Source organism: Crocodylus siamensis, chromosome 8 (genome assembly GCF_052110815.1).
Source record: "Crocodylus siamensis isolate JL-2025a chromosome 8, ASM5211081v1, whole genome shotgun sequence".
Classification (NCBI taxonomy): Eukaryota; Metazoa; Chordata; order Crocodylia; family Crocodylidae; genus Crocodylus; species Crocodylus siamensis.
This window is the reverse complement of record NC_143402.1, coordinates 31,525,894-31,597,982: the sequence shown is the minus strand read 5'-3', so window position 1 is coordinate 31,597,982 and position 72,089 is coordinate 31,525,894. Positions and strand designations below refer to the sequence as shown.

The 72,089-nt window shown below is 43.5% G+C and overlaps 1 long non-coding RNA gene across 1 annotated transcript; it reads right to left on the bottom strand.

Annotated features, from left to right (window-relative positions):
• Positions 1 to 30,778: 30,778 nt before the first annotated feature.
• LOC149858255 (uncharacterized) lies at positions 30,779 to 48,426 on the bottom strand. Its single transcript, XR_016444011.1, has 3 exons — positions 48,363 to 48,426; positions 38,985 to 39,122; positions 30,779 to 31,357 (listed from the first exon to the last, which is right to left on the bottom strand). It is a non-coding gene; the product is annotated as an uncharacterized LOC149858255 (long non-coding RNA).
• Between the last annotated feature and the right edge of the window lie 23,663 nt (positions 48,427 to 72,089).

Here is a 72,089-nt window from a genome sequence, read left to right as displayed (position 1 = left end):
TCTTCTAGGATTCTGTTACCAATTACATGTTGTTTTCTACATTCCAGTCTGTTTTTTTGTCTCAAGTTGTACCATCTCCCACATTCCAAAAATGTCACCTCATTCACAGCACGCAGATTCACACAGATTAACTTGCTGCTTTTTCCTCAGTAAATGGTTGACACAGTTAAGGTGGTTACTAAGCATAAGCAAATAGATGGCTTAGCATAAGCATTCATAAGCAAAATCTGCTTGCCTAAGTGTCTTGCAATATACTTTTAGTATATCATTCTGCCTTGTGGTTAGCAGATTTTGCTAGGTTACAGGTTAAAGCCTTGTTCCTGCTGCAGATTCAATGCTCCTCGAAAAAATCCACAGAGTGGTACCCTAAAATTTTCAATCTGGTATCCCACGATTGTCTTACAGAAAAACCGGCCAACTGCGGCTTCGGCTACATCGCAGTCCGCTGGCTGGGGAATTGGCTTTGAGGTTGGACCCAGAGAGTGGTAGTTGATGGAAATCAATCATCGTGGTGCGCCACGACAAGTAGGATCCCCCAAGGCTCTGTCCTTTTCAACATCTTCATTAATGATATGGGCACTGGTGTCAGGAGTGGATGGCCAAGTCTGCAGATGACACCAAACTTTGGGGTAAAGCGTCCATACCCAAGGACAGGATGGTGATCCAGGCCAAACTTGACAGGCTTGGAAAATGGGCAGATGAAAACCTGATTACCTTAAACTCCAAAAAATGTGACTTACTCCACCTTGGGGAGTAGGCTTATAAGCTCAGCATTGCTACACTTGCTAGCACCACAGCCGAAAGGGACTTGGGGGTCATGACTAACCACAACATGAATATGAGCCACCAATGTAATGTTGCAGCTGACAAAGTGAGCAAAACTCTGGCTTGCATCCATAGATGCTTCCCTAGCAAATCCCAGGATATCATCCCCACTATACTTGGCCTTGATGAGACCACAGCTGGAGTACTGTATCAAATTCTGGGCTCCACAATTTAAAAAGGATGTAGAGAAGCTTGAGAGAGTTCAGAGGAGAGTCACACACGTGATCAGAGGGCTGAAAATCAGACCTTATAATGAGAGGCTGAGAGCTACTGGACTCTTCAGCCTGGAAAAGCACAGGCTCAAGAGGGACCTGGTGGCTGCCTATAAGTATATAACGGATGTACATCAGGATCTGGGGGAATGCCTGTTCACCAGAGCTTCCCATGGGATGACAAGGTCAAACAGTCAAAAACTTCTCCAAGACCATTTCAGCTTGGACATAAGGAAGAACTTCTTTACAGTTTGAGCCCCCAAGACCTGGAACAGACTGCCACTAGAGGTCGTGCAAGCACCTACTCTAGATTCCTTTATCTTGCTGGGATCCTGTGAACCCAGCTGACTTTCTGCCCCTGGGGAAGGGGGCTGGACTCAATGATCTTCCAAAGTTCCTTCCAGCCCTAATGTCTATGAAATTATGAAATCAGTTGCTCAATGTTTTATTGATATATTTACAATTTTAAACAATTTGGAAGCCTACCAGTGCTTTTATCATCATAATAAAATGAATTGTAAATATCTGTACAGTTTGGCATTTACTTCGGCTTTTTTGTTATAGAAAAATCAGAGCTGCCCCTATCCCCTTCACTCACCAGAATTTGCATCACTGAACAGCACTGATATGCCAGTGCCCTGCCCCTGCCCTTGCCTCTCGCTATCAACCCACAGCCTGCATCCTGCCCCAGTCCCCTCACTACTGAACCACAGGGCCAGGTATGTGGGTGTGGGGTGGCTTGCATGTGTGGGGCTTATGGGTGGATTGTGGGGGAACTGTGAGTATGGGGGGCATATGGGAGGCTTCTCAGGAGGGGTGGGTCCCCTGCAGCCTGCAGGTTGTGGCCCGCCTGCACAACTTATTGACTGCTCCCCCCACAGGGACTACAGCTCCCCCCCCCGACATGGCCACAGCTCCTCCAACACAGGGCCACAGCTCCCCCTTTAGGGGCTACAGTCCCCCACTCCACAGGGCCCACTTACCCCCCACCTGCCTCATCACCCTGCCCACTTGCCTGCCCCGTGCCAGCTCCCTGTGCATCCCTAGCCCCATCTATATATATATAAGCAACCCTCACTAACACTGTATCACTCAGTACTATTTCACTATAAAGCTCATTTTAAATTGATACCCGATTGCACTTAGCACTCAGCAAGTTTCATTGTAATGCTCACAATCACAATCATGGGTCATTAAAAACAGTTGTGGTAGCCATCTTGGGTTGTCAAATACTTTTGGTTCCACTTAACGCTTGTTTCACTTAACACTCCATTTTTTCATGAACCAATTAAAAGCACTAACTAGGGGTTGCCATTGCCTAGATATAGGATAGATATAGATATATGTATGTAACAGCTGCTGCTGGATTTACAACAAGGCTAAAGATCTCTGCAAATGCAGAATGGGAAAGTTGCAGCCACAGCTGTTTGCAAAAATGTATGCATTTTTTTATTGGCTCCTGAGGCAGGTTAGGGGAGGGAACTCATCTCTGGGACACAGCCAGGGTCAGAGAAGGGAGAGGGGGTCTGAAGGCAAGGGACCCTGGAACTCAGAAGCTTGGGCAGGGACCATGCCGAGCCTGCCCTTGTTATGCTGTGAATAGAAGCTGTGATCAGTGATGGGAAAAAGACCTTTCTGGCATCCTTTCTCCCTCTGAGGTAGAGGGACCGATGGAGAGGTAAAGGGTTGTAAGGGAGACTTGCTTAGGAGGATAGGGTGTCAGTCTGGGAAGACTCTGGGGAGAGGTAGCAGAGAAAACAGCCTGGGGCTGTGTCAGTGATAAACCAAAGGTTGTTTCAGTTATCAACACAAGGGACTGTGTCTGGGAATTAGAGAGAGGGTTTTTTTGGGGAGGTTGGCAGTGTGTGTTTCTTTTGAAGATACCACAGACAGCCAGACCAGGGGAAAGTTTCTCTTCCCCATTCAGGCTCTAGTAGACAGCACCTCAGTGGAGCTGCACTAGCCAATGTTAGGTGTTGCTAATGTAGAGGAGTGTTGAAGTTTGTATTAACCCTGTGTGCTCCTGCTGAAATTCACTTGAGTTTCAAGGTTTAAGCTGGGAAGTTGTACTGAGGTTGTGTTTTATTCAATTGGTATAAAGTGTTTTTAGTTCATTGATACCTGGCTTTGATGACTAGGTTATTGATATTCTGTTTTGCTATGAACCTCATTCATATGTTGGCTATTTTGTAAATAAACAACTGTATAAATAGACTGTATGTACTCCAGTGTGTGGGGAAACAACAAGAAAGCACTCCACAGAGAGGTGGCACCACCCATAGGTACTGGGTGGTTAACTGAGGATATTTGACAACCCAGGAACCTGAATCTAGACATAGCCTCAGGTTGCACCTTGGCTAGAGTTACATAGATATATAGATATCTATTGGCCTTTTGTTTTAATTGTGGAAGAAGATGGATTGGGGGGTATTTTAAAGAGTGACATTGGGATTTTTTTATCAGGAATTTTGCAGTTTTTAAATAAGGAACACCAGAATTTCTGCTAGGGAGGCAAGTAGTGGGACTCAGAGAGAGAATCCTTGTCATGAAGAGAGAGAGCTGGTGATGGCATGAACCGATCACTGGCAAGAACCAAAAAAGGAAAAGAGGGAACCACACTTCTGGAGCAGCTGCTCAATGAAGCTAGATTAACCCAGGAGAGAGGGAGAGGAAAGGAGACTCCCAGATTAAAACAAGGAGGGAGGAGTGGCATGGCAGAATGAGAAGAGAGCCAAGTGGAAAAGTGGGGATAAAGAGGAGTCAGGTGTCAGCTGGCTGGGAAAGATGGACAACTCCATTGAGCTGGGAGATACTGACTGAAGAATGATTGCTGGGAATGTAATCCCGGAAACGTAGTGACTTCAGGGAGTGGAGACTCAGCCGAGGGGAGGTGGCAGAGCTGTACAGTGTCAAGTAAAACTTTTCTTAAATATTTTGTATACAAGGTTGGGTCAGGCTGACCGGGGAGCAATTGTAAAGAAGAAACATAAATACAATAAGCCTAACACAGTTTAGGATACTTAGAGGGGAAGGTACCCTGTTTTGTGAGACTCATACTCTTTTAGAAAATAAGGGAAATTAGGCTAGATGAGCCCACTAGACAAGATCTTATCTTTGCTTGATACTACCTAAGTTTATTTTTTCGATGTTTAAAGAAGGTAATGGACATGATATTTACCTCCATTGAAGAAAGCGTTAATCATTAGCTTGGGGAACAGGCTTCTGTAATTTCTTTCAGCCCAGGAGATGGTGATACCTAAGAAACAATGTAAGAAAAATAGATAGATATCTAACAAAAGAACCTTATCATAAAGAACACACTGTGAATCTTCATTTTTCTGGTCAACCAGATCACTCTATGGGAAAATTCAAAACTTCAGAGGAATAGATCAGTACCTCATTGTACCTCATGGTGTTTAAGTTGCATCCTCCCAGTAAAAATCCTTTAACAACGAGGCATGGCAAGTGAGATCTGGGGTCACCATTGAAAAGAGAGAAAAAAAAAGGAATGAGGAATAATCTGGTAATTTGAGACCTAATCTGGGTGACTGTGATTTACAAACAACAAGAGACTAGACACAATCTACCACAGTGGTGCATTGGCTGGGAATTTGTTGACAGCTGCCCAGAGGTTCAGAATGCATCTATCGGGGGCATAATGGAAAACCCTGATCCACTTCAGCAGACTCTACACCTGGTAGGTCAGTGTCTACAACAACAACAACAACAAGCAGCAAAACAAATTGCATTAGAAGAAAAATGGTTATAGCCTGGGCTCAGAAGAATCAGATAGAGCTCAAAGTACCTAAGCTGATACCCCAAGATGGTACAGAAACCTTCTTAGAAAGTTTTGACCAAATAGCATTAGCTTCTGGATTGGACTGGAGCCACTGGGTGGTACAGTTAGGCATGCTTGTAACTGGGAAGGGTTTGTAAGGCTTAGGCCCCTTCTTGGTTGGTGCCTTGTTCCCCAGCAACATCAGGGTGAAATCTGAGTTCAGCACCACTGCAGTGGTTCAGGTGCTGGTCCTACTCTCCTACCACATCTTTGATGTTCCTTTGATCTTGGGATCCTCTTGGGAGGCAGTTTCCTGTAGGTGGCCCGAGGGGACCTCAGCCCTAGGTTTCTTCTTGGGGCTCCAACCTCTCCTTTTTCCCACCTTTACCATGTCCACGGCCTGGGAGGACACTGCTCAGGTCTTCTCCTGGATGATCTCCTCTCATCCATGCCACCCACCTTGAAGGATCGGGCCATCCTGGCTGTTAGTCTTCCTGAGTCCATCCCTTATCTTCAGAACGGCTCTCAGGCAACTAAACCTGCCCCATCCAGATTTAACTGCAACTAAGAAAACTAACTGAAAATGGTCAGCATCTGCCAATGGGCTCCTGGGATTCCATCTCCTAGGATCCTTGGTCATGTGAGGAACTTATCCATTCCCTTCTACCCTGGTAGGCATGGGAATGAGCAGCCACACTGTGCTCAGCCTCCATTGGCCCTCTTGGCACAACCTCCCTGGGGCCCAGCTAACTTCTGGCTGGGCTGTCCTGGTCCCACTATCTGGCATTGTTTGCTCCACCCTCCTGTGATCCTCCACACCTCTCTAGGCATGGCACTGACCAGGATTGTCCATGGTACCTCAGAGCCATCCCTTGCCATGGCACCTGAGCTCCCAGTCAGAGCATTGCTGTTCCCTTGTGGGATCCCTGGGGCTGCTGCTCCTCAGTGGGGCTTCCTTGTTCCTGTCTGCTCCTGGGGCTTAAGTTCTCTGCCCCATCCATCCAGGTCTTCTGGCAGATACCTGGACTCTTCCACTGGCATCCGGGGCTTGTGCTCCCTGGCTCCACAGCAGCCTCCTCTCCGCCAACACTCCCCCTTTATTCTTCCCAGTGTAGGCTCATCTGTGTCCCCAGTTGCTTCTTGAGTCCCCATGCTTTGCTGAGTCCATACCCCCTGCCTCAGTTGATTTGCAGGTTCAGGAAGCTCTGGTATTGCTGAGCCTCCCTGGTGCCTCTCCGCAGCTGTCGTTCTTTGTCGCCCCTGTGGTGAGTATCAGGGCACACTGGGGGGTGTCTGGGGTGACTCTGGGGGTGCTTTCACCTCCTCTCTCACAGAAAGACTCAGGCAGCATATCACACAATGAACCAGGGAGAAGCTACTGATTATGATAAGGTAAAGAAATAAATCTTATACTGTTTGGACTTTAACTGAGAGAGATGCCGCCAGATGTTTAGGGTGAAAAAAAAGAAAGAAGATAAATCCCCAAGAATATTGTTACAACATTTAGCTGATCTGCTTGAGAAGTGGCTTAGACTATAGGAACTATCCAAGGTTGAGATATGTGATCAGATATTGTTAGAGCAGTTCCTCCTTGACTTAGAGGAAAACACACAAAGACAGGTAAGATGTCACTGAACAAAATTATCCTCTGAAGCCTTGAGGGTGGAAGAAGATATTGACAGTGCCCAAATTGATAACACCAGGGAAAAAATTCCAACATCGAAACCAGGGCTAGACAATGTACAAAGAGAACCAGAATGTGAGGAAACTCGGGAAACTCGTTGGAACCAGGGAAGTCACCTGGTATGCTTTTGTTGTGGCCAGCTTGGACATGTGGCAAGAGAATGCAACAGCTTGCCTAGAACAGGATTTCATTCAGGAGACTCTCATGTGGAACTGCGGACTCATAAGCACAACCAGAAGGATAATGAGCACACTGAGATGATGGACTGTAGCATAGGAAAGAGTAACCAAGATGAAAAGAAGGAAAAACCCACAGTATGGGCACAAGTCAGAGATAAGAGATTGCAAGCCATCATTGAGACGGGGTGTGCATAGACTTTAATGCGGGCTGATCTGGCTCCCAAGCATCAGGCCCCAGATGTGAAGTTAGTCAAAATTATGTGTATGCATGGACAGATTTCCACATATCCCAGAAAGATATATCGGGTCAAAGTACTTGATGTTACCTGAGAGATGTCCATGGGATTCTTGAGAGACCTACCCTACCAAATAGTATTAGGTCAGGACTGGGATGAAATTTACCAGGTCTTGGATGTGGTAAGGGCATGGGGAGAACACCAAATTGGCATGGTAGGAGTAGAAGCTGAGGACGTGATTGATTTAGAGGGACTGGACCTCAAGAGTTTTGCTAGCAACCTTCACATCAGGGAAGCACAACAAAGAGAAGATGCTTTCCAAGCTGTTGTCCAGATATAATTCCCATTCTGTGCCTTTCTCTCAGTCACATTGGCTTGAATTATCACTCAGCCCCATATGGTTGTTTGAATGTATTATTCATCTTTTAGGCTTATGCTTTCTACTAATATCTATTTTGAAACAGAAGAAACCTTGAGAAGCAGCCCATGTAACATGTTTAGAAATATAGCAGTTAGCCTCCAGTGTGATTAAAATGTTTTACTAATTCAGCACCTTCATGTTCATGTTAGCATTGTTCTGTTTGAAGTTTTAAATTGGATTCATATTCTATAGCTGAAGTTTTATGGAATGTATTTGGTACTTTTCAATGTGGATAAGTTTACAGAGGTCTGTCACATTAGGGCACCGAAGTGCCATGTTTGAAACAGCTGAAGGTTCATGAAGAATAATGAAGTAGGTATTATACGGTCAAATTATGCTTTGGGAAAGTAGGGACCAACATTTTTGGCAGATGTACCACAAAGTAATCATGCACCCTCCCTGAATGCCATTCTGATCCCTTTCACCTACCTAATCTACTGCACTGCTTTTTGCTCCCTGCCTGATATGATGATTGCTGCTCTACCTGCCACTGTGCTGCCTGCCCCTTCCCCAATCTGCTGCATGCTCAGAGGCTGCCCATGTCACTTATGACACCCATGCTTTAGAATGACACATTATTATGGGGATTAATGTTCAGACTTACTTCAGACACCAAAATTAAAAGTGGGGCAAAGTCAGAGATAACTGCAAATTGTGAGTACCTTTGCTGAAACAAGTTTGAGTTGTGGCTAATCTGAGCCTTGAGTATGGAGCTCAGCTCAATCCCATCATCCATGGAGGAGTGAAAGTAGGAATAGTAATTTGAAAACTGAAACCTCCAGCCCAATGTCCTTTCTGCTCGTCAGGATATGGAATCTAATGAAGCCAAGATAAAGGAGTAGGTTATGTTTTTCTTTGGTTCCAGCAAACTCTGGTGGCCAACGGATTTGGCAGATAGAACTAAATCATAAATGGAGGCTAAATCTGTTTCCTTCCTTTGCTCCCAACAGAACATGGAGCTGTGATGTGGGCAGCTGCTACAGGAAGGTATGTAGGACACGATTCAATTGGAAGGTGTCAAACTTCGCCCTTATTTAAACATGAACTCCAGTTTTAGGTGCATGACTGAGTAAAAAATATTTTAGACTTCCTTGTCTTAAATCTGAGAGACAAAAAATAGAGTAGCTTGCTGTAACGTATGAATGCTGAACAATGAAAACTGTGTGCTGTTGTGTACAAAATCAGACACAACAGGGATTTGTTTAGAATACAAAGATAACAGAATTAATGCTGCAAAAAATAAAATGTAAAGAAAAAAGTTGAAGAGCCATAATGCATTTTTATAATGGAAACTTGGATACCATCCTGATGAATGGACATTTTCCCACTTCATGATCCTGAAAGAATGAGTAAACATCCCCTTTACTGCTTTCTATCAAGTTTCTTCTGCCTTGCACAGTGAATTCCAAGCAGTTTTGTGTGTGGACATATGCCAAAAAAATCTGTAGGACATTTCCCCCATATTAAACATAAATATCAATTCTTTCAAGAATATAGAAGCCAAGTATAGAAATTCTCATGGAGTTTGTCACTGTTTTTTGGTGTGAAGCTGGTTCTGTCACCTTTTTATTTGTATGCCAAATAACTGGAAACCACTTAGACTATATGTGGGAGCTATAAAAATAAAACTCCAAAAAACAAAAAACAAAACCAAACAAACCAAACAAAACCCCTACCTGCTGAGGAATTCAACATGGAATTAAATTCCAAAAGCCCCCAGGCACTGATTTCAATAGGTCTTTTGAAATGTGTATGAAATGTAAAGGCATCAGTGACTGGTGGCTAATAGTGAAGGCTGGAGCATGATAGCCACAGCTCCAGCTAAGGAGGATGAAGATAACATGCCTACTCAGTAGTAATTCTTGGAAGTATGGCATTTGACTGACTGGGACAGCCTCTATACTCTCTATAAGGAAGTGTGATGTTACCTGGACTGGCTTGGTCATGATGAGATAAGTGAAGTGATCATGATCCCATTTTTTCTCACTCCTTTTAAGGAGTCCAGTCTAGCTACCAGTACCAGTCTCTTCAGTATTGTCACTGAAAAAGCAGAAGGACTAGAACTGTGGCTTGAAGGTTTAAAGGGGTGAGCTCTTTTTATCTTGTCCCCTCCCAATGTCCTTCAAGCTTTGTACATTTATTTGGGGCTACTTACAGTCCAGTATAAAAAGGTGCTTGCTGAAATGCCCTGATGAAAACACTGGCTCCCAGAATACATGCATTGTCCTCTAGAGTCTCGACTATGGGCACATATACCCAAGATGCTAGCTGCACAGTAGTCTAATAACACTGCACACTAACACATCACAGTATGTACAGTGCTAATATACTACTGCACAGTATTATTAAGCTACTGAATAATGGTGTCACTAGAAAGCTGTTCACCAGCACTACTGTACAGTAACTGGTTACTGCACATTTATTTAGTACTTGATTATACAAGTACTAAATTAAATGAAGTACTAAACTAAATGTGCAGTAACCACTGTGCATTAATGAACATGTAGATGTGCACTGCGTGGTTACTTTAAGGCTCTCACCTGAAACTTCTTTCTTCCAGCGTTACTTTTGCCCTCTTCTTGGTCCCTTCCTATCCTCCACTGATTCACATTGCACTTCATACATCAAAGTAAAAAAACCCAGGGGACAGATGATCCCAACAGTCAACTATGTACAGTTTTCTCCTCTGTAATCCTTTAATATGTGCAACACAAACTAACAAGGTGAGAAGTGTTCATTGTTGCAGACCTACTATTTGTAACATCAGGAAATGTGCTTATGTGACATTCAAAGTCCCTCTGCAGCAACTTGACAGTCTGGCCCATGTATATACAACAAAAACAAGGCAATTCACTTCAAGTTACCATTCTTTAGCCCACTCAGTTGTGATCTCAGAAGGAAAGATGATTTTAGGATGTACTCCATGATATCAGACAAATCACAGGCCCCTCTCAAAGGTAAACCTCATTCGTATTTTTCTTTGCTGTTCCCTCCCATTCCCAACTTAAATTTCTTAAGATTCTCAGACTCAAGTGATTCCCACTTAATGCCCATGTAAGTCCACTGGGAATTCTGGAGCAGCGTTCTGTCATTGCAGATACAATTCCACAAAAAAAAAAATTAATGTCTTAAACTCCACATGGAAAAATCCAAATCTTAAACTCCACATGTCACATATTGATTAAATTATCCAAGAATACAAAAGAAAGCTATATAACAAAGTAGAGACAACCATTCTGAATTACCAGACAGCATTAGGAACTTTGGTTAAGCTATAAACATATGGAAGAAGGAAGGAATTCAAATGAAATCAAACTGTTTTATAAATAACTCAATTTCTCATTAATCTAACATGTTTTTACCTTGAGTCTGCCCCTGCTGAAATATTTTTTTTTCCCTTAATCATTTCCCATCTCAATTACTGCTCTTCCTTTTTTATGACCTTCTTAAATTTATGCTCATAAACTACAGGATGTTCTTGTGGACAGACATATTGTTGTTCAGGAAATGGAATCTGTGTCTTCTGTCAACTTCACTAGTACTTTTACATTATTTGATCCTTTGCGAAATTGTGTTCCTGAATTTCCAAATTTTTCACAGTATCCATGTTGCCTTTCTAACTTATCCATCAAACTGATCCTCTTCTCACTTACCTCCAAATGACTCCCCATGCATTGTGAATATGGTCTTGGTGAAAGCAGAATTGATAGTCATGTGGACTGAAATTTGCATTTAGGAACACTGTAGTCAGTGGCATATCAGTTTTCTTTACACTGGGTTCATCTACACATGTAGTTAGCACAGAGCAATAAACTCTGGCACAGTTTATGCAGGAGTCAGCAGCTCCTGGACACAGCATATACATGTGTGCCCAGGACTGCAGCAGTTAGAGCCAGGGTAGAACAGCCCTGGGTGGGAAGCAAGCTTTGGGGAGTCAGCCCTGGGCTTTGGGTCATGGCATCAGAGGCACAGGGGCTGACTGTGGCATGAGGGTGCTACAGTGCAGGGCTAGCCAGCAGGCAGCCCCTGTACTGTAGCACCTGGTGCCCCACCTATCCCCAGTCAGCATCTCCATGTGTGTTGAGGGGGAGTAAATTACTCCACTGTAGGATAATAATTGTCCTAGATAGTACTATGCCCCAGCAGAGTTATTTAATTTACTGAGCCCTAATACAACATGTAGACAGTGATGCTTTCCTGCAGAGTTAATTAAACAACTGTGCAGTAAAGCACATGTGTAAATGCATATACTGCCTCTTCAGCGTGTCTTCATGATAATCTGGAAGGACCATCAATAAAAGAGAGAGGATAATGCAATGTTCACTTCAATTAAGGAGTAAAGATGTTCTGTTTCATAGCCTCACATTTGCGTTCATAGCTTAAGAGTATAATTAGGGCAATTAGAAATGACCCAGAAAATCACTCTGCCACAGAAAAGTTTTGGGGTTCAATGATACCTGTAGACAGGGACTGTAGTGAGATTGCCAATAGTGACAGTTGGTGCCAAATCCAGTGATCATTTCTGTGAGGCTGACGCTTCTCTGCTAGAGAATGTTGACTTAGAACAATGATTTATTTCACAAAGATTTCAGATGGTAATGAGTTCTGGTCACTACTGACCTTAATCAGATTTCATTGGTCATTGCAGAGGTGAAATAAATTACTCTGTTATTTGTTCGGCCTAATTATCTCTCTCAGTTTCTGCTCCTTTAACATACACATGAACTTTTCTTCAAAAGTCACTCAAGACTTTTTTTTTTACTTTGCCTTATGATTGATAGTTAAGAAATAGCATTGACTTGAAACCCATTGTGTTAAAAATAAATACTGTTGTAGGAGGGAGGAGGGAAGGTGTTCCTAGAGACAACATATAAATATATGAGTATGCTAGTCAATAAGCTGTAAAAAGTAATGTGTGGCAAGTGCTGCACTATTTTTAGGTTTTAACTCTAAGTAGATATATTAGTAAATGAAATCAAGATACAATAATAAAAGTTCAAACATTTGCATAACTGCCAGACTTTCTGACTGAAAACTCTCTTGCCATTATAACAGCAGCAAGTAATAGCAACACACATACCTGCACACGCTATATTTTCTCACACACCCACATATAACACATCCACCTTGTTTTTGGAATGTAGAAAAAATATTATTCCAGAGTCCTGGTGGATTATTTGATAAAGATAAGTCCCCCCAGAAACACAGAGTGCCCAGGAAGTTTGGGTGAAGTAGCAGGAACTTCCTGGTGTGTCAGGACAGCAATAAGGCTAAGCAAGACCCTTGCAAGGGCATTACCAAGACTGCTACTTCTTTACTGTAAAGTTCTTTGTACAAGTTTCTGTAAACAATAATGTATTGCTTTCATACCATGAGCCTCACTAAGATGCTACAGACTGTATGCAGCAGCTCACTTGCCCTGAATCAGGTCAATCACTGCTTCACGCACAAGTTCATGTGTTAGCTACTGCAAATTCCTTAGTGGCTGTGAGAGGGTTAACACTGGACTCCAGGGTTGCCTATACATGTGCTCGTTTGTGTCCAAATTAGAATGTTTTGGAAGAGGCTTGATTAATGGAGTCTGTTCCATGTTCTATTTAAAACACTCCAGTGTCACCTCATTGTCACGTGGATAAAGTCTCCACACATTTTAAAATGGCCATGGAGACGCTTTATCTAAACCTCATCAAATGAGCTTTAGATAAAGCATCCCATGGCCATTTAAAAATGTGTGGGGCTTAAAACATGTGACAGTGAGCCATTTCAATTAGAGTGGCTCTTCAGTAACCACTGTAATTAAAATGTCCCCTCCCCCTCCACTTCCAAGCATATTTATAGGCACCCTAGCTCTTACACTTTCTTGGCCAGAGTTAAGTGGTCACTTTTGCAGCCAGTAGTGTATAGCAACTCCATGCTGCTCTTCCAGTGAAGAAAAATCAGCTTCTCTGCTAAAGACAACTCTAGTTTTTGAGAGTTGATTTTGGGGAGGTGCACGTGGTATGTGAATGAATCCAACAACTTTCTGAAAAATAACGTAATAATATCATTCTTGTATTCAATGACTCTAAGTTTTAAAATGCTGTTGAAGGTATCAGTTTGTTTTGTGCAGACAAAGTTGAGCTGTAACTGAGTTTTAAAAAGTGAGATTTTGGAAGGGAATGTAAAGCCTTTGTATAGTCTATTAAACTGGCACAGACCATATTATTGATTATATTTGTACAGACAGCTTATCCATTTGGGTGTTATTGTTGGATTAATTTCTATGAAATGTTTTATGGGATAGCCTGGTGTTTTAAATGCTATTGCTTCTCTGAGCATCTTTAATAATAGTCTCAGGTGTAGAATTTTCTTCTGTGAAATGGATTTGTCATAATAGATGCATTTACAAATTATTCTTTTGTGTTCTTTTTTTAATTTCATGAACAGCTTGGATGAACCCACTCTATTTCCTATTGTGTGATACTCTTCCTTTTATTATTAATACTTCTCTCAGTAGTGGATGGATGGAAACATTGTGTAAAAGACAGAAGAAATGAGGTGAGTGCTTTATTTTCCCTGTCGTGCTCTGAATGGTAATTATTGAAATCACTTAAAGGATGAGGAAAATTCATGCAGGACTTAACAGAAATCATTGTGTCCATATTTGCCGTATAACTTAAGATTTTAAAAAAGAAAATAACTTTTCAGAAGATATCTTGGTAGGCATGCTAACTTATGTATTTTGAGCCAGATTCTCAGCATGTATGAATTAACGTAACTTCACTGAATATATGGAAACAGCTCATTTTTACATAGTTTGAGAATGTGGCCTGTTTTGTAAGGCTTTCTTTTTCCCCAAGGTAGTTATTTGAATGTTTTGAGATGCAAATAAATATATCTCGCTGTAATAATCACATTGAGTAGAGACTATAAACTCTATTTTGAACCTCTTAATAACTGCTAAAATGACTTTCAAGTCTCAACAGAGACTCTAAAAACTGAATTGACATAGATGCTCAGGTACTTACAAAGTAAAATGTAGTTTCTCTGAGTTTCATTCACTACTAGCCTCAGTGTTTGGCTTGTTAGAGTATAAGAAGAAATTCAAGTGAGATTGTACTGTGAAGAAGGGTCTTCATAAAATGCCATTATGTGGTTCTATATTTATCACTTATCACTTCCAGATTATATTTGCTCCTCTGACAATTTTTTTTTTTTTTTTTTACTGGAATCCAGCAAGCTGAAAGCCAAAGCATGTGCCTTCTGGCTCACACTTCATTAGTGGTGAAAATTCTGCAATTATACCATAATTAACAATTCTGTTAATGTGCAAGCCAGAATAGAAGCCAGGTCTTTTTCCCATGGCTATGTTGGCTCTGCAACGCAAACAAGAATAAATAATAGCCAAAATCTGTTAATCCAGCAAAGGAGGCAAAACTGTGAGTTCATGCACTAGGCTATAAGTAAGAGGGTGCCATTTTTACATGGTCAGTTTTAGAGAAATGTTCTGCTTAACTCATGTGCTCTTCTCAATCTGACAGTTTTAATCAGCACAAAATTGCTTTCATAAAATCAAATAAAGCATTTACCTCAAATGACTTGTTTTCAAAATCCAATGTTATTGACATGACTTGAATACTCAAAAGGTACACAAAAAGTACCTTTTGTGCCAGGACTCCAAGCTCAAGAATCAAACTGACTCTAAACTCTTAATTAAAGCAGAAAAAGCAGATGTGGAATTTGGCCAACAGTTTTGTTGTGAGGCCTTACAAAGTGACCAACTTGCCCCCAAAGTAACAAAAATGTGCAGGGAGGCATTAGCACTTCTGTTTCCTTCAACAAGGGACACAAGTAGTAAGGCAGCAGTGTATACAATCAGGGCCTTGTCAGACCTTATACTGTAAACAGAAAAAATGCTAATTGGATTAGTGCTGTTTGGCTTAGTGAAGCAGTCGCACATCACGGCAAACACCTGCTCTGGTTGCCCCTCACCCACACAGCTTTGATTTGCCACTAGAGGCTTGGGGAGCAGGGGCAGGACAAAGAGCTAGGGTAGAGATTCCCAACCACTGGGCTGTGGCCTGGTACTGGGCCACAGCAAATTGGCTGTAGGGTTGTGGCACGAAGTCCCCAACTTGTAGCCCGCTCTATCCACCCAGCTGAGTGGTTTCTAGGGTCTGAACTTCCAGGGTTAAAGCCGGGTGGCAGGCAAGGCCGGGAGGGAGGCAGCTGGCTCTACGCACCCCATCCTGCTGGGCCATGGTTAAAAAAAAAAAAAAGGTTGATAACCACTGAGCTAGGGGAAGGACAGGCTTCCTTCTCCATTAGGACAGAGTGAATGCTGCAGCCCCAGCTCCTGGAAGCCATGGTCCACTCAGCACTTCTCTGAACAGCTCTATTCCTGGCTCTGCTCTCAGCAGGAATGGAGCGAGTTGGAGCAAGTGGCAGTGGGAATCAAAGTGGGTCCACTGCCTCCTCAGGTGCTGGAAGACTTCCATTTGGGCAGAGCAGAGTGTCCACAAGTTTAATAAAACAAGAGCAAAACACAGCGGATTAGAGAGAACCCAGTCCTAGAGTGGGGTAACATTAATCAGAATAAAGAATGCTTTAAACTACTTAAAGCCTTGACATGCAACCAACCCAGGGGTTAAGAGCTCCAGAAGCCACCTAAGGTTACTGTGCAACAAGGCCTTCATATGCACATATGTAGCAAAAGTTTTTGTTTGACCTAGAATCGTGGTAAGATTAAAAAGATGTGAGGGCATGAGTTCATTTCTTAATGTCCAGTACTGCAGTGAAAGAAAAGAATATTGAGGAAAATCCTATACGACCTGGACTTTTTTCCCCTCTAGATCTCATATGGTATTGAAACATATAGGTCTTTTGCTACCCTACATTACTGTAGACTACTCGTTCACCTCACCTGGATTTTCAGATAAGTCCTTGTTTCTGCCACAGCCTTGTTAGCAATTATTTTGCCTTGATCCCCTTATAATCGTCAATGGCAGGGAGATTTTTTTTTTTTAAATGCATTAGGATTTAGACACCTATAGATCATGTGAGCTAAATCCTACAGGGCAGATTCACATCTGACACAATCCACCGAACATTTATTGAATTCTGTAATACTTTGTCAATTTATGCTATTTGAGTACTTGACTGTTTATTAATTAAAACATTATTCCACACATTCAAAATTTCACAACTGTTGCTTACATCTGGAGGGCTTACAAGTTCTTAGATATTAAGTCTGTGGTGTTCTTAGACTATGTAAAGAATGACATTTTGTGATGTAGTATCTTAGTAATTAAAAACAATTAAAGACCAACTATGTTTATAATGTTATAGATGAAACTGTCATTGTAAAATCCTTAGTGAGATAAGATAATGGTTACCTCAGATTTCCTAGGAAAACCCTATTATCTAACATGATATTCATAAGAAGTTTATTCTAGACTTTATTCAAGAGCCAAAGGAATAAGCTGATGCAGTCTTTGCATGGCTGTGTTATAATACCAAAGCTATTCATTGCTGAAGTGTGGTAATCTATGAATCAGCTCTACTGTCAAGAAATGAAGAAAATAACAGTAATCAAATCAGTTCTGCAGTTTGTAAAGGCATGAAGGTAACTAAGTCTTCAAAATGGCATTGGAAAGTTGTTTAGAGATGTTCCTGAGATAACAGAATGCAGCATTTTTATTTGATCTTTTAAAAAGATAAATCGGAACCAGAAACACCACAAATTCACAGAAAGAAGTACTATAGAAAGAGAGATCAACTCATAAGAAATATAAATAGGAGAGAAGGCAGAAGTCTTTAATAGCTGAGGAAAGCTGATAAACAAGGTTTCATTTTTATCACGGTTTTTATTTTATTTTTAAAATGGTGTCTTGGATGGCAAGCATTAAAGCAATAAGTGTGAGTACAGATAGCTTTTTAGTGATCAGAGGAAATGCCAAACAAATTTGAACATCATCTGCATAACAATGAGAACTAAAGTGAGTTGGATGGAAAATAACACCCCTGGGATGCATGTAAATACACACAAGCTTAGAACTCAAAACAGAGCCTAGGGGAACTCCAAAATGCACATAGAAGATAATCAAAATACAATTATTTATGGTCACTAATTGAGAGCATTGACAGAAGACTGGAGGAAACCAAGAAAAATCCAAACAGACAATATAGGAACTGTATTTTCTGGCTGATTATGTTAAGCTCTACCAAGAGACCTATATGAGGAGGATAGAAATGAGTCTCTTGTTTGACTGTATGTGGTGATGCTTGTTAGCAAAAGGTCTTCATGTTGTAATGAAACCCAAGTGAATATGAGATTAAATACTTCCTTTCATTATTTTTAAACAGATTTTCCACATATTTTCCTTAACAAAATTAAAAATTACAGAAAGCTATGAGGGCAAGTTATATCACAGTTACTTCCTGTGAATAGTATCTTACTGCATGAGTTTCACTGAAGTCAGTGAGGTAGTTGTAAAGTAGGGGAATATTCAACTTGTAGTAATAAAAACATACATTTTTACGCAGGCTACTTTAAATATCCAGAAGGGTTATTATTGACAATGAAATTAATGCATAGGTATAATGTTGAGCCCAAGGCTTCTGTACTATGGCACTGAAGTGATGCATAGGCCAGCACAGAAAGCAATTATATTTTTGCAGGAAGAATTAATGCTTTTCTTTTTAATCAGCTATTTTAAGTTCCATGACCAATGACCACCCATTTTCTCCATCCTTTCTCCACTTCTATCTTGGCAACTCCTGCTTCCTTGGTTACTTTATCTTTCCATCCATTTTGTGGCCACATTTTTATTTGTCACTAAACAAGAAGCTGACATTAAAAAAACCTTCTAGGGCCCTATTTTATCTGCCCATCTTGTGATCTGGCCAGCAAACAGTCACTTCCTCTCTTTCCATAAATGATGACAATTACTATTCCTGAATCTTCAGCATGATGACCAGTACTATCCATCGCACGCTTTTTCTTGCTTTCAAGCAGTAGTTGTGTTTGTTGTCAATATACAAATTTTAGTAAGGTAGGTAACAGTACACAGAATGCATGTATTGCACAATTTCTGCTTCAGTTAAAATGGCTTCCTAGCTTCTAATGGGTATTTGATTGACTTACATGTTTGTCGAAGGTCTCTCCTGACCTCCTGAGTACTCAGTCCATTGATGCTTATAGGTTGTGTATATTCTAAAGAACAATTTATATCTTATTTTTTAAACTTCTCTCTTTACTTTTTCTTTCTTCTTCTATATTTTGATGTAACCAATACATGTCCAACAGGCTTCTTGGACTAGCCTGTGCTCTGGTGCTGTGGATTAGCTGCTCTTTCAAGTGTTTTAACTCCAACAGGAGGCCACAGATAATACAGGATTTCCAGCTGAGAGGCACAGTAGTTAATTTATTTTTGATTAATATCATTTTTAAAGTGTCATGATGTTGCTCCAAAAAATCTACCCATTAAAAACGTTACAGAAAGATACAACTTTTAATAATATTTCTGAACAACAAAAAACAGTGTGTCATGCAGGTCAAAATATGAAAAGGGCCAGAACAATTGACAGGTTGTCACAAATATAAGTTCACATCATTTTCTGAAAGATACTAACAGTTTTTCTTCAAAACAGAAATGAATAATGAAAATATGCATGTTTCAAAATGCAGAATTTTCTTTTATTTCTGAATCTAACACATCCTATGCAAGTAAATTTCATGTAGTTGCATGGAATTCATTTATATAGCAAAAGAAGAGAAAACACATTACTCATTGAATTGTAGTCTATTACTGGAAATGCATACACCAAATGACCTTCTCTGGGCAGACTTTCCTTTCCAGGCTTAATTAAGATACCTAGTTACTTTGTTTCTTATATCCTTCCTAAAGTATGTGGTTTATAACTCAGTAATAAAAAAATAAAGAAAGCTAAGGTCAAAGAGAACTATGAAATGGAGTGTCATTACTTAAACAGTCTGAGACTACTGGACAAACTGGCAGTGTGTATCTGGAGAAGAAAAGCTTTGTCACAGAAGTTACAAATGGAATAGACTAAAAGCTGTTCCATGCAAGCAGACCCCTATGTTTTTGAAGAGCAACAGTGTCTTCAGCCTGCTTCCAAACATGCTCAGGATTCTCCCTGCTCAGAAGAGCATGTAGTTTCATGACTATTAAAGGGTAGAATAAGTCTGAACATATGGACAATCCTCTTAAAACTTCATAGGAATATTCATGAAGTTTCTCTAAACAGCTAAGCAACGTCATCACAGTAACTATAATGTTAATGAAAATTATACATGCTATAGTCATGTATTTGAATCTCTGCTGTGCACGTAGTATGATAAAGTGTTATCTTGGTTCAATAATTTAAACACGTGGGGGTACATTCTATTTGCCTACATGGCACATAAACAGAGTTCCTATAGCTGTTAGAAATTTTGTCCAAAGCTATCCTGTTTTACCTGTGACAAAATAGAATTACTCATTGCAAATGAATGGTGAAAGACAGAAGATGGTGGCCTTTTCACTTAATAGCCCAATAACTAATTGGTTAGAGCATTAGTTTATAAGCTAGAGTGGGGTTGAACATCAGTCTCTGGCTTCTCAGAAAAAATGCTTTAACCCATAGGCTGGACATTACTCTGACACTTCTCTTGAAGCTGGCCCACTTCACCTTGCATTTATGAGTCACTAGATAAACAGCACTGAGAGAATTTATGCTTCATTTGGAGTAAGGGACATGCTAGAATCTAGGGCTACATAAGTCATCTTACTGAGCCGACATGCCCAGTTCTCTTCTTCCTGGCCCCACATACTTTCCTTCTGATTGCCCACTGAACCTCAAGAAAAGAACTGGCTAATGTCTAATATATGGACTGGCAGTTAGAGCTCTTGCTAGTGAGCAGAAGGTTCTTAGATGAAGAGGCCTGAAACTTGGGTGCCCCACACCCTGGGCAAGTGCCCTAACTGAGGTCTATTGGACGAAAAGATGAAAGAACCTTCCTTACCCCCATCATTGTACTTCTAGAGCTAAAATGTTGCAACTTGCTTCACTGACAGTTGAACTAGAAACTTTGCATAAGTGCCAAAATCTGCATTTTCATGATTATGTTATATTGATGCAGGGAAATAGGATATGACCCATACATATACCTCCATTATCCATACAAAGGAATTTAAACAAGATATTCATGTAAAACAGAACAGGAATTGAGAATAATCGCATTCAAAAAAAGAGGACAGATCCTAGAAAATCATGCGATTGATTTATAATAACATTTCATTTTAAACAGTATCTCTAGATCAGGGGTGGGCAATTATTTGGTTAGAGGGCTGCTTAAGTTTTGGTGAGCTGTCAAAGCTGCAAGTGTGCATGTATATGTGGGTATGGTGAGGTGTACATATGGGTCCCTCACACATGCCCTCCCCCCTGGCACATAGCCCCAGATGGTGGTGGCAGCAGCAGCAGGCAGTGGGGCTTCAGTATGCTTATGGCCCACAGCAGGTGGAGCCCTTCGGGAAAACATGGCTCCATCCAAGTCCCAGGAGGTGCACATAGCAGAAAGCAGGGTCAAGCCAGCCCAGTTCCATCGCTCCCTTGTCACTCCTGGCCAAGTCCCAAGAGCTGCACATGGCAGAGGAGAGTGGGGCCTGCCTGGCTTCATTGTGTGGGGCTCCGCCGTGGTGGAACACAGCTCTGGCTGAGTCCTGAGAGCTCCACATGAACCATGGGGGCCCCTGTGCTATGAAGCTGGGTCAGCCCTGTGCTCCCACTTTCCCACCCCAGCTCTGCACTCCCACAAACCCCACACTCTGGGGTCCCACCCAGCTGCAGTTTCCCCTGCTTCTCACTGCCGCTTCCCTACCTGATGCCCAAGGGTCTGCAGCAGTGATAGGAAGAGGAGTGGCTGGAGGCTGGGGGAGCCAAGCAGTTCCTTGGGCAGCTGCAACAATATCATCATCAGCAACTGCACCTGGAAGCTATGGGCACTCACCAGGGCCAGGATTGGAGCCAAACTGCAGGTGACAGTGGGAGCACAGCATGCTGACCTACCAGGAGTGGGCAGGGCTTGGCCCCATGCTGAATGCAGTAGTGGCAGCCATGAGCTTGGCTGAATACAATTAATTGGTAGGTGCCAGCCCATGGGCCAGTTGAAATTGGCTGGTGAGCCACATTCAGCCTGTGCACCATATTTTGTCTGCTCTAATTGCCACACTCATGGCATGTTTTCAGGGTTCATTTAGCAAAATGTTTGCATACTTAATAGCGAATAGCACTTGTATTTTGCTGTGGTAGTTAAATGCCTAAGTCTTTCTGTCTTCTCTGTGTTCTTAGTTTCTCCACCAGTAAAATGCACTAATATTCCATTGAGGGTGCAGTGAGGATAAATGCACTGAAGGCTGAGGTGTTCAGGCAGTATTGTAACAAGGACTGTTTGTTTCCTCTTTAATTCTAGTTTGGTGGTGTTTCTATATCATTTGCTACCTTTTCTGCTCTGCAGCAGCCTGTGACCTATAATTCCGAGTACTTCAGCTCATGGGTAAAAGTTCTACTGGAGAATAATCAAACGTGTTTTTGAAAACCTTATAATCTCACTGTCTCCTTTTTATCACTCCATAACCACCTATGTTATTGAAGTCATCAATGGATTGACACCCACTGTGGCTGTTTTCTTTGCTACCAACTTTTTAATTAACTCTTGTCCCGAGTTCAAAGAGTGATGCTCTACTGTGAAAACTCTGCATGTACAAAGCAAACCTGACATTTATCAATTACACTTCATGGCATTTGGTAAAGTGATCAAACAATCAGGTGCTGCAACACTGTTAGATTTTCAGTATTGGCAAAACAACACAGATGAAAACTTCAAACATTTCGAAAGGGTCCAAAAATGACACAAATATGTTTTCCAAGCATTTCATATGGAGTTATAGTTTGCTGCTTAAAGAAGAATTGTCAGCACTAGATGTATTTTGTAACTCAAAAGTCATGATAAAAGAAGATGCATTTGATTAGAGCAGGGCTGCCCAACTTTGGGGCAACTGGGAGCCACCTACCACAGGGAACACATGCCATAAGGTTGAGTGGGTGCCCTTCTGACTTTTTGCCCAGTTCCCCCCTTATAGTTTGTGTTGTCCCAATCTGCCTTAAGACTTGCATTCCTAGGCAGCATTCTATGTGAATATTTATTAAATGAGAGCAGTGCTATTTATTTACTTCAATTGGCTTTGCAGATAAATGGAGGAAACAGATACAGGGTCTTCATTCATGTGATATTTTCTTCAGGTAAAGAACACATTAAATGACTTAGAGACTGGACTAGGAAATCCTGTTCATGTGTTGTTTTGTTATTGTCCCTCACTGTAATACAGCAATTCAAAATTACATGAAAACTCTGGCATCAGCTAATCAAAGTGATAACCCTATTGATAGAAACAATACAGTTGTGCAAAGCTTCAGTAGCCAAATTGATTTAGGGAAGATTTGGCCTGATTTGGTGACTGAATCTCCAAATCCCAATTGAGTCGAGAGACCCATTAAAAGGTCTAAATCAAATCAGAAGCCTCCATTTCAATTCAGAGAGATTTGGACATTTGGAAGTCTTGTAGCAAACAAAAACTGAGAAGAGGGAGAGGGATAGGGTGATCTTCTATATATGGAAAAGGCTGAGAGTGGTGAGGGAAAGACTGCTCTGATATTGACATCTGTAGCTGGCCAGTGACTGTGATATTTCTCTGAGTTCCCTTCCAATGACAGTGCTCTGGGGGAGGAATGTAGAAACAACATCTGAAACTGTGTCTGAAGTGATTTGTGCCTTTTGTGAGCTATGCCTGTTTTGGAGCAGCAGTGTCTGAAAGGCTCAGGCTTGCTAGCTAGTCTCTTGCTAGCTAGATTCTCTTCTTGTAAGTCCTATGCAATCCTTTCCTACTTACCCTTGCCTACAATCCTTATTGTTATCCTTATCCATTTCTTTCAACTTACTCTTCCCTAAAAATACTCTTATTTGTTCTTGTTAGTCTGTCTTGATTCTTTCCCCCAGCAAAAAGAAATCACTGTTTTCCCTGGCAATGTATCATCACTGTGCAGGAAACCACAACATATATTACACACACACACACACACACACACACACACAGACTTTGCAGTACACCAAACATTATAAAGCATTCTGGAAAGGCCAGTGCCAGGTCTTTTTACAGGGGAGGGAGACGGGACAGAGGGAGAGAGGGAGAGCTGTAAGTTCCCCCTGACCCAAATATAGATGCACCGTTTCCTGGTAGCAATGAGTTTTCTGCTGCTAGTGGGAGCAAGGAGGTGGTAGCACTGCCTGCACCTGCACCACCACCACTAACACCACTAACCGGCAACAGCATGACATTCACCACCTCAATTTCAGTTCCTAGCATGAGCCTTCCAGTGCCAAAGGAGGAGCTGGATCTGGAAGCAAAGGAGCTCAGGGCCATAGTGAAGGAAATTCTGGGGAAGGAGGGAGGGACTCTGGGTTTGTGCTCCACACCCATTGAAGTTCCCCTAGAGGCAGGTCTCCTTCACTAGGAGGCACTTTGGAGGAGGATGTGGGGGCAGGTGGATTAGCTCTTCCTTCTGCTGTGCCTCTGCCTGTTGAGGAGGGGGGTAAGGCAGAATCCCCACCCTCAACCCAGAAGTGGGTGACTTGTGCAGTGCTGGATTATTTTGAGGTGGCAGATGATCCCAAGTATGATACCTGCCAACACTGCTGAAGGCAGATCAGCTGGGGCAAGGATGTATAGCATTTTGCCACCATGCTGACGCTGCTTCATCTCAGAAGGCAGCACACCCTTACCCCTGTTCCTCTTCAGCCTGGCACCAGTGGGATCATATCCAAAAATAACTCCCCTCTCACTCCAGAGCCTTTGTTATTGAGTAAACAGGGTTCTGGCAGCTCATGGTACTCGTGGCCCTATCGTACTAAGTGCCTGCATGAGCCACCTTTAGCAGGATAGTGGTGCACTCCCTTTATGAGGCATGAAGGGAATACTTCAGGGAGGAGCTGCAGAAGGCAGGTCCATAGGTAGCCTTGCACTTCACAGCAGACATCTGTAGCATCTGGGGTGGAGATCATGCTACCTCTCCCTCACAGGGTACTGATGCAATCAGCCAGGGTGTTGGTGGGCTCTCCTTCAAGCCAAGGTGATGGATGAGTACCACATGGCAAGGGAGATCATGGTGACCATGAACCTCATGGTGCAGGGGTGTTTCATTGGGCAAAGCGAGCTCACCCACAGGTTCATGGTCACTGACAACGGGGTCAATATGGCCAAGGTGGTGTGTGATGCCAAATTTGTTGGCATCCTCTGTGGCACATGTGTTCCACCCCATAGTCAGGGATGCCTTGGAGAAGGACAGGGCCCCCACCCAGTAATGGCACCATCACTACCAGCCATCTCATTATGAAATGCAGGAAGGTGGTGGGATACTTCCCCTGGAGCATCAAGGGGGGCAATATGCTGTGGGACAAACAGGCAGAGCTGAGCATCCTGCAGCAGTGGAGACTTGGTGTAACTCCACATACTTGATGCTGGGAAGGCTGTTTGAGAAACAGAAGGCCATCCATGATATAGTCTTGCTTGGTGAGATTGGGATCAGTGGCCTCCTTAAAAAAATGGAGTGGGATACTATCTCCCAGATCCTGGTGGTCCTTAAGCCATTCCTTGAGGCCACCGAGCACCTCAGTGCTGGCGATGCTCTCCTTAGCCAGGTAATCCCCATAGTGAAGGAGCTTAATAATGAAATGGAGAAGTTCCAGGAGATCAATGTTCCTGTCTGGGGCAAGCTGCCAGAGGTTCAGGCACTGGTTAAGCAGCTAAAGAAGGGCATCAAAAGCTTTTTAAAAGTAAAACAAGCTTTTTAAAAATACTTAGTTTTCAACCTTCAGTTGCTTTTAACTCTGGAATGGACCTACAGTTTATGTTGGAAACAATTTGATGTACATTTTGATTTTTTTTCCTTAAGTACATGAATATATTGTAAAATTCTCATATGTGTTGGAAATGTTTTGAATTTTAAAGTATTCAAAAGTGTCTTTACTGATTATCTCAATTAGCAGATTAACACTGTCACTGCTTTCCTGCTGCCAAATTTCCCGATTCTTGGGGAACACTTGTGAGATTGATGTTGAGGTTCTGTGGGCTGGATCTGGTCAGCACCCCTGCCCTAAATGAAAACAGTTATAAGAATGTGACAACCAGGTTTTAACAATATGAAAAAGTAAAAAATATGTGCTCTCAGTGTAATACGTAGCTTGGTATAATTTTTCTAGGATACTGAAAGCAGCTGCCTCTTTAATTAGTATGCTAATTAAGTTGGTAGAATGAGCCTAATTCTGTACATTGAGGCAACTGTGGCACTCTTCTTGCAGACTTTTTAAGGACAGAGGGGATAGTAGAACTGATACTGCAAATAGTTCTGTGAAATGCAATGATGAGCCATTCGGAGATAGAGGACCCAAGAATACATGCATTTCTGAGCAAACAAAGCTAAAAGAAATGTTGTAGCCTATAGACACTCCTTTACTGAAAAAGGAATCATTAACATACATGGTAGTTGTTATTAACATTACTATATCAACATACATATTAGCAGCTAAGAGTCTATCTCTATTTTCTTATGTAAAAATAAACTTCTTCTAGAAGTTTTTAAAATAAAAATAGTAATTTGCCTTTAAGGAACTTTTCTCTCTACATTAAGTTCTAGCTGTATAGAAAATCAGCGCTTGAGGATTCAAGAACCACTAGGTTTCAAGAAGCTGTCCTAAAGACATCTTAATTCTCAAATCCTCTTGAGATTCTGTGCACTTTCCAGCAACAAAGCCTCTGCCTCTGTTATTACTGTTTATTTTTGTTGAAGGAGACACTAACATCAGGAAACAAATGGTGATCTCTCCCAGCAGTCTTATTCTATTAAGGACAGCTGTTATTGTGACTGCAGCAGTGTACAAAGCATAGGATATAATTTTTGCTCTAGTCTGCTGATTGCTTTGTTGATCTCTGCTTGTGACAGATTAACTTTGCTGCACATCCATAGGTCACCAAACACCCTTTCTGTGTTCGTAGTGGTCAATGCTGTGAAGAAAGATTTTAAATTGAAAGTAACATTTGCTTTTGTTGTCTCTTATTTGGAAGACCCAGAACTCAATAGCAGGGGTGTTATAGGGTTTGTACTGGAGATACACTGCCTGGGCTAAGTGAGAAAGATTCTGTGGTAATACCCATCTCTCATTATACTTGCCTCCAGTCAGCCCTATCATTCCCTGACATTTGTAAGAAGTCTTTTCATAAAAAATTTAAAGTTGAAAAATGTTAAGAAAAGAGACTCAATATACCACCCCAGGACAATAATAAAACGAGGAAAGGTTATATTTATTATCAAATAGACAAAGGATGCTACTTCTTTCCCCATCGTAACTTATTTTTCTATTCATGTAGGCAGAGTGCTCTTCTTGTATAATTAATTTTGATCATTCTTACCTGGAAAGTTGAAGTAGTTTTGACTTAATTGACTTTTTGAAACTAACTAACTAGTCAGAGATGAATTTTAAAAGAAGTGTGTCCATTTTTATTCATTTAGAAAATCTATAAAATGTTCTTTTACAAAACTAAAAATAAATCCATAGTTTTCAAATAGGGTGTTAATATAGGATAGCAAAGATAAAGAAGGTGAAATACAGTTGTTGGCACAGGTCCTGTCAAGTAGACAGAAAGACCTCAGAGAGACTTAGATAGAAGTGTCCAATATTTCCAGTCTTTCTATCCTCTTATCAAAAAACGGTACTACAAGAGTAAAGATGCACAGTGGGTTCTTTCATTTTGATTCATGGACTGTGTGCTGCTCCATGAAACAGACAGCTTTAAACTAACGACATGATTGCAGGATTGATGTAGCCCTGTTCTAATGTGGAATTCTTCTTTTTATTCTCTTTATGTGGTTTCTGAAAGTTGCTTGCTTTTCTACAAGCAAAAAGGGAGATGAATAATACAGTTCCTGAGATTGTTGGGACCAACTCTTCAAAACTACAAGGGAGACTGTTAACTAAGACTTTATAAAAATAGCACTGAAATGAATAGAAGGCAATGTAAAAAAAAGGATTTGGTATATTGTACGGTAAATCAAAGTAAACAGAAGGCACAATAAACAGTGTTGTGTCAGGTTCTTTTCCAGAATGAAGAACCACGTGGCATAGTCTGGTGGCATTAATACCTGCATTCTGTTCACTAATTAGCAATAATTAGTAATTTACACATACTATGTAAAATCTGGGCTAATCATTTCTTTCCTTGGCCTTAGTTTTCCCTCCCTTACAAGTTTGTCACTGAGAAATAAGCAGTCTTTCACTATATATGCTTGATGCGATGATGTACCATTCTCAGTGGTAGCCCATAGACTACACTACAAGTATTTAATAATGATGTATTCATTTTACTTATCTTGGAGTGGCTTTACTCAGAATTGGAAATCCTGGGCCAAAATAATATTAGGACAAATTCTACACCTCATTTCAAAGATTTGAAACCTGAAGATTTTCCATATTTCTCAGTTACAGGGAGCTTTTATGTCTCAGTGATGGATAATATAAGAAACTGAACAGACTACAGTAGTTAAACTAAAATAAGCTCTGCAGATTTGATTGGTCTTTCTCCAACCAGTGGGCAGACTTCACATCTTCGTAAGAACCATTGGCTGCATGGTGAGAAACGCTTCTTTCTCTCCAACATGCAGTGTCTGAAATGAACTTTCTATACCCTCTATAGCTGATGAAAAATCTAGTTGCTCTACACCTTATTTAGGGACACTTTTGACACCTGTCCTATTCTGATTACAGCAAGGGGCCTCTTCCAATACATAGGTGACTCTGAGCTGTTTTCTGAACTTTTCTTCCTATTACACATGAATCATGCTTTGCCTGTTATATCAGTCTTGTGTATGCCTGTCTTAAGAGAACCGTGATCTCTGGAAGCCTGTAGGAGAAACTGCAGTTTATTGAGTTTGGCTTTATAAAAGAGATGCTTAAAATTGACAAAAAATTGATCTCTTTCAGCTAATTTATTTCTATGCTGATATAATTTCTAACTCACCTTGGCAACATCATGAACTGAGAACATTTGCCAAATCTACCTCTATATTAATAATAAAGCCTGTCTAGGGAGCCAGACAAAATTGTTCATCCTCAAGTATGTTCATAGTGAATGGCTATTCTTATAAGTCTTGTGCTTGCTTTTTGCCAATAAAATCCCACCATAATTTTGATAAGGAATCAAAAGTAGGAGTCAGTTCTTTGTCTTTTCCATAGCCAAAAAGGAGACTGTATCATGGGAAACAGGCTAATTTATCAGCAATATCATTCAGTTTCCTCAGCCCGTACTTTACCCAAGATAGATGCTATTTATTAAAGATTACTGCCAAAACTTGTTAACAGCTTTGTTCGGATGTTGCCAGCTGCCTGTGACCTCCTCAATTTGTTCTGCCTTATTATCTGAAAGAAAAAGAAACTTCTTGTTTCCTGATGCTTTTCCTGGACTTGAGATGGAAGGGCAAAGGATCCTTAAAACATTACATCTTTGACCATAGCACATTGAAAAAGAAACTGTATATTTTCAGAAAATGTGCGATACATGTCACATCCATAAATCTGTTAGCAACTCCGGAGGCCAAGATTGCTACCCTCTGGCTTGCCAGAAAGCATCTAAGTTCCTGGATGGTTTTTTTTTCATATTTTTTTCACTATAATACTAGGAGAATTCTGGTAGTGCAGCATCTCTGAACCATTGATGGTGGGTGCCAGGAAGGGTAATGAGCAGGGGATAGATCAGTCTACCTGTAGCCAGTTCAGCGCTCTAAGGCACATACTCCTGCCACTGACTAAGACAGAATCCTAAGTGTGGTTTGACCAACTGTGGTATTTCTTATATTTTTAAAGATATTAAAAAGTGTGTGTATGGAGTAGCATGACACATTAATGATGTGATAAACTAAAAAAGTAGAAAAGGTAGTATGGACAAAGCAAAATTCTTTTGGACAAAGTTATTTTGGAGAAAGATTTGAAACGAGGTTTAATGAGATAATATAGAAGTTGGTGACAGACCACCAGAGTTGTATTTGGATTTGGAGGATAAGTACCACTTTGACTTGTACATACATGAGTAATCTTCATCCTTAGATCACATAAATAGTTCTGTGCTTTCACTATTTAAAAAAAATATCTGTTAAAATTCTGCCATTCATATGTTCTTTTATGCAATCAGGGTTAGTAGTCAGATTTCTTTATTACATTTTCATTGTTAACTTCCTTTGCATGAGTTAACTCAAACCCATCAAAAGCATCACATGCTTCAAAAACAGACAATCAGAAACAAAGCTACCTTCTTATGGTCTTTCTTTATTGCTGGCACATTTATTGCTCTCAGTTTCAGGGTAAACCATCTTTTAAAGTTTTTCCAGTTGTCCTTATATTCAGAAGATTTCTATTTTTGTGGAACTTTTAACTGCTTCATTTTTCCACTCAGAATATTTTATTGGTTCCTTCAAAAATTTGTAACAAATTTGGTTCAGACAAAGCTCAAAACTAAGGGATTTGACAGAGATCAGTTTTATTCTGTTTTTGTAATGTAACTAATCAACATTGTGCAACTTGACCAGATATCTGGGTTTTTCGTTAGCTGTGGAAAAATGCAGAAAAGCAGTTTTTTCTCCTGTAACAGAGAAAAATGCAGATTTTTCTCCATTAAAGGAAAATTCATGGTTTTTCCTTTAAATGTGAAAAGCATGGGGAAATGCAGGAAATGGCAGGTTTCCCCTTGCAGTCTGGCAGACTTCCAGCCTGCATGGTGCTTCTTGGGTCTAGGGGAAGCAAGATACAGGGGATGCCATGTGCAAGTGGATGCACACATGAACATGGAAGCTGGGCAGCTATGGAGAGCCTTTGTCCCCCCCATTCCCCACACACTGCCTATGCCAACACTCCCTTTTCCCCACATACCTACTCTGTTCCCCACACACTGAGGGGTGGAGGGCAGCAGGTCAGGAGTGAGAGGCACCAGCAGGAACAGGGGGCTGTGGGTTGTGAGTGAGGGGTACTGGCAGGGGCAGAGGCAGTAGCATATCAGGGCAGAGCAGGGGGAGGAGAGCTGCAGCTGGACCTGCATCCTGGTGACCACAAGGGGCACAGAGAGCTCTGTAGTTCCATGATAAAAGAATGAAACCAAAAACAAATGAAAAGCTAAAATAAGTAGGTATTTAGAATTTATTTCATTTTAATGATTAAGATACTGATAAGCTCCTAATTATGGAAAAAAAAATTGGATTTTGGGGGTTGAAATCAGAGAATTTGGGATTTTTTTTATCAGAGAATTTTAGATTTTTAAACACAGAAAACCAGGATCCCTGAACATGAGTCTCTGCAGTAGAAAACAAAAGGTTCCAAGTTACTCATGACAGTCTCTGTGGGTATGCCTACTCTGCAGCAGGACCAAACCTAGCTAGGATGTCTCTGGGTATATTCTGATCACCAGATTCTATATTTATACTCCAAACTGGAAATCTGTTGGTGCAGATGCTCTACTGTCATCACCCAGTGGTCACTCTTGAAATCTCAACCTCTGGTACATTCAAGAATGGCGACTCTTCACAGACGTATTCCCAATTTGAGCATGGATGCAGTGTGTGACTAGAAACATCCTGGTCTGGCCTCTCTACTGTTGTGGTATAGACATGCCTTTATAGGTACATTTCCCTACCCCACTGACGTTTCTTCCCTTTAGAACATTGCCACACATGTTTTGGAATGCCAAATCCTCAGATAATATGAGAGGAACCATTCTTTTTCTTCCTTCTAGCTTGGCAGGACCTTATGCAGTGTGCCTCATTTTGCCATCTATAGAATGGCAATTGCAACAGTTCTAGTCCACAGGAGATAAATCCATTTTTAGGATGAATTAACTATTATGTGTGATATATTCACATACAGCTGCAGTAAGTGCCATAGAAAAGTCTGTAGCAAAGATAAAAAATAATAAATAATTAGAGGTACACTGGTACAACAGTCCAATATCATATTGTCACTGATATAAAGAAAATTAACTATATCAGAAATTGGCCTGATGTGGCCGATAATTTGGCTGATAAATGCCCATGGATGCACACAGATGCAGTGCAGCATGCAGGCAGTGAGGAGTACAGCCTGGCAGCTTGGAGACCTGCATTCAACTGGTAAGTCTGTTGTGGTGGATGGGGAGTGGGGAGGGAAGGGGTATGTGTTGGGGCAAATCAATGCTCCCTGTGGTGAAGGAGGGAATGGGGCTGGGGTAGATGCTGCCCAGCTGGGTTGGGGCAGGGTGTGGGACAGAGCCACAGCTCATCCAAGGGGCACAGAGAGGGAGAGTGGCAGACATCTCAAATTTCACTGTAGCCCCCACATAACCCCCCCTCCCAGTGCCTCTGCCTACCCACCCTGAGTACAGCATAGCCCAGCCCCCGCCCCGGGAGGAGCCCAGGGAAGCCCCCAGCCCAGTGCACAACTGCAGCCACCCTGCCCTATGCAGATCCAGGGGCACATGTTCCCTCCACATGCCCTCTCAGGATACATGCAGTAGCAGGAGCTGCTCCCTCTCCCCATACCCTCTGGATGAGCTGCAACTCCATCCTGCACCCCACCCCACCTCACCCTGGCTGGGAAGCATCTACCCCAGCCCCAGCCCCACTGCTGCCCTCCTCCCTCACTTTACACCACAATAAACTTATCAGCTGGACACAGCTTTATCAGAAATCAGATTGGTATCAGCCAGTATGCCTCATTAAAAACCAACTATTGATATAAGCCCCCAACATTTCTATCACTGCATCGTTATAAATAATACCAAGATAGTAGTAAATAACACATGTACATGGAATTCCTTCTCCTGGATGGTCTCAAAGTCATTGATACTGAATTTGTTTGGGTATTCTTCTATGGGTGTTCATCATAATTTGGAGACAAATTGACTGAGCTCTAGGTAGCACCCATTTTATGAACATTTCCCAAAAAAGATTTGAGTCATTTTGTTTTTTTCACATGAGCACTCAAGCCAGCTATAACTTTGTTATGTATGTGAGCATTTCTGTGTTTTAAGAGGGCATAGAACACTGCTTAATACATGAAATGGGTATGCTTATTATGAAAAAAAGGAATACTTAAAAAATATATATCTTAGGAAGCTTTTGGGTTGAAAAACCCTTTGTCAGGCTGAGGACGTACCTGCAGTTGGTGTATCTTCTGGTCCTGGATGGAAGGAATAGTAAAGAAGGCAGAGGCTGGCCTGGCATGCCTTTGCACCAGGGGATCATTGGTCCCGGCATTTACAGGGATGCTGCACTGCCAGCAGTCCCACCAGACCTCCCTACCCTGGCAGGGTCCAATTTTAGTGGTCATGCCCAGGACCTGGGGCCTCCTCCTTCCCCATAGTCCCATCCCATACCTCCAAGTTCATACGCACTTCAGCCTCCCTGACTTTGTTGACCAGCACCTGTGTCCAGTGATCAATGTTTTTCAAGCTGCCAGTGCACATGCTTCCCTTCACCGTTGGGTCACTCATGCCCACCATCTTGTGGACTGCATTGAACTACAAGAGATCCAGCTGTCTCCTTATGCCCTCCTTCAACCACCTCACCAGTGCTTGCACATCTGGTGATAGCAGCTTGCCCCAACCAGGAACATTGATCCCCTGAAACTTCTCCATTTGGTTCTCAAGTTCCCTCACTATGGGGATCACCTGACTGAAGACAGCACCAGCAGCACTAAGGGTCTCAGTGGCCTCGAGGAAGGCCTTGAGGACCACCAAGATCTGGGAGATGGTACCCCACTCAGCTCTGTTCAGGGGGCCGCTGATCCTGATCTCCCCAAGCAAGGCTATCTTATGGATGGCCTTCTGTTCCTCCAGCAGCCTTTCAAGCATCAGGTGTGTGGAGTTCCACCAAGTCTCCACATCTTGCATGATTGTGTGCTGTGGGATGGTCAGCTCTGTCTGTTTCTCCCACACTATCTTCCCCCCCTTGATGCTGCAGTAGAAGTAGGTCACTACCTTCTTGCATTTCGAAATCACCTGGCTTGTAACAATAATGGTGGCAGCACCATCATGGGCAGATCTGTCCCCCTCCAAGGCATCCCTGACTCTGAGGTGCAGCCTGTGTGTCACACAGCGGATGCCAACAAAGTTGGCGGTGAGTGTCAAGGGCTATAGGCTATACAGGAGGGACAGGATAGGAAGGAAAGGTGGAGGAGTAGCACTCTACATCAAGGAGGAATATACTTCCTCGTTAATTAGCAAGGGGGTAGAGGGGGGGCACTCTGAGGTGCTCTGGGTTAGAGTAAAAGGCAGTCCAGGGGAGAGAGACTTAACGGTGGGAGTCTACTATAGACCTCCCAACCAGGGAGAAGAGCTCGACCAGGAATTCTTAGGTCAGCTCACAGAGGCAGTGAGGGCTAAGGATGTGGTCATCATGGGGGACCTGAACTTCCCAGACATCTGCTGGGAGGAGCAGTCAGCCAAGTCTGATCGCTCACGTCGGTTCTTAGCCAGAGTGCAGGACCTCCATCTAACCCAGGAGGTGCACAGCCCCACCAGGGGAGACGCCTTGTTGGACCTGGTGCTGGCCACAGGTGATGACCTGGTGAGGGGGCTGCGGGTGATGGGCCACCTGGGAGACAGTGATCATCGCTTGCTGGAATTCACCATCCAGCGTAAGGTGACAAAGGGCTGCAGCAAGGCAACAGCCCTAGACTTTAGGAGGGCTGACTTCAACAAGCTAAGGAGGATCGTTGGGGAAGCGCTGAGGACCCAGAGGGGAAGGGAATCAGATGTCGAAGGTGAGTGGTTCCTCCTTAAGGAGACGATCCTCCATGCCCAAAGGGAGGTAATCCCAACAAGGGTCAAAGGGAGCAGGAGGGCACATAAACCCCCATGGCTCACTAGGAGCATCCGGGAATGTCTCCTTGCTAAAAGGGAGGCATACACCCAATGGAGGGATGGGGTCATCACCAAGAAGGACTATGTTACAGTCGCCCGAGGATGTAGGGGGGCAGTCAGGAGGGCCAAGGCAGAGATGGAGATAGGACTAGCTTCCCGGATTAAGGACAATAAGAAGTCCTTCTTCAAATACATAGGGGGTAAAAAGAGGGTCCCGGGTAATGTGGGGCCCCTGCAGGACACGATGGGCAACTTAGTCATCACGCCAGATGACAAAGCTAACATATTTAACGATTTCTTTGCCTCTGTCTTCCTAAGTAGGGAGCAGTTCAGCCACCTCCCTGCTGGGCCCCCCTCGGGCCCCGGGAGAGACACGCCTGGGCCAGGGGTTAGCGAGGAGTTAGTTAGGGTACTTCTGGAGAGGCTGGACGTGTTCAAGTCCGCTGGTCCAGACGATCTTCACCCTAGGGTTCTACAGGAACTGGCCGAGGTCATTGCGGGACCCCTGGCGCGGCTCTATGAGCACTCGTGCTGCTCTGGTGAGGTGCCGGAGGACTGGAAGAGGGCCAATGTGGTCCCTATCTTCAAAAAGGGAAAAAAAGAGGACCCGGGAAATTACAGGCCAGTTAGTCTGACCTCAATCCCGGGTAAGCTCTTTGAAAAAATTATCCTGGCACACATCCAGGAGGGCCTTGCGGGGGAATGCATGCTCAGGGGCAACCAACATGGGTTCATCAGTGGCAGGTCTTGTCAGACCAACCTGGTGGCCTTTTACGATCAGGTCACCAAATCATTAGATGCAGGGGTTACTGTGGATGTAGTCTTTCTGGACTTCCGGAAGGCTTTCGACACTGTCTCTCACCCTGTCCTCATCAAAAAGCTGGGAGACTGTGGTGTCGATGCCCACACAGTCAAATGGGTCACCAACTGGTTGGAGGACCGCACCCAGAGGGTGGTAGTGGATGGGTTCTTCTCGACCTGGAAGGACGTGGGCAGTGGGGTTCCGCAGGGCTCGGTCCTCGGGCCTGCACTGTTCAACATCTTCATCAGTGACTTGGATGAGGTGGTAGAAAGCACCCTGTTCAAGTTTGCTGATGACACTAAGATGTGGGGGGATGTGGGTGCACTAGAAGGGTGCAATAGGCTACAAGCTGACCTTGACAGGTTGCAACGGTGGGCGGATGAGAATAGGATGGGGTTTAACACTGATAAGTGCAAGGTGTTGCACATGGGGAGGAAGAACCGGCACCACACTTACAGGTTGGGGAACTCCCCTCTTGCCAGCACGGAGACGGAAAAGGATCTTGGAGTCCTCATTGACTCCACGATGAACATGGGCCGGCAGTGTGGGGAGGCAGTCAAGAAGGCCAACCGTACCCTGTCATGCATCCACAGATGCATCTCGAGCAGGTCCAGGGAGGTGATCCTCCCACTCTATGCGGCACTGGTCAGGCCGCAGCTGGAGTACTGCGTCCAGTTCTGGGCACCACACTTCAAGAGGGACGTGGACGATATGGAAAGAGTCCAGAGGAGGGCCACTTGTATGATCAGGGGTCAGCAGGGCAGGCCTTATGAGGAGAGGCTACGGGACCTGAACCTGTTTAGCCTCCACAAGAGAAGGTTAAGGGGGGACCTTGTGGCCTGCTACAAACTGGTCAGGGGGGATCAGCGGGTATTGGGGGAGTCCCTGTTCCCCCGTGCGCTGCCAGGAGTGACCAGGAATAACGGTCACAAGCTGGCGGAGGGTAAGTTTAGATTAGATATTAGGAGGCGCTACTTCACAGTCAGGGCGGCTAGGGCCTGGAACCGGCTTCCAGGGGAAGTGGTGCAGGCTCCTAGCCTGGGGATTTTTAAAGGGAAGTTAGATGAGCACCTTGCTGGGGTCATCTGACCCCGGTGCTCTTTCCTGCCAAGGCAGGGGGTCGGACTAGATGATCTACCTAGGTCCCTTCCGACTCTAGCTACTATGAAACTATGAAACTATGAAACCACCTTGGCCATATTGACCCCATTGTCAGTGACCATGAACCCACAGGTGAGCTTGGCCTGCCCAATGAGCCAGCCTTGCACCATGCGGTTCAGAGCCCCCATGATCTCCCTTGCTGTATGGGACACATCCAGCACCTTGGCTTGCAGGAGAGACCACCGATGGCGTAACTGATAGCACCAGTGCCCTGTGAGGGAAAGGTAGGTGTTATCACCACTCTGGCTCCTCCAGATGTCAGAATTGAAGTGCAAGGCTACTGTGGCCCTGCCTTGTTCAGCTCCTCCCTCAAGTACTCCTTGCTTGACTCATACAGGAAGGGCACCACTGTCCTGCTAAAGGTGGTGTGCACACGTGCTTTGTAAGATGGGGCCAGAAGCACTATGACCCACCTGAGCCCTGGCTGCTCAACTAGGGAGAAGGGCTGGCTATACAGGGCAAGCATCTTCCCAATGCTGTGGGTGATCTTGCTCGCCTTTGCAACTCACACCCCCGTCTGCTGCTTTTCCCCACTGTTCCAGGGTGGCCTGCCTCTGCTTTGGAGGGAAGAGGGCTCTGGAGTGAGCGGGGGATTTCCCTTTCAGCATGCTTGCACTGGTGCCAGGCTGAGCAGCAAGAAGGGCAAGAGAGTGCTGCCTCCTGAGATGCAGCAGCATCGCCGTGGTGGAAAAGTGTTTCATGTCCTTGCCCCAGTTGATGTGCTTCAGCAGTGCTGGCAGATAGCAAACCTGGGACCATCTGCCAGCTCAAAATGCTCCCACACTATGCTACCCACCTTCTTCTGGGTTGAGGGTGAGAATCCTGCCTTTTCCCACTCCTCAGCTGGCTGAGGCTCACCAGCAGGAGGAGTTGCCTCAGCTGAGCCACTTGCTTCCCCAACCTCAACCTCCTCCAACTTGCTGCTTTCCAGAGGAGACCTAGATCTAGGGGAACTTTGAGGGCTGTGGAACACAAACTCTGTTTTTCCCTCAGTCCCCAGAATTGCTTGAGCCAGGGCACTCAGCACCCCTGGTTCCAGCTCCAGCTCCTCCTCTGGCAGTGGGAGGCTCACACTGAGAGATGACACAGGGGTGGAGGAGACAGTGATTTTGCTTTTTATAACTATTTCTGGACTGATGGGAGGTAGTGCAGGTACAGGGACATCAGGTGCAGACACTGCTCCCACATCCTTGCTTCCACTTGCAGCTGAAGCGTCATGGCTGCTTGGGAAGAGAATGCATCTATGTTTTGGGGGTGGGGACTTGCAGCTCTAGCTCTACCCCTACCCCCTCTTTCTCCCCTGCCAGAAGACCTGGCACCTGTCTTTCCAGCACACTTCATATTAATCTTTTCTGTGCTACAAAAGGTGTGTGTGTGTCACTCCTTTTGTGTTGTGTGTTTTATCCCCTCTGTGTTGCATGCATGCACTGGACTCTTCTTTGATTGTTTGATTTGTTCACTAATAAGTATTAAGAACTATGTAAAAATGTGTGCTGTCTGTCTTCTTTTCCACTGTGATATATTTATTTACTGTGAATTATAAATGTGAAGTGTGACTCTGTTGTGTGTTTTATTCCCTCTGTGTTATTCTCTCTGTGTTACGTGCATGCACTGGACTCTGTTTTGATTATTAATAACTATATATGGTATCTTCTTCTGTATGTTCTATTAAGGTGAATGTGTGACTACTACTGTGACTACTACTGTATTTCTTGTTCTTCTTCTGTGTTGTAATGTGTACCTAAAATGATATATCTCCTTCTTCTAAGACCCTGAGTTCTGTCTTAGTCTCAATCTGAATCTGACTTCTGTTTTGCCTTCCGTCTCTATGTAAACTAACTATAACAATATTAATAACTAATATATATCATCTGACTCCCTTGTTCTATGAATATCTGATTTTTCTTCTTCTATGAGTGTATATTATAAGTGTATGTGTGTAATCTGTGTGTCTCCCTGCACATTGATGGATAATGCTGGCAGGGAAAACAGAGTTTTCTTTTTTCAAAGTTTGCACACACAAAAAAGAGAGAAAATATAAATTGAAAGAAATTAAGTAAAGAGATTCTAAGCTAAGCTAAATCTTATCCAACGCTTTCTAACAACACAAAGGAGCAGGCAAGTTGCAACTGACTGACTATGAAGCAAGCCAGGCAGCAGGTGTCTGACGCTGTTGCTCTGGCATAAACAGCTCACAAAAGCCAGAGCAAGCCTGCATACAAAGGCTTTTATGCTGTTTCTTTGTCCCTCCCCACAGACACTGTATTTGGAAAGTCAGTCAGAGAAAAATCATGCTCACTGGCCACCTAGACATGTCAGTCTTTCCCCGCCTACTTCGCGCCCCCCCCGCTCCCCCTCCGCCTTCTAATTTTCTGTTTCCCCATAAAGACAGATTCTCCAAATCTCTGAATCTTTTCCAAATCTTTTCTGAATCAATTCAGAATCTCTGAATTGATTTGGAAAGCCAAAAGCAGCTAGCTATTTGATTCAGACTCACAGATTCGGCCTCTGCATGGGCTTGCACAACCCTACTATATAGTCATTTTTATAATGTGATAGTTACATTGCATGTGTAATAAATGTAACATGGAGCAGGTGCCCAGTGTCTGAGTGTCTTTAATTTACTCTATTTCTTCATTTCTTGATTCTCAATTCTACTTGCAATGATGCTGCTGAGGACACACAGTGTTCAAAAGACAGTATTCACCTACTACCTTAACAAATGCCAGATGACTGTTGAATGTGCCTTTGGCCACGTGAAAGCACAGTGGAGGTCACTGAACCACAGTCTCAAGGTGGATCCAGAAAACATTATGGCTTTCATTGTGACAGCCTTTTTGCTTTGTTCTCCTCTGAAAGGTAAACACATTGTATCAATACAAATTATCCTGGGGAGCTGTGTGCTCCATTTATAAGTTTTGAGGTCACCCCCCTCCCAACCTGTTGTGCCTGGGCAAAGTTTGGACAGCAGACATGCTCCACTACCATTGCAAAATTTGGTGCCAATCAGTGGTGTTCACTTGGGACATACTGGCACCAGGCCGGGTCAAGGCAGGGAGTGGGGGTCAATCTGCACCAGTGGCAACATTATATCTTATAAACATGTTTGTTCTGAATGTGTTTTAGCCCTCCTAGGTCTTTTAGCCCTGTATATGCCATGGTACAGTAGCAGGCTACCCAGTGACCCATGTGTCAAGACACTGCTCCCAGCAGGAAATGATCTAAACTGCTGAGGTGTGTCATTGCAAACTAAACTACATTGGGATGAGAATTAGTTTATGATAACACAACTATAAGGAGGACTATATTGTGGCTGGTCAGGGCTGCAGGGGGGAGGTCAGGAAGGCCAAAGCAGAGATGGAACTGGGACTAGCTACCTGGATCAAGGACAACAAGTCCTTTTTTAAATACATAGGGAGCACAAAGAAGGTACCGGGTAATACGAAGCTCCTGCAAGACACGCTAGCAAATCTGGTCATCACACCAGATGACAAAGCTAACAACTTGTTTGCCTCCATTTTCCTGACCAGGGACCGGATCAGCCCCCCCAGTTGGGATTCCCTCGGTCCCCAGGGGAGGTGCACCCAGGCCAAGGGTCAGTGAGGATCTAGTCAGGGAAATTCTGGAGTGACTGGACGTATTTAAATCAGCTGATCCTGATGATCTCCACCCCAGAGTGATGAGGGAATTGGCTGAGGTCATTGTGGGACCCCTGGCACAGCTTTATGAGCACTCATGGTGGTCTGGTGTGGTGCCAGAGGACTGGAAGAGGACCAACATGATTCCCATCTTCAAAAAAGTGAGGAAGGAGGACCCAGGAAACTATAGGCCAGTTAGTCTTACCTTGATCCTGGGCAAGCTTTTTGAGAGAATTATTCTGGCACATGTCCACGAGGGGCCAGCGGGGGAGGTTATGCTTAGGGAGCGGGTGGGTGCGTGGGCAGGCATTTTAATGAACGTGTTTCTCAGGAACCACTCTAATTAAAATGCCTACACTGTCTCATGTATTCAGCATCCTATGCTTCAAAATGGTGGTGGGGGTGCTTATACTAAAGCTTGTTCAACAAGTGCCTCTACTGCCATTTTGAATCATGGGACACTGAATACATGAGATACGGAGGCTGCTGCAGCATTTTAATCAGATAAGTCATTTAATTAGAATGCTCAAGCATATTTGATTAATCGAGTCTGCTTTGACATGTTTTAATTAGAATGTGTTAGAGCAGGCGTTGGGCATGTGTATAGGTGCCCTAAGTTCATAGTTGTATAAGTGCACTTACAGTATGCCTCATATTCATTTGATGTAACATTTTAAATTGCTTCTGGATTCAAAAAAGTGATAATGGGCTGAATTCTGCAATTTGCCAAGAATGAGTACTGCTGCACTTGAACTAACTGCAGGGGACTGCATTACTTAGCCTGAGCCCTGTTATGAATGTGTTTTCATTCCCCACTTTAAAAGAAATCTGACTTCCATTCTGACTTTGAAGGAAAACATGTTTGAGCCTGACATAAAGCCTACTGCAGCCAAGAATTTTTTTCCATTGACTTCAGTAGCCTTGATCTCAGGCCCCAGATGAATAATATAGTTGTTAATAGGTATAGAAAATCTGTCAATATTTCACAAGTGTCAAATATATACTTAATCTTCAATATCTGAATTTGCAGCTGAATACAGGTTGTAGCTAAAGTATGATGTAGTTTACTAAAAGGGTATATTTGAATGAAATGTCATGAAATTGGTCTTATGGATCTGTAACCTTCTTTATATTTGAAAAAAAATTAAGTTAAATAATGTTATACTACTTTTCTAAGTTGTCAGGCCTATCATGTTTTGTTTCAGTAAGGTATATGATATACAGAGTTGTGTACATCTTCTGTTATGACTCTTGAGGATTCTGTACTTAAAGTCAAAACAGGTAGGTGACAAAGCAATAGGAGAGAGATGAAAAACGGACCTGCTCCCACCCCCTGCCTTACTTCCAGCACATCTGGGATCTGCTTGGAGGGCAGTTTCCTGCAGTACTGTTCCCTTCTTTTGGCCATGCTGGGAAGGCCAGCCAGCTAGGAGTGAGTGGCAGAGGCACTCACTGGCATGGTCAGGTTCCCAGTTTGGGCAGAACCAGAAAGCCATGCCAAACATAATGCCAGGCAGCTGGCTGGCACCTGCAAGCCCAGTCATTGCCTCCACAGAGACTATGAGTCTCAGGTGTGCAGAGGAGGTGGGTCTGGATTGGAGCCCTTATAAAGGCCCTGGAAGTGAGGCACAAGAGAGATCTGACATCAAAGGATGCAGAGCAGTGGATGGGTGAGGAGCAGCTGAACTGCTCACCTTTTATCCTCATCCAAAACAGACTGCTAGGGATCCCTGGGGCAAGGCCCAGCACTTTCAGCTATAAGGCTAGGCATGAATGAGACTTTAGAGTGATATTGAGTGACCACTGATCCTTTATTAGGGTCTGCAGTTTCATGAAGTCTATACATATGGAGGTTTGAGGCAGAAGTGTAGGGGCTGGAGGAGCTCCCTTTCAGGCCCTTGAGGCTTCATAGATGATCCAGAGAGCTCATGTAAGACACTGGTGGCTTCAGTTACTTTTCCCTTTGAGGGTTGGACTGCTCCTAGACTGAACATCATCTCCTGAAAGTGTTCCATAAAAGTCATGGCAGGAAAGACCGAGTGAGGACAGGAACACTCTAACTGTGAGAGGGGAAAAATAGACTGTGACTGCCCTATTAAGGACATGGCTCACCTGGGCCACCAAGATGTCCCGAGTCACGCCAGGTAGGCAGCTATGGCTTGGTGACAATTTTGGTGCATTAGCTGGGAATCGCCAATGGTGGGGAAAAAAATTAAGAAGTGTTTTTCCATTCCCTTTCTCTTGATGATGAACGTCAGGGATGAATAAATGCAGGAACGTAATGGATAAAGATGGCAAGCAGTCAACCCAAGTCACTGCCAATTTCCAAGTATTGAGCTTATTCATCCAGGTTCTGCAGGGACAGCAGAGGCAAATAGAGGAGTTTTGTCAAGTGAGGGCTGAAGAACAGGCAGCACAGAGTGCACTGTTTAGTAGGCAGTAGACACTGTATGAGAAACTAGAGATGTGACAAGGCACCATGGCAGGACCTGCAGAAGGGTTTAGGATGCTTAAGATGGATCAGGACAATGATCCAGAGGCCTATTTAGAGGCCTTTGAAAGACTGGCTATGGCTGCTAGCTGGGTCCTAGAGCACTGGGCATACCAATTAGGGCTGTTGTTAATGGGAAGAGCCCAGGCAACCTACTGGGTTGTGCCTCATGAAGAGATGAGAGATTGCAAAAAATAAAAGGAGGTTATATTATACCAAATGGAGTTATCAACCAAATGTACTGCCTATCATTTACAGTGAGAAAATCAATATAAGAAATGGCCCTGGGTGCTGCTACAGTTCCTAAGAGACTTGGCTCAAGGGTGGCTTAAGCTGGAGATGCAGACTCTGGCCAAAGTAGTAGACACTATTGTGTTAGAACAATTTATGGGGGACCTGGTGGAAGGGATCCAACAATGGGTCAGATGACACCAACCCCAAAACTCGGAAGAGGTGCTAAAACTGGCTGAAGCCTTTTTGGAAGCTGAAAGTCTTGACCTTCAAGGGGAAAGATTTAAGCCAGCCGCACCCATCAGATGGGGAGTTACTTGAGGGGGAAAAGGACATTCACCCAAGGGGTCTGCAAAAAGATGATCAATGCTAAAGCTGTGGAGAACTGGGACACAGAGCTCAGAGGTGTCTGAAGTTTAAGGATGGATGGGAGCTGCCACAAGGCAAACTGCACCCCTCTGGGGAAGGGTCTAGTGACATTGAGAGACCAAAACCTATGGATTGTAGCTTTAGAACTGAGGCCAACTGGGGACTGCCCCAGGCTACAATGATGGTAATGTTAGAGGATAGAGAGTACCCAGCTATGATCAACATAGGATGTATGCAGATTTTGATTGGAGCATCACTTGTTTCCCCCAGAAACAGGTGAGTTGATGGGCCTGAAGAAATTGGTATGCATGCACAGAAAATATCAGGTATATCTCCACATGAAATTAAAGATGACTGTTTCAGGAAAGGTCAGAGATATGCCAGTGGGTTTGGTAGACCAATTACTATGCCCCATGATTCTGGACCGGGACTGGCCCAAACTATGAGCGGTCTTCTGGAGGCACAAGAAACGATATGGTGCTGGAGGAAAGAAAAAGGGAAAGATGAGGCAATGATTGGGCAGGCTAGCAAAGAGGGAGCACAAGTCAAAGAAATATATTTGGAGCAACTGACAGAGTGAAGGCAGTTCTAAGAAGATCAGTCACAGGAGGAAACATTTCACCACACCTATGAGAACAGTATGGTCTGGTGGAATGATGACGTTAGAAAACCAGAGATGGTGATACACTACCCATGGTTTGAGGTAAGGGGAGATCTCCTGTACCAGATATTAAAGGGGGTAGGGGAAGGGGAAGAAGTCACAAAACTGTTAGTTCCTACAGGTTATCTGGGGGATTTGTTCTGGATAGCCCATTCCCTACCAATGGGCTGCAACTTGGGCTGGGACAAAACCAAAGCCTGGCTTTTAAAAAGGTTCTCCTGGCCAGGCATATGTAAAGAGGTAGAGAAATTTTGCTTTGAATGTCCAGCATCTCAGAAGACCTCTCAGGTACACCCAAAAAGAGCCCTGTTAATGCCTATGCTCATAATTGAAGGATCATTGGATATGATGGGACCTTTCCTGAAGAGTAGTTTGGGATATCAGTACATTTTAGTCATTATGGACTATGCAACCAGATTTTCAGAGGCAATTCCCCTGGTGACGGCCATGTAATGTTGCCACCAAGTTAATGAAATGGGTGGCCAGAGTCAGAATTCCAAAAGGAAGCAAGCAAGCACTCTGACTGTGAAAGGGGAAAACAAGCTGTGACTGTCCTAGTAAAGCTGTAGTCCACTCAGGCCACTAAGATGTCCTGAGTCACACTGGGTAGGCAACTTTTTTGAAAATGTTTCAGTGACAAGGAGAAATTGATTCTGGCATATTCTGGATAGCAATAAAGCATAGGCATTTCAACCTTTTGTTTACAAATGCATAGACAGTAAGACCAGAAGAACCAGGGTGATCTTTTTGGACCTATCAGATAATGCAGATGGGGTGGGGAGGGGAATGTTCCTGAACTATTTCCTGCTTGCACTAAAGCATAACATTTAGGGGAAAAAATGATGAAATCTTAATTTAAAGATGGAAAAAAATATTTTTTGTAAATAGTTATAACAGTTAGTAATCTCTAATAATTAATATTGTGCCATTTCTTTCCAGTTAAGATTTGTTTATATTCACCTTCTGGTTACTAGATTTGGTTATATACTATGTTTGCAATATTGAAGAGTTCTCTATTAATCAATTCATATTCCCTGTGTAGATTAGAAACTCAAAGATACCCTTAAGCTTCTTTTTGTGACACAATGGATCCAACTCCTGGAGGATATAATGGTGCCTGGAGGCGGGCTTTGGCTTCCTCTACAATGACCCACATATCATGACAAGAGACATGCTCAGATGGGATGGGTTCTACCCTTGCCCTAAAGGTAAGCGTGTGTTTTCTTCTAGGTTGGCGGACCTCCTCCAGCGGGCTTTAAATTAGGCTTGCTGGGGGAAGGGGAAGACGAGGGCAAAAGAAGCCTTGGACTGCCAAACCAAGCAACACTCACAAATGCAGCCCAGCCTAGACCAATGAGTGGAATATATATACAGGTAAGCAACAGGGGCCAGGGCAATGCTGAAAGTAGGGGGCCAGTACACACATCCACAGGAGGCCTCAAATGCCTCTACAAAAATGCTTGTAGTATGGGAAACAAGCAAGAAGAACTTACCCCCCTGCTGGCTGACACCAGGTCAGACATAGTGGGGTTCACTGAAACGTGGTGGGTCCCAGTGCATGACTGGGTGGTGAATATCAAGGGCTATAAGCTGTACAGGAGGGATAGGACAGGGAGGAAAGGTGGGGGCGTGGCATTCTACATTAAGGAGGAATACACATCCTTGTCAATTAGCAAGGAATCAGAGGAGGGGCACTCTGAAGTACTCTGGGTTAGAATACAAGGCAGTAGAGGGGAAAGAGATTTAATGGTGGGGGTCTACTACAGACCACCCAACCAAGGGGAAGAGCTAGACCAGGAATTCTTAAGTCAGCTCACAGAGATAGTTAAGTTAAAGGATGTGGTCATCATGGGTGACCTGAACTTTTCATACATGTGCTGGGAAGAGCAGTCAGGCAGGTCTGACCACTCACGCAGGTTCCTAGCCAGAATGCAGGACCTCCATCTAACCCCACCAGAGGAGATGCCTTGTTGGACCTGGTGCTGGCCACAGGTGACAACCTGGTGAGGGGGCTGTGGGTGCTCGACCACCTCGGTGACAGTGATCATCACCTGCTGGAATTCACCATCCAGCACAAGGTGGCAAAGGCCTACAGCAAGACAGCAGCCCTAGATTTCAGGAGGGTGGACTTCAATGAGCTAAGGAGAATAGTTTGGAAGCACTGAGGTCCCAGATGTGTCCAACAAGAGAAGACGATCCTCCAAGCCCAAAAGGAGGTAATCCCAACATGGATCAAAGGGGGAAGGAGGGTGCAAAAGCTCCCATGGCTGACCAAAAGCATCCAGGAATGTCTCCTAGCTAAAAAGGAGGCACACACCCAATGGAAGGAAGAAGCCATCACTAGGGAGGATTATACTGCGGTTGCTCGGGGATGCAGGGGGGCAGTCAGGAAGGCCAAGGCAGAGATGGAACTGGGACTAGCTTCCCAGATCAAGGACAACGAGAAGTTCATTTTTAAATACATAGAGGGAAAAAAGAAGGTTCTGGGTAATGTAGGGCCCCTGCAGGACAAACTAGGAAATTTGGTCATCACACCAGAAGACAAAGCTAACATATTTAATGATTTCTTTGCCTCCATTTTCCTAAGCAGGGACCGAAACAGCCACCCCCCTCTGGGCCCACCTTTAGACCATAGGCACACCTAGGCCAAGGGTTAGTGAGGAACTACTTAGGGAACTTCTGGAGGGACTGGATTATTCAAATCAGCTGGAACAGATGATCTCCACCCCAGAGTACTGAGGGAATTAGCTGAGGCCATTGCAGGACCCATGTCATGGCTTTATGAGCACTCGTGGTGCTCTGGTGTGGTGCCAGAGGACTGGAAGAGGGACAATGTGGTTCCCATCTTCAAAAAGGGTAGGAAGGAGGACCCAGGAAACTATAGGCCAGTTAGTCTTACCTCAATCCTGGGCAAGATTTTTGAGAGAATTATTCTGTCACACGTCCACAAGAGGACAGCAGGGGAGATTATGCTTAGGGGCAACCAACACGGGTTCATTAGCGGCAGGTCCTATCAGACCAACCTGGTGGCCTTCTACGACCAGATCACCAAATCATTAGCTGCAGGGGTAGCAGTGGACGTAGTCTTCCTGGACTTTTGGAAGGCCTTCAACACTGTTTCTCACCTGTTCTTATTAAGAAACTGGTGGACTGTGGTGTTGACACCTACACAGTGAAATGGGTCACTAACTGGCTGGAGGGCCGTACCGAGAGAGTGGTAGTGAATGGGTCATTTTTGACCTGGAAGGATGTGGGCAGTGGGGTTCCTCAGGGCTCGGTCCTCGGGTCCGCACTGTTCAACATCTTCATCAGTGGCTTGGATGAGGGGGTAAATATCACCCTGTTCAAATTTGCTGATGACACTAAGATGTGGGGGGATGTGGGCATGCTAGAAGGGAGGAAAAGGCTGCAATCAGACCTACATAGGTTACAAGGGTGGGCAGATGGGAATAGGATGGGATTCAACACCAACAAGTGCAAGGTGATGCACCTGGGCAGGAACAATCAGCACCATACCTACAGGCTGGGGAACTCCCTTCTCGTCAGTACAGAGGCAGAAAAGGATCTTGGAATTATCATTGATGCCAAGATGAACATGGGCCAGCAGTGTGGGGATGCGGTCAGGAAGGCGAACCACACCTTGTCATGCATCCACAGATGCATCTCGAGTAGGTTCAAGGAGGTGATCCTCCCCCTCTATGTGGCAGTGGTCAGGCTGCACCTGCAGTACTGCACTTCAAGAGGGATGTGGACAACCGCACCTCAAGAGGGATGTGGACAACATGGAGTGGGTCCAGAGGAGGGCCATTCACATGAGCAGGGGGCAGCAGGGCAGGCCCCACAAGGAGAGGCTATGGGACATGAACCTGTTCAGCCTCCACAAGAGAAGGCTGAGGGGGGATCTACTGGCCTGTTACAAACTAGTCAGAGAGGACGAGCAGGCACTGGGGAAGTCCCTGTTCCCCTGAGCACTACCAGGAGTGACCAGAAATAACTGTCACAAGCTGGCAGAGGGTATATTTAGTCTAGATATCAGGAGGCGCTACTTTACTGTCCGGGTGGCTAGGATCTGGAACCAACTTCCAAGCGAAGTGGTGCTGGCTCCTACTCTGGGGGTGTTTAAGAGGAGGCTAGATTTACACCTTGCTGGGGTCGTTTGACTCCACTACTCTTTCCTGCCATGGCAAGGGTTCGGACTCCATGATCTGCTCGGGTCCCTTCTGACCCTAGAAACTATGAAACTATAACTACAAGGTATATTTTCCAAATTTTCAGGTGTCTTGAGAAAAGCAGACATAGATAGAGTGCTCTTGTGTCCCAACAATTTTGCCATGCCAGTTTAGCCTTCAAGCAATGAGCAGACAGAGAAAAATCAGAGTAGTTTTGAGGCCACCCTAATTCATGGCCAAAACTGATCCAGCATCTAGCTGGCCCCAAGCTTATGGTCCCTCTAATCCGTTTTTTCTCTGATCTTGCACCAAGCGTAGTTCAAAATCACAAGATCATCTACAATAAATGAGATGCTCATAAGTGAAATATGTAAGTGTAACTTAGCTTTTTATTCAGATTTTATTCAGGCAACTTCCCATTATTCAGGCAACTGAACAAAAGTTTCATAATTTGACACTTTGGAATGTTTCTTTGCAAGATAAGATAAATATTGTTTCTATAAATGACACAAATATATCATAAATAGTCTTACCTGAGAATCAAGAGAAGTCTTTGTTCACTGAGTTCTTAAGAGCCTCAGCACACCTTGACTTACATCTTGTACTGAGCTGTGTTTCATGTATCTGATTTAGAGGCTGCAGTTGATCAGAATCAGGAAAAGTGTATCAGACTTCCATCACTGACTTGTCAATATAAGGAGAACTGACATGACAATAACAAATCCAAACTTGTTCTACAGGCACTTTTCACCCATGAGATTTATAACCCCATAAAAATCAGGTAATGTACATTTTTAAAAGGCGTCATAGTTCTCATGAAAGTTAATCACAAAAAGAAAATGTGCAGCATCTTTATGGAAGTAGAAAACAAAGTATCTGGTGGCAAGTATGTCACTGAAGCAAAAGGAAAAAAGTGTAAATGCATGTGCAGAGAATAAATGTCTGCTTTGACTGAATTCTATCAGTTTCACTTTGTAATGAAAGGGTGTTTTCACTGAAAAAGTAAACCCTATATATTTCCAAAGTGAAATGATACATTATTTTTTATGTGTCCACCACCATTTTAGCTCTGCCTACAAGTGAAATAGCTAAGTCTAGCTATAGGGCATTTTTACACTTGCTCTGGGGGACAGCGGCCATTTTAGTTAGAGTGGCTCTGAGAGCTACTCTAATTAAATTGCCTGAAACATCTTGTGTATTAGCATCCCTATGCTTTCAAAGGGCAGCAGGGGTGCTTTATCTAAAGTTCATTAAGCAAGCTTTATTTAAAGTGCACTGCTGCTACTTTGGATCATGGAGACACAGATACATGAGAAAGAAAGTCTGCTGGAGCACACTAATTAGCACACTTCGGCAGACTCAATTAATTGGGTCTGCTCTGATGCACTGTAATTATAGTGCATTGGAGCAACCTCCTGGCTCATGTACAGGCACTGATAGAGTCTCATAGTAATATTCTGTGCACTTATTGACCTTATGACTAATTGCTCATGTACACATTTACATGCGTGTGTGGGAAGGGTAAATTTGTATGTAAAGACCTCTTGAAAATATTTGTATTCTCTTTTTCTTTGTACACACACACACACACACACACACACACACACACACTGTTTTTGTTTGGTCATAGGGATATTTTGATGATTTTTATAAAATTGCACTTGAACTATGACCAACTCTTAAGCATGTCACACAAGGTTTTCATATTAATTATGGTGGTAAAGGACTCAGTTTGTGCAGAGAAGGGTTGAAAGATCCAGACTGCCACCATCCTTCACCTCTTGGGCATAGTGCTGTGGAAGCTAATTCAGTACAAGACCAACTACAAGATCCTGGAACCTGTCCTGCATGGCCATACCTTATCAATGGCAAGCACTTCTCTCTCTCTAACTCTTGGAGTAGTACCCTGTGTTGTTCAAGAGGGAAGGTGAAACAGCACAATGATGAATGACATTACTGCCGCACCATCCTTCATTGCATACATACCTAAAATTACTGCTATTTCAGAAACTGTGGCAGTGTTGCTGGTTGTTGCTATGGAAGCATAGCTAACATTCTCAAATATGCTATCTTGGAAACAGATTAAACAGCAAGCCACTCAAAGAGAAAGAGTTAAAACTTTTGATAACAACCCCCCAATTGTCCCTTCCATGATTGGTCTATCCAGATTACCATATTTTAAAGAATGCAGCGTGGTGCTGACAATGCCCCATATTAAAAAAAACCACTCATACACATGTATTAGAAGAAAAAAAGAATTGATACAAGAGTTTCTTACATTATCCAACCAGCTGGTATCAGCTTAAACTGACATAGGAAAAAAATATAAAAATTCATGATAATGACATGAGATGAAAGACTGAAATAAGAGGAATTATTATTCTTATTATTATTATTTGGTAAGTTTTCTTTTTCTAATGGTTTCTTCTCCTTAAACACCCTGTATCAAGGGGACAGCACATGATATAGGTTGCACAATCACTTAGAAGCAGGAAATTATATATTCATATATATATAAAAATTTTAAAAAGTAATAGGAGAAAAAATACCTGGAAACAATAAGGGTTATATCATTCACAGGAGAGTTTCTCTTAGGAGAGCAAATGTCTGTTCATGTTTTCTTCTGAGAGAAGCCACAGCACAGTCCTCCAGCATTCCAGGGTGCTTTTCTTCTCCTCCCTCCCCCATTTTCTGGGAGACAGCATGTTGCATCCAGATGAGCATGGTCATGCAGTATGTGGTGCTGCAAACACATCTGCAACACCACATACCACACAGGCAGGCAATATTTGTGCTGCAAGGGTGGATTGCCCATGTGTGTGCTGCAGTGGGGGTTTTTTTACCTCACAGAAAATGGGTTAAAAAAAACCTACATGGAAAAAAAATGGAGTACCACATGCTCAGACAGCTTGTGCTGCTGAAAAGAAGGGACGGGCCACCTAGAGCCACACTGCTATTTCCAGCCAAGGCTCTGCTTAGCAGGATCACGATGGTTGCAGGCTCAGAAGGCCCCCAGAACCCCAGGAAAGGCTTCTGGGGTCAGCAAAGCACTGGCCCCATACTCCCCTACTGCTCGTGGCATAACTTGCTGCGCTCCAAAGCATGTGTGGCACAGATGTTCCCTGAGGACAAGTAGCTGCAGCTCAATGTGTGCCGGTGCTACTTGTCTCTAGGAAACCAAACATCCACCCTTATCTGTATGTTCCCTATGAGTACATCCACACATGCAGGCACATGTGCTTGCAGCAGCTGAAATAGCAATGGCACAAATTTGTGCCAGAGATGAATATACATTTTGGTGTGGGGCAAGTTGTGCCACTTGGGGCAAACTGACCCTGCCCATCTCCTCCTGTATCTACAGCCAAAGAGAGCAGAAGGCTGGGGCCAGCACCTGTGCTGATTCTCTGATAAAAAAAATCCCAGATTCACTCTTTAAAATACCCAAGAATCTGTGTTCTTAAAATGAAACACCACTATATACATATATAGCTAAGGGGTCAAGGCAACAGCAAAACATTGTTCAACTGATCAATCAACCTCTCTCTCTATTTCTCTCTCTCTCATATATATATAAGCTAACCAGACTTTGGGGACAAGTTCCCTTGCAGCCACAGCTCCCACCAACAGGTCCCATCCTGTCTGGCATCTAGGCACACCGGGTGTGAGATATGGGGCGGGGAGGATGTGGTGTTTGCAGGAGTGGGGTGGGAAGGCATGTGGGGATATGACTGTGGGGTTCGTGGGTGGCTGTTTTTGTGCAGGGTATGTGGTGTTCGTGGGGGTATGACGAGTGTGGGCAAAGGGAGTGTTGGGTGTGTGAGTGGGTGTGTGGGAGATGGTGGAGGATGTGAGGTTTGTGTGTGGGTGTGGGGGCATGTGGGGTGTGTGGGTTTTGTGGGTGGGATATGAGGGGGAGCCACCACATGTCCACCGCACCACCCTCTGCAGTTCACAGCTCCTGGTGCTGGTAGCAGCTGCCAGCCAGGTGGTTGGGACCATGGCCCACTGCAGGCACGTCCTGCAGCAGTGCAGCACTGCCTTATCTGGGGTCTGTACATGGTAAGTGGGCCTGTCCCAACTCAGCTTGGCCTGGTCTCCCCTGCTAGTATACAGCTTTAGACAGGAGTTGTGGGAGATGGAAGGAGCTTTCCTGGTCCTGTCCAAAGAAATGCACTGGTGGGGCAGGCTGGGCTAGGCCCATGCTTCATATACAGACCCCAGGACAGGTGGTATTGTACCACCACAGGGCTACCCCTGCAGCAGGCCATGGCGCTGATGGCCCAGTTGACTGCTGCTGCCAGAACTGGGGGCTGTATGCTGCAGGGGTGGCAGGAATGTGGCAGCCTCCCTTCAACCCCCCCACAAACCCCTCATTCCCCCACACTACCTGACACACCCTACATCCCGCCCCCCATATACCCCACACCCACAAACCCCTCTCCCCTCCAGAGACAACACAGCTTCCTCCCTCTAGACCCTTGAATACTGGACACAGTCTCAGTCATGCTGCAGCCTTGCCCCACTTCTATTTGCCCTAGCAAATAGAACTTGCCCCTCTGGCAATCCCAAATTGTGCTGAATGTAGATACAGGCTGACTTTGAACAGTTTAAGTCAACAGTTAAATCAAGACTGCCCAGCGCAGTGCTGCTATTTGTCTCCAGATAGACTAAAGGGCTTCCAGAGAATTCTGAGATATGAACACAAGCCCTGCACTGGCTGAGTAGCATCAGCACTGGAAACTCCCTGCTCTTCAAGGGTTCAGTGTTCAGATGTCTGTTCAGGGATCTACTAGTAAGTTTTTCTACCATGAAAACAAACCTGGGAGAATTCTCCCAGATCATCTGAATGTCCTTAGTTTTTATTCTTAGCCATATAAAGATAATTTCTACAGACATTTTCTGATGAATATGTATATACTGTACATATAAAATTGGGAAGTGAAATACACTTAAAATTTTACATTTCAGTGCTAAGTCTTCCCTGGACTTTAATGAGTTTAATTTATGACTAAGTTTTAGATATTTAGTAGCAAATAGTCTAGAATCAGAATCTAGATTTTGAAAGGCCCTCTATAGTTGTGTAAGGAGATAGGGGAAGTGCAGGGAGGAGTGCCTGAGGTAGCTTTCCCTTTAGTTATGAGAGAACTAGGACTTTCCCTTTAGAAGGGCAAGAAACTGAAAATAAAGAACAGGCCAGCTAAACAAAAGAGTGCACACCATGCCTTCTTGCACTGTGGTGAATTTAGGCAATTCTCAGAAGCTTTGAGAACCCTTGACACAAAATAACTCGCAAGTCCCACTTGGAAACATGTTTGTGATTCTTCCCCATATAAGTCAACATGTGACATTTAAAGTTAAATTTTACTTTTGCCTCCTGGTAGTGGAAAATGAGCTTTAAGCTATACATGCAGGTGTCAAATTCCAGTTACCTTCTCAAAAACACTGTTAGTCAGTTCCTTTGAATTTAATTTTATAGATTTTTGTTTCAATGCAGTGATACTATGCTGCATTCTCAGCTGGAGATTATTGGCTTAGCATAAGTAAAATCAGATGAGAGCCTGTGCTAGATTTATTATATACAGTGACAGAAAAATATCACTCTATCAAGATCAGATATCATGCTTTCCAATAATGCATGAGTACCTACAAAATTCCCAGTCATTAGTTCAGAATGTGTCTGTCATTTAGAGACTTGGGAGTGGAATCAAAACTGCTTCATTTCATTTATGATTCCAACTAATTATCTCATTTCCTAGTTAACAGCATACATGCAAAACATATTAGTGGTGCATATATTGGAAGACTTTGTGTCTTATAGCTCATAATTAAGTTTGTTATGGAAATGTTGAAGGTGAATTTTCCCATTGACCAAATGTCCAACTTGCATAAGGTTTGCATTTGTATTAATCACAGAGCTGGTTAAAAATTCAGTATTCTTGGCCTTTCAAGAAAAACTCCAACAATAAAATTAAAGAAGAACATTCCCTTTTTATTGAAGTTTTTGTTTTATTTCAGTTTTGGAAAACTGAGAAAAACATTTTTAATTTTTCATAATTTTGACTTTCCTACTTTTCCTCCTTCTTTGCTTTTTGGAAAAGCAAGAAAGGACAATCGTTTATTTTATGTATGTATGTATATCTAAATTCTCTGTTCCCTCTACACTTCCTTCTTTTCATTTACTTACTTGCCTTTTGCCCAATAGAAGTAGAAAAGGAAGGAAACATACCACAATAAAATAGAAGACAAAGGGGGAAAATGAAATGTAACTTTTTTTCATTTAATATGTTCCCATTCAGAAATTTCATTTTTTCCAAGATTGTGTTTTTCAGCAGCACCATTTTCTGTGGGAATACCCTGTACTGCCATGCTTTAATCCACACAGTAGGTAAGTTGCTATATGTTGCACTTGGCAAGGAGCTATAGACCAAATCAACTCATGTAGTAGGTCAGCTTCAATCTATTCTGTTCCTATGTCATTCTTGTACAATGCTGCATGTTTTCTTAGAGTATTTGCTTGGGATTAGAACAAAGAACATATGTCAGAATGAATGGTACTTGGACAGATAGATATGTACTGCACAGTATGTTCATGCAACCACATAACTGCAACTGTGTGAACTTGAAGATTTTCACTTTTCTTGAGATTTCAGGTAACTTCAGAAACCTCTGGAAAATCATTTTTGAGAAATTAGTCCTAATAGTAACACGATTATTTAATCATAATCTCAACTAAATATTGGTTGTGGCAATTGCAAGGGGCAACCTAAATCTATATATTCATTAATGTATAAAATTACTACATCCCAATATAGCATTTTGAATATGATACTTTTACTTTTATCTACAGATTGCAAATTGCTTTATTTAGGTCCCTAAGTCATTTGGGTGTTTATCACATGCATACACACGAAACACCCAAATGATTTAGGGTGTGTGCATATATATTTATACACCCATGAATAAAGATACACACACACACAAAAATTGGTGAAACCTGCTTTCTCCAGAAGAGCTGTCCTCTGCTGTAGGCTGATCTTGTAGGTTTGACTTCATTTTCATTTCCTTCTTGAGCTATCTTACTCATGTTTCTTTGAATTCAAGGACTGCAACTGTGACATACTCTTTTATAGAGGAAAGAAATGTGTAAGGGTGATACTTTGCACTCCTAAACTGCATATATGTGCAAGCATGTGTGAGTAAGACCTGACACTAACCATGGTACAAAGCACCATGATAAAAAAAAAAAAACTTTTTTTTTTTATGGTGGAAAACTTCTGATAACCTTCTGTATTTCTTTAGTCACTAAATTACTGTAATAGAATATTGCTATATAAATAATGAAATATATACAGAAAATTGGTATAATATTGTCAAGGGATATTAAAATAAAGATGCAAGTATCAGGAAGGTTTTTTATTCTATAAAGGAGTCATTTGGATTTCCTTGATTGTATGCTCTGCAGCTGAGTTGATTATATTACTGAACTTCCTCTGAAATGTAAGTTCACTATTCTAAAGAACATTAAGAACCATTTATAAGCAATATATTAGTTCTGAATTGTTGAAAAATTCTAATTAGAGATTAATGAGCTACACATAAGTGTATCTGTTTGCAAATGATTCAGTGAACTTAATGTTGGTGTGATGAGGTAGCTACAATGGTCCAGGAAAAATGTGGGTGATATGTTTTTATTTAACCAACACTGTAATTTGGAGGGATATAGAAAAGCTTTCAGGTGCCATGTATTCTTCCTCAGGTCTCTGAGAAAAAAGATCTGAGGCAGAGTACATGTTGCCCCAAAGGTTTTCTGCATCTCTCTTTACTATACAGTTGGTCCAATAAAAGTTTTCACCCACAAAAATCATTGCCTTAATGAACCTACGCATTCTGATTCAGGTTTTAGAATTACCACACTCTGAAACTAGCACTTCATTGTTATGAAGGAGTTAGTTTCTTTTTGGGTAGTTAGGACCATGAGTATCAGATTATATGTGGTACTCAAGTAATTGGAAAACACTTTTTGTAATTCCGTTTCCATTTCTAATAATGGAACCTGTAAGAGGGAACTGTAACCCTGTTACTAAGCTGAGGGGGAAAGAGCAAGGTAGAAACAGGGGTCAGGGCAGTTTGTCTGGAAGGCAACGGCCCATGCTTGGGAACAAAGTTCTTCCCCTAAGAGGAAGGAGCACCAGAAACAGACATAGCCCTTTAATTCAGAAATCATGAACTCCTGAACAGGTGAGATAATTCAGAAATCATGAACTCCTGAACAGGTGAGATGTGACAAACAATTAGCAAGAGCAGGAGGTGGGGGGAAGGACTTGTGGACACATAAACAATGCCCAAAGCCAGAAGTGGGGGTGAAGAGAGGGAATGTGAAGCCCTCCCAGAAGGGAGAGAAAATATCTTCCAGGGAAGAACAGGACTCAGCAGCTCTTATGTTACAAGCACCAGAACCCGCCATGATCCAGAGGCTGAGAGTTGAGGAAGAGCCACCTGCCAGGGTGGCTCAGCTCCTGAACCTCCCACCCCACCATGAAGACCATTTACTTAGAGAGAGAAGACTACTGTTAAAATGTGGCATTTCTTCAAATACTTCTTTTGTGGTTTCATACCCAGGGAGGGAAGAAGTTTTATTAAGAGTAGTAGCTTACTTTTATGTTGAAGTTAACCTGGGTGTGGCTGCAGGGGCAAATATGGAAGCCACAGTGGAGCACTGGTGGGGTTCATAAAGGCTTAGTATCCTTCTGGGGCAGAGTGTAAGGCAAAGCTGGCTGGAGGTGTAGCGGGCCAGGGGCCATTGCCCATGGGGGAAAAACCAAGGTCAGGGACCCAGAATCTGAGCAGGCTGAAGCTCGTAAGCTAGGCCAAGCAACGGCCATTTCGGTTGATGGAGACTAGCTAGAAAAAGGGGGCAGAAGCCTGGGAAGGCTGAAACCCTGACAAGTGTTTAGAGGCCAGAATAGACTAGACTGTGTATTGAGGCAAAGTGCCTTCCTAGAACGAGAGCTGATAACATCTGTTTACATCTGTGAGGCATTGGTGTGACTATGAGGGCAGCAGGAAATCATGATTATTGCTTTTAAGGCTTAACTGGGAGGCTGTCTTGAGAGAGGAGACCCATCCAGTGGAATCAAGGGTAGAGAAGACTGGAGGATAGTGCACCAAGTGGAGAAAACTTGGAAGAGGATAACTCAGCCCTGCCAGCAGCCTCCCTCTTTAAAAAAAAACAAAAAAACCCCACAACCTCTTAAAATATCAGTTCCTGTAAAGTTGTAAAGTACAAGAAGACAGGTAAGTGTTTATCTTAAAAGGATAGGAATCAGGTTGAAAGTGTTGTAAGTACAATGCAAAGTGGAAAAATTAGAAATGATGCTTAGTAGCTAGGAGAGTCATTTAAACAAAGGGATGTGGGGCATGGCTGCACTATATTTAGGACAGTTCATATTTGTTTTTCCTTAAAATACTGTGCAGCCTCCAAATACTGCTAGATCTACTACTTTAGTACTTAATTTTTATTTCAGGTTGGTGGCTTAAAATGCTTTTATTATGCATGTCTGCCTTAAAAACACCAACTATCTCATATTCAGATCTCCAAATAATTATTCATGCCCTTTTCAACTACATGTCTAGATAGTCCAGCTAAATAAAACAAGGTCATGGATTCCCCCTAAGTTATGGGGAAGCATGGTCATGCTTGAAGATAGGCTACAGTTACAGACAGACCTAGACAGGCTGGCAAGTTAGGGGGATCAGAATCTAATGAAGTTCAATGTCAAGAAATGTAAAATGCTCCACCTCAGCATGAGTAACCCCACAACACACCTACAGGCTTGGCAGCACCAAACTGCCCAGCACCACGAAAGAAAGGGACCTGGGGGTAATAATAGACGACAGTATGAATATGAGCGAGCAGTGTGATGCAGTAGCCAGCAGGGCAAGTAATACTCTGGCATGCATCAACTGATGTACCTCCAGCAAAACCAAGGGGGTGATTCTTCTGCTTTACTCAGCACTGGTAAGACTGCAGCTAGAGTACTGCATCCAGTTCTGGACACTACAATTTAATGAGGACATGGACAAGCTTGAGTGAGTCCAAAGAAGAGCCCCTCATATGATGAGAGTCTTAACAAGCAAGCCATATGAGGAAAGGCTGAGGGATCTGGGAGTCTTCAGTCTGAGGAAAAGAAGGCTGAGAGGGGAGTAGGCTACACTAAGGGAGTACATAAAGGGCTTGGTGAGCAACTGTTCACCAGTGCACCCAAGGGGAAAACCAGGAGTAATGGCCTCAAACTTCTGGAAGACTGATTCAGGCTCAACATCAGGAAAAACTTCTTCACAGTCAGAGTGTCCAGACTGTGGAATAAGCTCCCTCCAGAGGTGCTGCAATCACCTACCCTGGAAATCTTCAAGAGGAGACTAGACAGTCACCTTGCTGGGTTCACCTGACTCCCACTTATCTTTCCTGCTTGGTGCATGCAGCTGGACCTGATGATCTTCGAAGATCCCTTTCAGCCTTACTGTCTATGAATCTATGAAGTTATGCACTGAATTATCCCCTTTTTCTATTTAAAAAATGTTCTCAAGCTAATCATTCCTTTCTGGTGATTTTTCTGATGTTTAGGCAGGCTGTAACAATCTTGTAACAGACAAAAAGAAAACATGCATAGTTTAAAACCAGATTTGAAGAAAAAAATTTGAAATGCACAGAGACAAATCTGTACCTTAATTAAATCCTGAGAGAGAGTGTACTCACTCTGTTTAATGTACTCTTCTTAACCTTGATATTTTTCAGATCTAATGGGTACACATTAGCCCAAATTCTTGTGTCTGACTGAGCCTTGTTGTGCATAGGATCCAAAGGAAGTGAGAGTAGATATGTTTTTGCACCAGTTTTACTGTTCTGAAATTGAATTCGGGTGGCAACAAGGTCAGTAATTGTGATAAAAAAGATAAGCTTGAATTATAGACCAATTTACATCCAGCCTTAGTGGTCCTAAAGGGGGGCCATCCTAGCAGATGGGAATAGCCAAAATTTAGAGGCATTCTTGCTTTGCCTGTGTCCCCATTCTCTAGGGTGAGGTTGGGATGAGGACGAAAAAAGAATTAGTCCTTGTTTTCTTAACCTTTTTGAATCTCTGTTTATACAAATTAAAAGTTCTTTCAGGTTCCTTCCATTGTCAGGATCCTTCTATGTCAGACATAGAAAAATGAAAAAACATACCAGGAGGAGCGTCTAAAAAAGGGCAGAAGTATTTTTATGTGGGTGCATAAGAAGTAATTTTCATCACAAATTTATGGTTGAATATCTAAAAATATCTGTATTTATATAGTGGCTTTCATCTGAAAGAATCTGTGCTTATTTCACAAATAGGCTTCCATTAGAAAGAAGCTGGCTTTCAGTGTCCTACACATGCCTACCTAGAAGTAATATAAAAATATCTATAAAACTGCTAGTATATTGTAGTTTAACCTGATTCCTGAAAATTCTACCTCCACCTTATGCTTTATCAGAGATTCTTATAATTATTTCTAATGATTTACATTTCCACAAGCATTGTCTATATAACAACCTTATGTCACACCACAAGTACTAACAAAGGGTGTGTGTAGACAAAACAGGGCCCCTAAATTGTAGCAGTGGGTTTTAAAAACCGCACTTCAATTTAGGGCTGATTAAACCCCCATGTCATGCACGCACCCTGGTTACTTACCTGCCTCTCTGGCAGGGAGGGAAGGGCTTGCTGCTATTGGGCAAAGTGGTTCCTGGGCTGCAGGGGGGCTTATGCTTTCCTCCACAGCAGCTGCCTGACCTCAGTTACCCAGCTTGAGTGGTCCTGGGGGGCACCACAGCCACAGAGGGAACTACTGGGCCCCTGCACAGCTCAGGCAGGCAGGCAGGCTCCAGTGGGGGAAAAAAAGATCAGGCTCACCACTTTTCTTGGGTGGAGCCTGCTTTTCAGGTTGCCTGCATCCACCCTACTTCCCAAATCCTGGAAGTTATTGAGGATATTTCTATCTATGAGATACAGGGTGCATCTAAATGAAATTCTAATTTCACAGTAGCCCAATAATACCGTGCAGTAGTGTGTCACAGCACAGACAGCTCTAATATGGTACTGCACAGTAGTCTCACTAAAAAGGCATTCAGGGGCACTACTGCACAGCAACTCTGATTACTATGCATTTCTTTAGTACTTAATTATATAACTACTATATTAAATGAGCAGTAAACACAATGCATTAATGAACATGTAGATGCACCCAAACTGTAGTACTCTTGACTGTGAAGTCCTCTAACTAAAAATTACTAACCTTAAGGAACTTGTAAACTATTCTAGGTTCCTGTTTTTGTTATTTTTTACTAATTATAACTTGAGTTTGACCTAGATATAATCTTCACACATCAGAACCATCAATTTAAGACATCTTTGATTTCTGGGTTCAAAGTCCTTTTCTCCCTCAAATTTAAAGCAAGTTATTTTGTTTTCTGTTCACAGATCTCCTCTATTAAACTCAGCCTAATAAAATGGACACTTCATATGCAGACTTTTCTTGCCCTTTTCCCAATTAAATGGCATCGAGACTACCCATAAAGTTCAAAGAGTTACACTGGAATCATCATTTAATGCTTAATCTAAAACCCATTGAACTGAATATGAGTCTTTCCAGTGACTTCCATGGCCTCTGTATCTAGCTTACATTTTGAATTTTACAAAGATTAACTAGCAAAGCACAAAACAGCAGGAGTCAATCAATAAAGGGGCCTGTAGTGTCCAACTCTGGCTTTCTGTGAGAGTTGGTCACCTAATTTCTTTACATGCCTTTGAATACCACAGCCAATATTCTAATCTTTCAAAAAGGGTAAAAAAATAAGATGTCTAGACAGATACTCTAGTCCCTAAAGGAAACTCCAATAACTCCTTGTACTTTTACATATATCCATTGCTTTATAAAGGTTTCAACACATCTAAATGAGCTTATTCTTATTAGAGATCAGTGTGTTTATGTAAATAATCAATTCATATTCAGCATAAACTGTAGTCAGTGTTGTTTCAGCAGGAATGAATTTGGTCTAAATTATCTAATATCTAAATCATCAATCTCTATCTGCCTCATGAAGAAAAACAAATTTTCTTTCACGTACGTTCCAAAGGTTAACCCAAGTAAACATTTAAACATAAGACTATCTTTGAGTTACATTTTTTCTGCAGTTAAATGTTTATCTAGAAGATACCAGAGCTTCAGAACCACTATAAGGTACCTACAAACATATGCCCTTAAAAAAACAGGCTACTGTATAAAACAAGAAGAACTGCTGGGTGCTTATATGTACCTGCGAAGAATTTGCTGATTTTTAAAAGCTTTGTAATGTAGAATTCTAATTTAGGAAACTAAATATCTAATAGCTTGGTTTTTTATTACATCTATGACACTTTCATCTGAAGATAATGGATTTCTTTGCTTGTCTTCCTGAGCAAAACTAGCTAATAACATACCCTGTCAAAGTCATCAGTCAGATATTGCAGTAAGCTGTTTCTAGAACTTCACACAGACAGACTGTACAAAAGGAGAAAGCTGAAAAGGTAAATGCACGAAAAGTTCTGTCCCTTTAAACAGTGAGATATTGTTTTAATTCAGTCGGTACTCTATTCATATTATATTGTTAGTTTTCAGAGGTAAATGTAAGGAATAAAGAGCAATGAATGATTTTAAGTTAATGAAAATGCTGATGGTCCTAGGAGTCAATACTTCCAGGCAGAAAATGTGTGTTTACCTAGGGGATTACAGGTTTCCTAAAATCCTTTTTTTAATTAATTTTTTTGTAATAGTGATTAATAAGTGAATACATGTGTTTTTGGTGTGTGTTTTTATTCATTTATTTATGTATTTTTACCAAATAGGCTGTCAAATCACTTACTAATCTAGAGTAAGGCAGTAGTGATAAAAACTCCTTACCCTTGCAAAACAAAACAAAACAAAAAAGAAAGAAGAAGAATTTTACTGGCTGCACATTTATGATATCAAGGACAGCAGCTCTAATAACACCAGAATCAATATGTAGTCTTCTTAATCACTGTTAGTAACTTCCCATCAATTTTAGAAGTTTATTTTTGATGAGATCTTAAACTGGCATAAATTACAGAGGGACTATTGACTTCATTGTATTTTCACCAATTTAGAATCAATCCAATAATTTTTTTGGTAAGAAAAATACTTACCGCACGTCTGAACTGTGAACTACAAGTGACACAGACCTGTGTTCTCTTTCTGATTCTGCTAAATGACCTTTGAAAGTGAGTAAAAATCTCTGTGCTTTTGTTTTCTCTTCCACCATTTGTCTGTCTTGGGTTTTTTTCAGAATAATGTCTCTTTGTTATGGGACATGCCTCAGGCTAGATATGTGTACACAAATCACAGTTGTAAAATGTAAATGTGAGGGGTTGTGCCAAAATGGGCAGTGCTAATGGGCTCTCGAAACCCTGTCTCTGGTGGGAAAATACCTGTATGTACATTTACTTTTCAGGTGCTCTGCTCATGGGGTATACCCCTCAGCCCACTTGCCATGCCTTGGTATTTCCAATTAGAGGGAGAATCCTGGAATGTATGAACAACCCTCATGAGATGCTCATATGGAGGATGTTCTTGGGGCTCCTCCTCCCCTTTCATCCCTTCCACATGCCAACCCAGTGTTATACGCCAACCCATGCTTGTTAGGGCTCCTAATGCACAGGAACTGTGCTACCAGCCCACTCCTAGAACAACTTGTAGTGGATGCTAGGGCTGTGCAAAATTTCACCAGCTGTTTTAGTTCAATGCTGTTTCCACTCATTTTGAGCTCAAAACAATGAAATTGAAATGAAACACAGGGCTTCAAAACAGCCTCAAAATGAAATTAAGGCAGTCAAAATGTTTTGAAAGTTTCTGAATTTTTCGAGTTTTGAAGTTCAAGCTGGGCTTGCCTGCAGGGAAACAGAAAGTATGGAGGGAAGGGGAGGGAGGGGAGGGGTGGGAGGGAAGGAGGAAGGACTACTCTCATATTGACTGTGTAGCTGGCCAGTGACTGTGATCCTTCCCTGAGGCCCCTTCTAATCCCAGTGCTCTAGGGGAGGGATGGAAAAGCAGCATTGTTTAAACTGGCCTGCTTTCTGCCTTGGGGTCTGACAGTTACTGAGCTATCTTCAAGCAGCTCAGGAGCGTTAGACAACGGAGGTTACTACTAGCATTGATTCAAATGATTTCCTAGTTCCTAGCCTAGCCTAGCAGGAGGGATTCCAGAATACCTTTTTCTTTCTTTTAGATGCTTTCATTTTATTATTATATTCATTGATTTATTCTTTTCAATTTTATAATTATATTGGATAAGATATTTCATTATAGAATTTAATTTATATAGTAAGGGAGATTCATTTATATTTTATTTCTATAGATTTATTCCTTGTGGCATAGAAGACTACACACCTTAGATAATTTATATAGGAATGCAGATACATTTACATATTTGTATAAAAGCAAGACACTATGAAACACACCATGAAGCCTGGTGGAAGGACAGCTGGCAATCCTTCAGGGAGGATTGGGAGAGGGGGTAGAGGCAGAGGTGTAAGTCCCCTCTCCCCAAAAAACTAAGATGCAGCCGCTTCCCTACAACTAGGAGGGATGAGGTTTCCAAAAGCAGAAAGGAGAGGGGAGCAGCGCTAGTGCCACCGCCTGTGCCTGAGACGGCATCCTCTCTGAGAGCAACCCCACCATCACCATGACAACAAGCAGCAGCACCAGCACCAACATGACAGTCTCCTCCACCCCCATTTCACTTCCCATGCTGAGCCTTCCAGTGCCAGAGAAAGAGCTGGATCTGGATCTGAGTGCCATAGCAAGGGAAATTCTGGGGAAGGAGGGGGGATCAGCTGAGTTTGTGCTCCATACCCGCAAGTTTCCCCTAGAGCCAGGCCTCCTTCCCCAGAAAGCACTTCAGAGGAGGCCGAGGTAGAGGTTGTGGAAGCAAGTGGCTCAGCTGAGTCCACTCCTCCTTTTGCTGTGCCTCTGCCTGCTGAGGAGGGGGAAAGTGCATCATCCACACATGTACCCGCATCCCATAAGTCAGCAGGTAGTATGGTCTCAGTTCATTTTGAGCTGGCAGATGATCCCACGTATGCTATCTGCCTGCACTGCCAGGGCAAGAGAACAAAACACATGAGCACCACAGAGATGGTGATCTGTGCTACTAGCCCACTCCTGGAACAACTTGGACCCAATATAGACATTGGATTTATGACACACTACAACCTATTGGATGTCTGTCTCCCCAGGTACCTCTCCATTTTTACCTGTGCCACTACATCTGGGCCAAGGGTTAGCGAGGAGTTAGTTAGGGTACTTCTGGAGAGGCTGGACGTGTTCAAGTCCGCTGGTCCGGACGATCTTCACCCTAGGGTTCTACAGGAACTGGCTGAGGTCATTGCGGGACCCCTGGCACGGCTCTATGAGCACTCGTGGTGCTCTGGCGAGGTGCCGGAGGACTGGAAGAGGGCCAATGTGGTCCCTATCTTCAAAAAGGGAAAAAAAGAGGACCCGGGAAATTACAGGCCAGTTAGTCTGACCTCAATCCCGGGTAAGCTCTTTGAAAAAATTATCCTGGCACACATCCAGGAGGGCCTTGCGGGGGAATGCATGCTCAGGGGCAACCAACATGGGTTCATCAGTGGCAGGTCTTGTCAGACCAACCTGGTGGCCTTTTACGATCAGGTCACCAAATCATTAGACGCAGGGGTTGCTGTGGATGTAGTCTTTTTGGACTTCCGGAAGGCTTTCGACACTGTCTCTCACCCTGTCCTCATCAAAAAGCTGGGAGACTGTGGTGTCGATGCCCACACGGTCAAATGGGTCGCCAACTGGTTGGAGGGCCGCACCCAGAGGGTGGTGGTGGATGGGTTCTTCTCGACCTGGAAGGATGTGGGCAGTGGGGTTCCGCAGGGCTCGGTCCTCGGGCCTGCATTGTTCAACATCTTCATCAGTGACTTGGATGAGGGGGTAGAAAGCACCCTGTTCAAGTTTGCTGATGACACTAAGATGTGGGGGGATGTGGGTGCACTAGAAGGGTGCAATAGGCTACAAGCTGACCTTGACAGGTTGCAACGGTGGGCGGATGAGAATAGGATGGGGTTTAACACTGATAAGTGCAAGGTGTTGCACATGGGGAGGAAGAACCGGCACCACACTTACAGGTTGGGGAACTCCCCTCTTGCCAGCACGGAGACGGAAAAGGATCTTGGAGTCGTCATTGACTCCACGATGAACATGGGCCGGCAGTGTGGGGAGGCAGTCAAGAAGGCCAATCGTACCCTGTCATGCATCCACAGATGCATCTCGAGCAGGTCCAGGGAGGTGATCCTCCCCCTCTATGCGGCACTGGTCAGGCCGCAGCTGGAGTACTGCGTCCAGTTCTGGGCGCCACACTTCAAGAGGGACGTGGACAATATGGAAAGAGTTCAGAGGAGGGCCACTCGTATGATCAGGGGTCAGCAGGGCAGGCCTTATGAGGAGAGGCTACGGGACCTGAACCTGTTTAGCCTCCACAAGAGAAGGTTAAGGGGGGACCTTGTGGCCTGCTACAAACTGGTCAGGGGGGATCAGCAGGTATTGGGGGAGTCCCTGTTCCCCCGTGCGCTGCCAGGAGTGACCAGGAATAACGGTCACAAACTGGCGGAGGGTAAGTTTAGATTAGATATTAGGAGGCGCTACTTCACAGTCAGGGCGGCTAGGGCCTGGAACCAGCTTCCAGGGGAAGTGGTGCAGGCTCCTAGCCTGGGGATTTTTAAAAGGAAGTTAGATGAGCACCTTGCTGGGGTCATCTGACCCCGGTGCTCTTTCCTGCTAAGGCAGGGGGTCGGACTAGATGATCTACCTAGGTCCCTTCCGACTCTAGCTACTATGAAACTATGAAACTATCTCCCTTCCCTGCCTCCCCGTCACCCCAGCCTGTCCCTCACCCCCTAATGTCTCCTTTTCCATTTTCACTGACTGGCGTTCTTGCCTACATTGAATGCCAGCCTCTGGCTTCTTTACTATTCTTTCCATCCTAAAACAGCTCACACACAGACCAACTGCAGGTACTTCCTCAGCCTGACAAAGGATTTTTCAATCCAAAAGTTTGCTAAGATATATTTCTGTAACTAACTATTCAGTTGGACTGCTACAACATACCACATTAGATTGATCCAAAGGAAAAGATCTTGTCTGCTAATGCCAGTCCTTAGACCAACAGCTCTAGAACCTGACCAGAAGGACTCGGGGCCCTGGGCACATCTAAGCCTCAGAGCTGGGGCTGGCATGGAGAGTTGTCTGGCAGCTGCTGGAGCAGAAGCTCCTGCAGGAAAGAAAAGAAAGTCTCTGTGACAGTTTGGCTGCCTGAGATGCTTCTGGTGCCACTGTGCTGCTTACTAAATTATTGCCCGTTGTCATTTAAAGTGGTGGACTGAGCTGAGACTGTAAGGGAAGAGGAGACCTCATTGGGGCATACTACTGTATCTTGTAGAGGACCCAGCACCAGTGAGGGCACACTTTAACACAGACAGTCTTACCCATGTCATGAGTTTTGCCTGTCAGCAGCTTAAGGTGCAGTATCCCAGAAATGCCTACACCTATCTCCTTGAAAGCTGGAAGGCTTTATGGCATCAGCAATGGCTAGCATGCCTGCAGTTTTCAGCTTGGTATGCTTTAACACACACACGTGTGACCCACATTTTGCTTTCAAGACTTTGAGGTGCAGTTTTCCAGAACCCCCTGCACCTATGTCCTTGAAACTTGATAGGATTCATGGCCTCAGAAGGGGCTACCATACCTGTAGGTTTCATCCAAATTAGGCAAGAAATTATAAAAGTACAGACAATTTTGTACTTCCCCATTATAGCCTATGGGCAAAACAGAGAAACAGTGTTGAAACAACAAAACATTTTTGACAAAACAAAATTGAACAGCAATTTTGAAATGAAATGAAACTCAAAAGGAAACATTGTTCTGTCAAAATGTCAAAATGGAAGTTGAAATGGAATGGTGCTGTTTCACACAGCCCTAGTGGATGCCCCATTTATTACTGCAATGCCCGATCTGCAGCATTTATCACCAGCTAATAGTCAGGACACTCCACACCTTCTCATTGTAGAAATTCAATGGTAAATTAAACATATAAATAAATCAATTCCTCCACCTTTGATAAACTCTTATACTTCTAATTCAGTGCAATTCACCTTAAAATATATATTCACGTTTCTAATTCAGCACAGTCCACCTTGAAAATTAACCCATATACTTCTAAATTTTTACAGTCTACCATGGCAATTCATGAACTAATTTATCACATAAATAAATCAATTTCTTCCACTCAGTGGATCTATATACTCTTAAGTTCAAAATCAATAGAACCAAAAAAAAAAAAAGTGGCATCGCTAGCACGACTGGATCCATGAGGCACCCACACCTCCTGGCACACATGATGCTGAGTCTTCCACAGGTCAGCTGTCAGTGTTCATGTGAAGCTTCCCCTTTTTCTTGTTTCTGGGGTCTCTGTCCTGGAGGCCTGGACTCACTGGGTATCTGAAAGCCCTTCTGGGCTTTCAGTCAATGCAGTCAGTCCCAACCCCTGCCTGCTTCCAGACAGCCAGAGTCTCATCACTGCAGAGCTCCTGCAGCTACCTCTGTGCTGCCCCATGCCTGCTTACATGTCTCCTTAGGGTGCTGTCTTATGATGTCAGTCCCAGCATGTGCACTCATGTGTAGCAAGCACAAGCTTCTAAAACAAGGCTGCCACTTTGTGTTAGGCTTCACTGTTAGCATCTCCACACCTGAGGGTATGGGAAACCCATCTACCACCTTTATCAGGCTCACAGTCATTCCTCACAAGCAGCCCCACTTGCCTCCTGAGTTCTACCAAGCAGAGGTGGAGTCTCTGCTCTTGTATAGGAGGGGGTGCTGGGTTCTGGCAGTGACCTGCGAGCTTGCAGGGGGCCTTGCCCCATTTCTGAAGCATAATGGTAGTATGTCTGACCTTCCCCGCTATCACAGTAAATAATAACAGAATACTAAGAAGTACAACAGGCATCACACGTGAGCTATCATAAAGAAGCAAATAGATAACCATCTTTGTCATAGAACTAACCTTGTCCAACAACATTTCAGAAGAAAAATACACATCATTCTATGATATCTTTCTAACATAGCTGAAGCAATTCAAACCACAATAAATTACTCTCATAGGGCACTTGTAGACATGATAAAATTGGCCAATTTTATGGTTTAATTGTCACACTGTACACATGTGGGTTTTTTTATGATTGAAATGAGTTTGTTATGTTCAAACTAAACCATATCCACATGCAGTTTAGTTTGCAATGTAGCTATTTTTAATGTTGAAGCCTTTGACAGCTCACCCCCCACCAGCCACAGGAGAGGTGGGATGAAGGCAGAAGCAATGATGGGACTCAAACCTTTTTCCTTTTTTTTTTCACAGACCGTGCCCATTTCTCCCATAGCCAGAGAGTCAGCTGTCAGTAGGCTGAGTGTCCCTTGAGCTGTGGAGAGCCCCAGTCCTTCCTTCTTTCTGTAGTGGTGGCACCCCCTGGGGCTGCCCAGGAAGGTGGCTACTGGGTGAGTGCTGCCACAGCTCCAGCTCAGGGAACAGTTGGATAGGGTTGGATGCTGTCTGCAAGCTGACCCACCCATTAGCCACCTGCCTGAATGGCCCCGGGGGGTGCCACCACCACAGAGGAAAGGTCTTGGGCTGGCAGCTCACCCCCCCAGCTACCGGAGATGTGGGCAGGCTCCTCAGAAAAAAAAAAAAAAAGATTAGGCCCCTCACTGGATCCAACTCTTCCCCAAGCCTGTGCAGGGAGCAGTGCCTGACAGGCTTCTAGCACACAGGCTTGTGGAAGAGTGATCCAGCAGGTGTGCCTCTGAGCTGCAGCAGCACCCATACAGCTAGCACCCTACTTGGGTGGCCCCAGGGGTCACCACCACTATGGAGGGAAGGACTGGGCACCCCTGCCTGCAGCTCAAGGGCTGCATGGTTTGCTGACAGCTTGTGTAGGCAGGCACCACTGAGGAGGAAAAACAAAAGTGGTGAGGAGCCCGATCCTTTTTTTCCTTTTTTGTAGTGCATGCCTGCATCTCCCACTGGCTCAGGGCCCACTGGCCACTCACTGGCAGAGGGTGAGCGGCCAGTGGGCCCTGAGCTGTAGGGGACCCTGGACCTTCCTTCCATGGTGGTGGTGCCCCCTGGGCAGCAGCCATTCACTAGCAGGACACCCAGGTGGCCTCAGAGGGTGCTACTTCCATAGAGGACTGGGTCCTCCCTAGCTCAGGGGCTGTTCATCCCACAGCTGGCAGCTCACCCCTCCCCACCCCACAGGCTGTGCAGAGAAAAAAAGGGATAGAGCCCCTCAGTGTAATAGTGATGGAAGCCCCTAAATTGAAATGGTGTTTTTTTTAATCACTGCATTTAAAAACCAACCATTTCAATTTAGAGGACTAAACCCCTGTTGTGTATAAGCAACCATATTGTTGTCATTCAGATATACTATTTTATGGATAGCAACACCAGGCTAATGCATGTAGTGAGTTTCAGTGGACATATCTACACATACATATTAATGTGCAGCAATAAACCCTGGCACATATCAGAATGGAGTTTATTGCTTGTGGGCAATGCATTTACATGTGTACCTAGGACTACAGCATGTTGAGCCAGGTCAGAGTAGCACCAGCTGGCAGGGGATTTCAAGGGTTAGTGTGCCATCCTGGACTGCTCTGTCCTGGCTGTATGTGCTGCAGATGGGCTGGCTGGGGCACAAGGATGCTCCAATATGTGGCTACCCAGGAGACAACCCCTGCACTGAAGCAGACAGCCCTGTCAGCATCTACACATGCATTGCTGCACAGAAAAATACTCTGCAGCAAGATAGTACTTGTGTTTACAGGTACTAAGCTGCTGAGGAATTTATTAGCTTTGTGTGGCCAAAAAGGGTTGCATGTGTAGATACTGAGATGTTTCAATCAATGGCATCCTTTCATCTGTGGGAGATGGTGGATATAGCAGCCTATGATGTAGGTGGTTTGCACTGTCTCATGTGACTGAATAGTTTAATCTGAGATTTGCATGATCTGTGGCAGTGGCTGCAAATGTACGTGTCACGGTTGGGTTGTTAGGGAGCAGCTTGCTTCCTACAGACTCCTTTCTTGTCAAACTGTTGGAACCAGTTCCTGCCATGGACTTTAAAGCTCTGTTGGAGATGATGATGCCACTTGTTTCAATCACTTGCCAAGGTTTCCTATTAGCCAGGATCAATTCCAAAGCCTTCATATCTGCCTTGCATGTGTCTTTATAGCAAATCTTGGGGCATTCTGTTATTCTTGTTCCTTCCAATAGTTCCCTGTATACCATGTCCTTGGGTATATGACTGTTCTTCTAATCTGCTCAGATGCTCTAGCCAGCAGAGTCATCTCTGTCTGAGTAGGGCTGTCACACTTCGTAAATTTGCCCTTTGAAGAACCTCTGTGTTGGTAACTTTATCTTGTCATTTGATGTTGAGTATGCAGCATAAACACCACAGGTAGAAACTGTTAACTTTTTCTCTTGATGAGCATAAGTTGTCCATGTTTCCTCACCATACATGAGAGTGCTGAGTATGCAAGCTTTGTACACAAGCATTTTGGTCTTTATGGTAAGCTTTGAGTTGTTCCATGGTCTTTTAGTTAGTCTGCTGGAGGTAGTGACAGCCTTTCCAATTCCAGCCTTTCTTTATCCATTGAGAGGTTTGTGGTCACTGTAGAACCTAGGTAGCTGAACTTTTGGACAACTTCTAACTGATTCTCATTAAGGGTGATTGATGGAACTTGTGGAACTCCCTGTCCTGGTACAACTGTTTTCTTCATGCTGACAGTGAGAGCAAATGCCTGAGAAGCTCTTGAATACCCTGCCACCAGACATGGTTCAAGCACTTACTTTGAATGCCTTCAAGAGAAATGTGCATGTTTATATTGCTTGAATCTAATGACCCCTGCTGACTTCTTGCTCCTGGGGCAGGAGGCTGGACTCGATGATCTTCCAAGGTCCCTTCCAGCCCTAATGTCTATGAAATCTATGAAATCTTCATGAATGTCTTGTGGTACCTTACCCTCTTCCCAGCTTTTGAGTAGCAGCTGATGAAAATATTGTAGCAGGCTTTCTTCGTACACTTGAGAATTTCCATTGGGATGCCATCTTTTCTAGGAGCCTTGCCACTTCATAATAAATCAATGGCCTTGCTTAGCTCTTCTAGAGTGGACTTCTAATTCTTGTATGATCTGTACAGTTGGTATCTTGCCCCATGGTGATGTTTCTTTCTTGTAAGGATCACTCTGAGTAGTGTTCAACACAATGAGACATCTGCTTGCTTCCATCTGTAATGGATTCACTGCTATATAACTTGAAAGGGGAAACCTTGTTGACAATAGGGCCTAAAATTTATTCAGACCATCATATATGCTTTCTAAGGTTCCTGTGTCTGAGACTGTCTGTATCTCTTCACAGAGCTTAGTCCAGTACCAATCTGCACAACATGTGGTTGCTGTCTGTAACTTTTTTTTTGCATGTCGAAGTCTTGCTTTGGTGTTCACTGTTGACTCCCTGTTTTGCTCCAGATAGGCTATGTTCTTGATGTTGATGAGAGGTAATAGTTCTTCTGCATTTTCTTTAAACCAGTCCTTATTGTATGGTTTCTTTTCTGCAAATGTAGCTTTAGCTGTTCCATAGATTGCAGTTCCTAAATCTTCCCAAATTTCCTCTGCCTTCTCTGGTAATGACTTTCCAAATATGCTGAGTTCCAAAGCCTTCATAAACTCTGGGCACTTCCTCAGGTTCTTGGTCTTAGTGGTACTGATTTTGGTCTTGCTCCAAGGTTTTACTCTATGTAGTTTCTTGGCTGTAATCTTCACTTTGCTAATGATCAGGTAGTGGTCAGTGTCACAGTCATAGAATCATAGAATCATAGAAGTAGGGTCAGAAGGGACCTTGTAGATAATCAAATCTGACCCCCTGCCAGAGCAGGAGAAAAAAACTGGGCTCAAATGATCCCAGCTAGGTAGGCATCAAGCCTCCTCTTAAAGACCCCCAGGGTAGGAGCCAGCACCACTTCCCTTGGAAGTTGGTTCCAGATCCTAGCCACCTGTCACAGAGCACTCAGGTGCCTGTGCCTGAAAGCAGAAATGGCTTGGTAGAGACCCCTAGT